Raw genomic sequence first — 71,540 nt, forward strand, 5'->3', positions numbered from 1 at the left:
AAATATAACATTTGATTTTTAAAATGTTATTATTTTTTTAATAAATTATCATTAACAAATTTTAATTATTTTATAATTTTTTAATATTTTTAAAAATAATTATTATAAAAAATATTTTAAACTTTATAACTTTTCGTTATTTTATTGTTCTTATAAATAGTTCAGAAAAACTTATTTGTACATGTGAATTCAATCGATCCTTACTTAACACGTATTATTAATTATTTTTAAAAATATAATATATTAAAGTATTTTTGTACTGTAATTTTATCTTTAAGAAAATATTAATAATTTAAAAAATTAAAAGTTACTATTAAAACTTTTTGAATTTTATATTTTTATAATTTTTCAAAAATATCATATATATATATTCTAAATTTTATATATAAAAAAGTATTTCTCATGCATATTTCTTTGTTACTGTATTTTTTTAGTTGTTATATATAACACATTTTAATTTAAGTTATTTTAAATGTTTTAGATACAAAATTCATCAAATAAACTTCTATAACTAAACTCTCCTCACATCTATATTATAAATTTGAGTGTGAAAATACTTTTTCATAGTTTTATATTTCTAATATAATAAATATTTTATTTTTAAAATAAAGTATTATTATTATTATTATTATTAGTTATTTAAACAAGATTAATAAATTTGTACTGATAATATACTGGCAATAATAATAATAAATAACTTTAAAAAACCACATAGGACTCAATCCCAAAAAAGATAAATTCACTAATTACAATAATCATAATAATTAAATTAAATTTTGCAAACGAAGCAAACTTGGGCAGGTCAACCCATATCAAGTTCGCTTTGGATGTAGAGTTAATTGAATCGGGTTAAAAAAATTAAATTTAGTAATATCTTGTATTTAATGACTCAAGTCCTGCTTTTTTTTTTATGAGTATATATGGAACAACTGATTTCACCTATTTTATACATTAATATTTATTTTTTTCTTTCAAATATTAATTTTAATTAATTGTATATCTAATATATTATTTTTTTCTTTTTTAAATCAAATTTTATCTACTTAAATTTTTAAATTATTTTATTCCAAAATTTAGTTAAAATTTACCTTTTTCTTCTTAAGTTTAAATTTCTTATAATTTTTATTTGAAATAATAAATTGATATTTTTCTTATAATTTATTAATTATTTTCCTTAATTTATATTTTAAAATTACCTATATTTTATACAAGATATGTAATTTTAATTGTTTTAGTTGATTAACATTGCTTCTCAAAAGTTAACTATCTTGAGAATCAACATAGCATATTCTCATTGAAAGATAATTGTTCAAGCCAATAAAAAAATATTTTGGTTATATTCTTAATACAACTTAACACATTATACTAATTAAAATTTTATATATTTAAGGGATTGATAACCGTAAATAAGGCCTTTTTGCAATGTATATAAATGCGTTACGTAGACATAATTTTTATTAAGACTAAAATTTTGTATTTTTATTAAATATAGAGACTAAAATTGAGTAAAATTTGTATAATGATAAAAAAAAAGTTATAAATAATGTTTTTAAAAGTAATTTTATATTAAATTGTATTATAAATAAACTATATGATTAAAAATATTAAATATATATAATATGATTAACATTACATTAAAAACAAGTATGGTCGCAAAGATAAATTATCGTTTTCTTAAGCATGAGCTCACTTCGTTGATTAAGCAAGTGACATTTACATTTGTGGATCATGAGTTTTCAATATTTCATAATTACCAAGGATTTCTTCGTGAAGACAAAAACAAAATCATACTATTTTTTATTTTTGTTCTTCAATAAAATACAATTAATTAAGAAAAATATTATGAATTAAGAGAAATGGACAAATATTAAATTCAAAATAATTTATTAGGAAAAAATAAAAAAAAATCATTTAAATTCACCTCAAAGATTTAAAACATGTTTAATTTTCTATTTAAAAATATATATTTTTAAAAATGAAATCAAATATACTCTTATTTTACAAAAAAAAATAAAAAATTAATGCTCCTAAAATTTAAAATTATCTGATATATATAATATTTGTTACTTGAATTTAACTAAGGTATTATAATATATTTATTTTATATCTGAGAAGGATTTTTTATTTTATTTATCTTGAAGTCTATTTTCTATAAAATATTCGTCATTTCATGCGACGTTCTCTTGTGTACTCATGTCTTATTATTTGTAAAGTTAATTCAGCAGCCGCTGACAAAACTTACTTGACACTTTTATCATTCTATCAAATCATATATTTTTTTATTTCTTTTAGACAATAACAAAAATATATATGATTTAAATTTAATATAATCAATTACAATAAAAAAAAATCAAAATTGTCATCAAATTCTGTGATGGGATCAAACTATCTAAAATTGATATCATTAAGATACATCCAAACATAAGAAGTTCTTAAGGATTTATTAATTAATAAGAAAGTTACTTACCTATTCCTCACGTAAATATGTTTTCACTATGACATATCCCACGTGATAGTATTATGTTTAAATTTATTTATTTAAATTTTGAGTCAACTCATCATTGGTTAATATAATGATCATAAATCTAACTGTTAAATTTATATTGTAAACAAATCGTATCACATAACAAAGCATTATTTTTGCATAAACTTTAAATAATTTAGGTTCGCTTTTAATTTAATAAATTTTAAATAAAATTATCAAATTATAAAAAATAAACAGTTTTTAAAATAAATGTATTTATAAATTGAAAAAGTATGATATTGTATATTTTTAATTTTTTATAGGTTAATGCCATCACATATTTAATTTAAAATAAGGGTAGATAATTTTTTAATTTACAAACAAAATAACTTTTTATACATTAAAAAGAAACAACAAAATAAATTAAGACAAAGATAAATAAGAAATAGAGATGTTTAGGAATAATAATTCTAAAGTGTTCATGCCTATTAGGTTATAATTAACTAAATGATTCACTTTATTTACTTTCCTAAAATAATACAGATAACAACACGATCAAAACAGATTCACTTAAAAGATTTATTGATTCATTGTGCATATAATTTTAAAGTGATTATTAAAAAAATAATATTTCTTCATGATATATTAATTAATAATTAAGGGCAGTATAATTTTTTTAACAGCATCAGTGTATTTTTATTAAACTATATCTTTAAATACTTTAAACATATAATATAATTTATATATTAATGTATTTTGTCTTGTTATAACCCATAAGAATCTCTACATTATTGCAAATAAATTAACGAGCAAATCTCTTAGTAATGCGGCCAGCACGTGGCATAGAATTGAGACAAAGGTGTTTTTATTTATAAATATCTTTAATTAAAGAAAATATTGTTGTTTTTTATATACTGTTATTTATTAATTTAAAACATTTTATTAAAATAAAAAATTATATTTAATATTATTAAGATGAAAATTTAATTTTAATAAAAAAATAAAAAATGTTAATATATTACATCAAAATTTTATCTTTAATTAAATCCATAAATTTGAATCTTCCGTACCTAAGACAAAATTGGTTGGTGAGTGCTGGTCAATTAAACTGAATAAAGAGTTCGTTTGTTGGTTATGACCGCCGCTCGTGGGATACAATAAGAGGACACACATTCAGTGAAAGGACTTTTTTATTATAGAAGAGAAGAATAAATTTTGATTATATAATTATATAAATAATAAACATTAAAAAATAGTTTATAATTATGTAATTATTTAAAATGTTACATATTTTAATTTTAATTATTTAGAAATAAATGTAATGATTCAAAAATATATTTTGTTCCTACATTAAATATTTATTTATACATGAGTAATTTCTATTATTTTTACTTTATTTAATAATTTTTATAAATATTAAATTTTATCAATTTAAATATTTAATGATATGCCATTAATATGTTGATCATGCATCTTTAATTTTTATTTATACAAATTATTATGAATTTATTCTATTATCTACTTAATAAGATACTTATACAAAATTATTAAGTGAAATAATAATGATAATAATTACTTTTAAAATAATATTTATACACACGTATCTTTAAAAACATTTTATGAATTTAAAAAATAAAAATAAAAAAGTATGATATAAATATGTTAATAGTATTTTAGTGAAATATTTTTTTTTAACTAGTACCATAAAAAAAAAATCCAACATCTTAGAGACAAACTTATAGGACCTAAATTTAAAAGGAACAAAAAAGTCATAGAGGTACCTATTATAAAAAGAACGTACATGGCGTATAATGCCACCAAAACTGATCACGTTAGATCCAGAGCCTGGTTCAATTGGATAAATAATTTAATTAAATATTTGATTAATAAAAATCCTTATAATGTAAAATGTATTCAATATTTTCTTCGATTGTGTTTATAAAATTTAATAATAATAAAATATTTAAAAATTTGTGAATGTTCATATGTTAACTAATAAAAATATTTTATAAAAAAATCGCAGGAGCAAGCTGAAAACCATTATAAAATTTAGAAATTATTTTTAGGATACGTTAGAAAAATCAATATAAAATAGTAGAAGTTGCAATGATTTTCTAAATATGTGTGCGAATTTGGACGATTTGAAGGAGGACTTTGCTGTTATCAATTATTGTGGTGTGACATGTTTCAAATGAATAAAATCAATGAACTGAGCACAGCAACGTACCGAAGATCGAGGGAACAAATCATGAATCTCTTTATTTAAAATTGGTATAATAACATTAAATATGACAATCAACGGCTACTCAACACGTGGACGTAGATAAAGATGTTGTCTTATCTTATCATAAATTTGAGTCTAGTGCTAGTTTATAATAATAACAATTAAATTTATTATTTTACTAAATTATTTTTTACATATTTTTATAATTAAAATTAATATATTTGTGTTATTATTTAATTATTTGTTTAAAATTCATATTTAAATTTTTTATTTAATTTTACTTTATTGACTTTTATCTTGGGATCAAGGTAGTCATCATGTTATAATAACATTAAATATCATTTAAATGTTGCAAGGAATTATATTTTTTTAAAAATTATTGAAATTGGTCAAAGTATTTTTCTAAACTATATTATAATTAACATATTCAAAATTATAATAATTTTGTTGATCAAATATCAATTTTAAACAAATTTAAAATGATTATTAAAATTGAACAAAAGTTCTGTTTAAATGTTGAGTTACTGCTGAGTGCTGACGTGTCAAAATTTGACATTATTTTTAATTAAAATAAGAGATTAAATTAGTCATTTTTTTACCATCTATTTTTGTTTCAAATGTGAAATATCCATGTTTTAACACGATTAACTAATTTTTTTTAAACTTCTAGTCATAATTAATGCAACTTTAGTACTAAAAATTTCGTTATATTTTCCTGGTACACACACATACAAAAACAAAAAAAAAAACAATTGAAGATGACATAATTCAAAAACTTTATCTCGGATTCTAAAATTAAAATAAAATAACGTTATAACAAAATGTTTAACTAAAAAACAAAAATGAAACTCAAAAAATATTTAAAAGACAAAATCTTTAATTTTTTTTTTATAAGTGATGAAAATTATTAAAAAATTATAAATATAACTCTCTAAATTAAAAAGTAAAGGTTGAGAAAAGAAGATAGTTAATATCCGTTCCCATCAATATCAAATTTACAATTTTTTGTTTATAACATTTACTTAATCCATGGCTACGGAAAGTTCAGATGAATGTGTTTTATTTTATTAAAAATGTTATATAATATATTTGTATCTTTACTATTTCATTATGCTTTGATTTGTATAATTTTAACAGCATTAAAAAAGTTATAATTTCACTAACTTTAAATTTAGTATTTTAGTTAAGTAAAAATTTCATTATGCTTTGAAGGGAGAAAAGTTAATGAAATTATTTTTATGAATCAACATCCTCTGGATTGGTGATGTTTTCATTTTATTACATTTATCGCTTGTTTGATTACGTGAATCATGCATGTTTCATATTTTATAATAGATTTTGATCAGTTATTAAATAATCATGATCTATTCTGCATGAAAATCGCAATGCAGCATACGGTATCGATAATTTTTTAATTTCACGAGAATCAATTGTTGATTTAATTAATACAGACAGGCATTTAATTTTTCCATTTTTGTTTGATGCAAAATAAAATTAACATTATTTATATAATTATTAACAAGTAATGATATATTCACAGTATTCTTGTTCTCAGTTGTGTTAGATATGCCCCAAGTACATTTATCCAAGTCAACGCTGGTCATGAATCACAGTGATAAAGCATATTCGAGTTATAAAATTGTGCTTAGAGCATAATTATTTGAGGTGATGACACGATCTAAAGTTGATTACGACTAATGCAAATGGGAGATTGTTGTGTCATTTTTTGCAATTAAATTTGGTCAACCTTTTTGAATTGTTATTTTTGAAGGAAAAGTGTGTATATAATTCATGGTAACTAGACCCACCCTGCATCTGCATGATGAGAAAGGCTAGGCTTTAATGTTAAGAATGTCTATTTCTACAGCGCTTATTGTTATTTTATTTAACTACATTTTTATAATTATATTAATAATTAAAATATGTTAAATAAAAGTAAATGTTCTTTTTAATATTTTATCGTTGCTTTGAATAACTGACTAAGGTTTGTGTTACGTTGAAATGCTATTTAAGGAAAACAAATAATTTATTAATTAAGTCTTTTTATCTTTAAAAGTGTGCATCGTTAATTTTTTTTATATAAAAACTCTAAATTTTAATTTTTATATTAACCAAAATTATCAAATTTCACCTAAATTTAGAAAACAAATTTATTTATTTATTCCTAAAATCCTAGTTTCATATATTATGAAAATTCTATTTCTTTTGGAAAATTCTTTTTTTATCAATAGTTGATTTTTTTTACTTTTAAAATTTTAAAATTATTTTATGCTATAATTTTATTACAAATTATTTAAATTTCAGAATAAAAATAAATAATTGAGAATTTTAAGTATAACAAATTAAAAGATAAATTTAAACAAATTTTTAAAAATAAACTTAATTAATCTTTTAAAAAATTAATTATTCAAAATTATATAAGGCCTAAACTAAAGAAGGTAAAAATACAATCAAACCTATTATATTTTTAAAAGTGTACTTGAATTTTTTTTTCAAAATAAATTAAAAAAGTTATAAATTTTTTTAAAAAAATTCAATTATTTTAAAAAGTGTCTCAATTAGCCATTTATTTAAAAAACATAATTTCGTTTACACTAAAAATTTAATTTCTAATCAAATTTAATAATATTAAAGGTATGTTTGTATTCTATTTTTAAAATTTTTTTAATTTTTTCTAAATATAATATAAATTTATACTATATTTAAAAAAAATTAAAAACTCTTTTTAAAAGAGAAATCAAACATATCATAATCGTATACTAAATATAATAAAATTAGGTTATTAGTGTAAGTTATTCGTCATATAAATTATTTGAAGAATATTAATATCAACATTTAGAAATAATTTTAAATATTAAAAATTAAATATCTATTATATTATAAAAATACCTATAATTTTTTAATAATTTCATTACTTTTAAATGCTTAAAAATTAATTTTAAGAAAAAAAAATGATGATTACTAAAATAAGAAAATACAAGAATGGGATAAGATATCAGAAAGGATCGGAATCGGAAATGGGGAGTTTGGCATGGAAGCAGCTTCTTCTCAACGCATTGGAATCCAATAGTCACCTCAAACACTCTTCTTTCATCAGCTTCGTATGTCACTCCCTCTTCTTTTCCCTTTTTTATTTATTATTTATTTTTATTTGTGTTTTTTACAGGCCACCGTAGGAACCAACGGAACACCTTCGAATCGCACTGTCGTTTTCAGGTTGACCCTTACACACTCACTCTTTTCGTTTTATGGAAAATTCACGACACTAAGTGTTCTGCGTTTTCAGAGGATTCCAAGACAACACTGATAACATCCAAATCCACACCGATGCCCGCACTCGCAAGGTTCCTCCCTTTTCAATCAAGTTTTCTAAACTTGAACTTTAGTCACTGGATTTTTGTTTCTTTAGAATTTAGTTGCTGGGAATTGGATTATGGTTTATAATATGCATTTTACTTGAATTTAGTTTATTAGCTTTTATGATGCTGCTTTTTTTTTTTTTTTTTTGGCTTTTATAGAAAAGAAAAAAAGTTATGTTATCTATATTCCATGATGTTGGCATGAATCGCAGCAAGAGTTGAGTTTGCGAACCACGGTTTTAATACCTGCTAAACAAGGCACCCACATTTAGGTTTAGTTGCGTAAACTTTTATATATAAGGACTTATACGACGAAAAAAGTAAAAAGTTAAAATGAATATAACTTTTCTCTGAAGTTAAAATTAATTTATGCACTTCAAATTTTGGAGAAGTCAAATAAAAAGTCTCTAAAAAAGTAGAAGAGCATAAATTGATTTTAACTTACGGAAAAAGTTTGATAAAATTTATCTAAATTGGTCCTTAGTCTCTGAGCATGATTGTCTCTTATGGAAGATACGTGTAGAAAATAAACAAAAGTAGTTTTGGCATGATTAGATTTTTATTGAAAAGTTACTTAGTTCGAAGTCTCTGTTGTTTTATCGGTAGTGCAGATTGAAGAGCTCAAGCTTTGCTCCTCTGCTGAGGTAATTATTTCGTGAGGTAAATTTCTTTTTAAACTGATAAGGGGCATAGGATTTGGGACTAAGTTTAGTGCTTGTGGTTAGATATGTTGGTATTTCACAGATTCCTGGGAGCAATTTCGGATAAATGGGAAAGTAGATATCATTGATGGGTCGAATCCTGATCCACTAAAACTTCAGGTTTGATTGGAGATTTTCAGTTATTTTTGAAATAACATCCTCTGAAGTTGTTAATAATTATTCACTTTGCCATCTGTCCATCGGATCAAGTGTGGTTTGTACATTCTGTATAACTGTTGCATGAGTTTCTGTGCAAAGTTTTGATGTGAAAAAGAAAAAAGCTTTCCAGATGAAGCAATTTTGCTCTTTACAATTATTTGCTTCTTTCACTCACTGAGAGAAGTGCAATAGCCTGTGATAGATGATTAAGCATTGTGCTTTATACTGAAGGATATAAGTATGTCAACCTTCTATGTAAAAAAAGCAATTTGAACTATTTCCAGTGATTTGAGGATAAGATGAGCTAAAGAAAAGGAAAGATCAAATTAAAATGGTAGTGAGAAATTGAAAGTAGCACATGACCAACTACTTCTAATTTCCCCCAGATATATATTAGGTGTATATATGAGAAATCTCATATAATTAATGGACTAAAAAACTATCAAAACTGCTTAAATCATAGCTACTTAGTACTTGTAGCTTATAGAGCACCCATATAGACTAGATGACACATCTGCTACCAAAATGCGACTTGGGTTTATACACTATCTGTATGAATGTGCACCCTGCAAAATCAAGGAGCATTTATTCTCTCAAAATTAGGGAAAGCTAAATGAAACTCTTAGGCCATGTTCAGTTTGGCTTTCGTATTTATGTTTTGAAATATTTTAAAACTAAGCTAATTTTCAGTTTTTTAATTTGTTTTTCTTTTGTGGTTTTTAATTTTCAAATCTGAATACCAAATTTTAATCCCAAACCTTCCAAATCAATCCCTCATCCTCATTTACTGATTCACTCACCTCTCTCTCTTCCTTTGAAAACAGATTTCTTTATATTTCATTGATTTCCCAACTTTTATTTTTAAAAGGATAGGGGGCAGTAATTGTGATGGTGGCAATAATATGTGTGATTTTTAGGAGATATGGGGGAAGTGAGTAATTTGGTTTTATAACTAAAAACCAAAATATTTTTTTTTTAATAAAAGGTGTTAGAAATATTTCATAATTGAGTTAAATACCAATTTAGTTCCATTTTAGCTGAACATGTTTTGTTTTAAAATTTAAATTTGAAAACCAAAAAATTGTAAACTCACAACAATTCTAAGCATGCCTTTAAAGAAACTGCTTTTGGTTTTTTCATTCCAATCCTACATAAATATTTTACCAGCTTGTATAACAAATCTTTCCTATTTTTTAATTTAGATGAATTGCTATAATATTCCCCTTGCTTTATGAATTCATAATGCAGCAAAGAGAAAATTCCTGGTTTGCCAGTTCGCTGAGATCAAGGTCGCAATATTTGTGGCCCAACCCTGGACTTCCCTGTCTAAATGAGCAAGCACAGCCAGAAATATCGTTAGATCCTTCTACAGGTCCAGTTGATGCTTTTTGTCTACTGATCCTAGAACCTAATCAGGTAGTGATATCTCTAACAGTCTAACAGTAATACATGCCTTTGTGCTTCAACATGTCCACTTTTGTTTCATCCATTTACAGGTTGATTACTTGAATCTGAAGAGTAACCAGAGGCTCACATTCAAATCAAGTGTGAGTGATGCAGCAAACAAAAATTGGGTTGTGGAGAGGGTCAACCCATAATCTGTTCTCTATCATTGTCATGTTCACATTTCACTGCAAACAACAATTTGCATGTTCTGAGAGTATTTGAGAGGGGATTGACTGGAAACATGCTCGTAGAATTTTCATTTTACAATGGTCCCCAGATTAGCTTTGATGCTGCCCCTTGAAGGTTGTGCTTGCTCAATAATAACCTAGTAAAATTGGATGTGAATTAGCTTCAAGTGTTATCTATGTGGACACCTCCCGGGGAATTAGTATAGAGGTGGAACCTTGGACGAGAACTGGAGTCACTATTTATGAAATGGAGTCTCTATTTATCACTTTATCTTCGAATAACACTATATTTTAGTTTATTTCAGAACTCTGATCGATTAGCAGATATAAATCAAACTATAGGGAAAGAAATTTGCAGTTGCATGTTTAGTTCAACTTATTTTAGAGTAATAATCACTTATTTTGCCAGCTTTTTGAGAGTGTTTGAAAAATAAGTGATTATTTCTCCAAATTAATCTTTAACAAACATGCTTGTCATTTTGATTCTTTACATCCATAATTTTTTGCTTTTAAAAGAAATACCAATGCCACATTTTACAGCTACTGACTTGGAGCTAAAAAATGCTTGAACAGGAAAAAGATCTCGTAATCATCTGTTAGTACTATTTGTTATGCTCCAATGGTAGTCTTAACATTGTGGCAGATCTGATGGAGGATGTGGTAAGGACTCCAGCTCTCCTTTTCCATTGTTCACTATAAATACCATTCCTAGTCCCCATGACTGGTGTATATCAATATGGCAATGCATATACCACACCCCTGCAAAAAAAGAAAAGAAAAAAAGAAGGTCAATGTTATGGATGGTAAGAAATCAATAATTCCTTGCTGTTTAAATAGAATAACAGAGAAAAGAAAGACATCATTAAGGTTTATACCAGGATTATCCGCAATAAAGCGAATTGCTGCCCAGCCACCCACTGGAACTCCAATTGTGTTCATGTATGGAGGATCCACGAAGTTGAATTGTGCAGTTAGTGGGTTATAGTTGCCTGTGCCATACCCTACAACATAAAAGCTGTGTCCATGGAAGTGCATTGGGTGGTTTTCAATGTTGACTGTCCCTGTGTCCTGCAGAATGAGTTGCACCCTGCTACCATATTCAAGGACCTTTGTTCTTGTCCCATTCAATGATTGTGTATCATATGGAATGTTATTAGGGGCACCATTAACAAAGTCATACAACTTGGGGGGTGTGTCAGGAAAATCTTCAGTATATGATCCTTTTATCTTCTTATAATATGCTTCCAGGATTGAAATATTGGGATGAACGAAACTTATATTGTTCATTGAAGCTGCTAGCACCCCATTGTGCATGGCTTTGCAGTTTTCCTTTGGTGTCTTTGAATGACACTTTTGAACATTCAATCCAATGGTGATGAATAGGTTGTTATCAATTTCTTTAAAAACATTCACTTTGTTTAGGCTCCTTAATCCATCCATGACTGTCTTAACAGCCAGTTTATCATCTAGTCTAGGTAATTTAGCTGGTAAATATAAGCTATTAGATGCAGCTCCAACATAGTTGAAGCTTGCAATGGCTGAGACGTTTTGATATTTGACAATCCTGCCAGACTTGTATGGTGCCACAGCCATGGAGTATTTTCCTAGTGGTTGATCAGCAAAGACAAGGACATTCAGTGTTTGGCCTGGTCCAATCATCACAGTGTCTGTGGTGAATGGTTTTGTGTATTCAGCATCAGCTTCTACGATTGTTAATTTGTGATTAGCAATGGCAAAGAAGTTCTCTGTGTTTAAACCTGCATTAATCAGTCTCAACAAATAGGTCTTCCCCGGAATCACATCGATTTGATAGATATCTGAAATGATGAGGAAAGAAATGTGTAAAAGAAAAGGAAAGGCAGAAAATTTAGATTACAACAGTTGTTAGACTGGTTTAGGAGACCTGCGCTTTTGTGTGTATATTGTCATAACTCATAATGTCAATAAAGGTCAGTGAAAGAAAATGGCCATCATCCACCACTTAATCCAAATTATTTTGTATAAAATTAATCTAATTGAAACATCTTTAGACTAAGACAATTTTGAGCAATACAAAAAAAATTCAATCACCGTTATCTCAATTACTTTGTTAGTTGTTATCTTGTGTTATCTCAAATACCATTAGTGGAGCAGTTGTAGTTGGGCCCCGGATGACCATTAATGATATATGCATCAGCTGTAGGAGGAGCACCTCCACTTGCCAGAGTGGCATGTTCAATTTGTTGGAGATCTTGCAACCAATACTCCCCTGGCAATAATTCAAATCAACCCCCCAACAATAGCATTTTTATATGGCAAACTTACAACATTGTAAAACTCTGAAATCAAAACCAAAAAGAGCCACAAAGTTACCTAGTATGATTATGTGCTCCTGATAGGGAATCTTAAATGGGTAAGGTACACCGGTCTTTGGATAAACAATCATGGCACCATAAACTGTTCCTCTTAACCAAGAAACATGAGCATGCCAGAAGAAGGTACCCTTTTGCTTCACCACTGAAAAATTATAGGTGAAAATCTGGCCTGCTTGAATTGGACACTGTGTAATAAAGGATGGCCCATCATACCAGCATGATAGCCTTTGCCGGACACCATGCCTAAAATTAAAATTCAAGTTTGTTAGCTACAATAATATCTTATTTAAGTGAACTATTTTATGCATGAGGATGTAATTGTGATTACCAGTGAATTGTAACATTGAAAGGTGTCTTATTGGTGACTTTAACTATGATTCTATCATCTTCTTGGGCATAAACAACAGGTCCTGGAAACATACCATTAACTGTCACAATGTCTTTGGAGTTGCAAAGTTTGGTTATTCTTCTAGTTTGAACCTGTACATAAACCATTAAGAGCATCAACAAATAGAGAAAAAGCCATTGGAATGCATTGCACTCCACTTGAAAGTAAAATAAGGAATCATAATAATGCACACTTTGAGAATAAATCATACCTTGAAATCATAGAACCTGGTTGATTCTCCCTTGGTACTTGCATGTGCCACAAGTTTCACATTGTAGAGAGTAGATATAATACTCAACCACAGCATAAACGAAGTGGTTAAGTTGGTCATTTTCAAAGGGTGTGAATAGAGGTGGATGCTTGAGGTAGAATGAAAGGAATGGCCTTTTAAAAGAGAGTGAGTGTCTTTTGTTGGATTTATTTTATTAGAGGAAAGTGGAAAAAAGGCTATGCAGGTTGTATTCTATTTGTCAGCTTTCATGATTCCTCTAGCGTGAATTGGTGATAATAAGGTGTTGGGAAGTGATTATTCAACATGACCACAATGGTAGGGAAGGATTTCCCTTTTATCCCCCTTCTCTATTTTTATCCATTATCTTCATTCCTGCCAAACATTTTCTGTTACAAATCATACCATTGACTGAGAGTTGAGGCCACACATGCCTCTAAACATGATCTATATTAAACCCCACCACAATCAGCCACCTTCCTTTCTATTCTACTTATTTTCCATAAATTTAAATGCTTCTACTCGTTTTTTTTTTACTAAGAGTAACATGTTCTAATCAAGTTGATTCTTAATATTGAAAGCCATATGGTAAAAAAGTACAAAGCAGCACTCAGCTATCACTAGTAATTCAACAAGAAGTCATCAATAGCAACTAATTATATTCCATTATTTGGGGTCCGCTATATGAATTAACTAATGTTATTGGGTTCTATTTAAGACCAAATTAATTTCCAATAAAACAATTCAGTGTATAGTCTAATGCCCGCAATGGTTTTCTTTTCATATAATAATCGAACTAATTTATTAGTACAGTAATAAAGCAACCAGATTTTTAAGAGTTGAAAAATAAAGCTATGAAAAGACAAAGATTTGGACAACTCAAAACATTCATTTTCACTTTGTATTTGAGGGAAAAGGTGGGTTACTTTGTTTTGCTTTTATTAGACATCTTCCTCTTATCAATCATAAGCAAAGTTGATGCACGCCTTCACATCCCTAGACCACCATTATTGGAATAAATTATAACACAACCTACGTTACAATTAATTTATAAATATCTATTTTTATAACTAAAGCATTCCAAACATCTTTCTGGTTGACTTGCCTAACAGGGTGCGCTTCGATTGGTCATCATGCCTGCAATTCATGTGTTTTGCATGGTACTTTTTCCAAACAATTCATTTGGAAATAAAACATTCGAACACTAATGTCATTATGGGTAAATTGTATATACATTCTTCGTGCAATTTGCTGTAGATCCATCGAATTAACATATTGATCATCTCACATGAACGTAATTAACCCAATTAATGACCACAATAATTGAAAATGTAACTAAAGTTATCGATTAGATTTTTTGGACAATCTAAATTACAGTTTGACCATTTATAATGAAGGAGAATACTAATAAATGTCTTTAAGGTACACTAATCAAGAAATCAAAAAGTATAAAATTTTCATAAAAAATATATTACAAATCCACTCTCGTAATATTTTTAATATATATATATTTTTAAATTATTAGTATAAGTATGTAAGTTCAATTTTATAGCTTAATTACTGTCACCTTTGCCATGTTTACATACAAGAGATAATCTAACCTTGATCCTAAACTTGGCAAATTGGGTTTTCCTTAAGTATAATTTTTTATTTGCCATGTCTACTCATATGAATTTTCCCTAATAATAAAATATACACTAAAAAGTATATGATAGAAACATATTATTATTAACATTTTTTTAGGTAATGAGTATGACTTTTTATCTCATGTCTATTTGTATGAATTTAACCTAATAATAAACATTATGTTTATAAGAATGTATTAAAACTACATATTATTACTAACATTTCTTTGTAATATAAGTAGTGAGTATGATTTTTTCTATCATGTCTACATGCATGAATTACACTTAACATAAAAAATATATTTGAAAAAAGTGTTCAAAATTAACATTTTTTTAAAGTACGTATCATTGGTCACTCAAAATACGCGTAAAGCAACTTGCCCACCTCACTTAGAATTAAGTACACTTGATATATGTTATGATGCTAATTATACCAAATCAAATAGCCCTTGAGCTGAAACTATAATGACCCAAGTGTAGAAGGTGTCAAAAAATGGCGTTCTTTGAGAGGCAACTGAAGGACACAGACATATATATGCTAACTAGCTAAGCCAGGATGGAGCAACCAGATGATTGTGTCTCATGCATGCCATTATACACACAGTAACTTCTGAAACACGCTTCTTCCCAGCGTGTGGTGTTGTCAGTGCCCACACTGCTTAATATAAATTGATCTCTCATAAACAGTAGTGGTTTGATTCCTCCCATAACTTCATGCATCTTCTCACGTCACAACCTTTTAATTTGCCTCTTTCCCATTTCCTATTTAAGTTAAGGAATCGATTCAATTTAGAAAATATTTTCTGTTTTTAATATATTTTTACTTTTTAAATATTTGTACAGACAATATTGAAAAAATATTTTTGGATTTTTTTTTACAAATCCTATAAAACAGGAAATATAATAAAAATAAGGCAACAATTTCTATAAATCAAACAGGCTCTAAGATTTCTGAGTTTTTCCTTTTATTTATTGAATCTACTTTTATAGAATTTTTAATATGAATTCAAACACACAGTGAATATGGAGCAAATTCTTCAATAACTTGGCTGAATCCATCCATATCAAACGCACTTCTTCCTCTTTCTTTTATGATGATCCTTTACAAATCAACTTATTAATAGTAGCTGGATGTTTCAAAATTAGTAGTTTATGGAGTGGCAACCTTTTTTATTTTCCCTTTGATTCTTTACTACTATTGTGAATATATAGAATTAGAAGGAGAGGCCAATGCATTGCTCGAAAACTGTTTAAACATCTTCGCATTCTTTCTAAAATCCCTCATCCGGAAGTCCAACAGCTGAACTAACATGTTCATAGACTTCGAGGCTAAATGATGCCATGCGCTTGATTTTAATGACAACTTATGGGAAAATTGAAAAATGGTTACATATACTTGTAAGGTATAGCTTAATAAATTTAAATATATTTCAATTGTAATTTTTAGTAAAAAGGTTTTATTTATTAACACTTTAATTAGTATCTTTAAGACATTCATTAACAAAATTCGTTAAGAATTTCCAAATGCAAAAGTGAACCCTTAAATCAGGATTTTCTAATTAATGTTTTTACATATCATTCCATTGTACCAATTACCAAACTATGGCTTACCAATTAGAATCCAAACACACCTGCCGTTCAACTAGCATGAAGGAATGGTGTGTGTCACGTTTGACAATATTTCAAACCACATAGATTGGGTCTTTGAAAATATTTTTGTTTACTACAAACTGATAATATAAATTGAATTTGCTGTTTAGCAATATATATAATTTGTATTCTTTTGGAGTATATCTTGTAATCCTATATATATATTAGGCATGATCTTCTTACACTGGTATAAGTCTAAAAACTCTTATATCTAATCTGAGCTTTTTATTTAACTTAAATGAAAGACTCAGATTGAGTGTAAGAGTTTTTATAAGAAAATCCTTCTCATATATATATATATATTGGACATGATCTTCTTACACTGATGTAAGTCTAAAAACCCTTACATCCAATTTGAGTCTTTCATTTAACTTAAATATAATAGGTTATAATTTATTACTTCACTGACCGTTAGATTTAAGTTAAATGAAAGGTTCAGATTGAGTGTAAGAGTTTTTAAATTTACATTAGTGTAAAAAAATCATTCTCTTATATATATATATATATAAAAGGGGCATTTCAAGTAAGATGTGATAAGTAAGAGACATTAATAATAGTCATTGGATTAAAATAAAGAGTTTAAATTTGATATTACTACTCCACTATCCACTTTCTTTTTTCTCTTGCTAATGGCCATTATTTATGTCTCTTACCTCTCACTTTAAATGTCTCCTATATATATATATATATATAAAAAGAGGATTACAATCTAAAATGTTTTCAAAGATTCAATTTATGTGGTTTGATATTTTGTTAAAATGTGACTAATTTTGTCTTCCATGAAATCTTTTAGGAGAACTATTAATTTAAGTATGAAAAAGGATGTAATTGAAATGTAATGGCAATGAAAATAATACATTTTCAACTACTTATGAATTATCATATTATTTAAAATTAATAATTTTTGTGATAATGGCTTTAAAAGTGACATTTTAAATAATATTTAATTAGAAAAAATAATTTTTTTATTGATATTATTTTTATTAAATTCTAAAAAAAAAATCAGAAGTCCTTTATCAATTAGCCCCACTTTGATGTGCTTTTCACCCTTTATTCAAATTCAGATGTTATTTAGAGATATTCTTTGGAGTTTCTCTCACAAACGTCTATTGTTTTCTAGAAGTCATGTGCTTGCCTAAACCAAGCTATCGTTAAGGTAAAATACAAGAAATGGTAGCAAAAAGTAAGTGAACAATATTATTAAATGCTTTTTCTTTTTGAACAAGCAATATTGAATATATATATATATATATATATATATATTATGAGAGGTGAGAGAAATTAATAATTGTCATTGGTTCAAAATAAAGAGCTTAAATTTAATGTTGTTATCTCACTATCCACTTTTTTCTCTCTCTTGCCAATAACCATTATTAATGTCTCTCACTAAATACCATATATATATATATATACAGATATTTTTACACTGGTATAAGTCTAAAAACTGTTACACTTTATCTGAATCTTTCATGTAACTTATAAAGCCATTTGATGTAAGTTAAATGAAATGTTCAAATTAAATATAAGAGTTTTTAGACTTATACTGGTGTAAGTCTAAAACTCTTACACCCAATCTTAGCCTTTTATTTAACTTAAATTTAATGGCCAATAAAGTAATAAATTATAACCCATTAGATTTAGTTAAATGAAAGACTCATATTAAGTGTAAGAATTTTTAGATTTACACCGGTGTAAGAAGATATTATCTCATATATATATATATGTGTGTGTGTGTGTCTGTGTTCAATATTGCTTGTTAAAAAAGAAAAATTATTTAACAATATTGTTCATGTACTATTTCTTGTTTATTTTCATGGAGATTTCACTTTAACCTCAGTTTGATTTAGGCAAGGATGTGACTTTTAGGAAACAATAGACATTTGTGGGAGAAACACAAAAAAAAAAATCATTAAATAATATCTAAATCTGAATAAAAGCTGAAAAGCACATCAAAGCGGGACTAATTGATAAATGACAACCATATTTTTAGAATTTAATAAAAATATTATCAATGAAAAAAATTACTCTTTTTATAATTAAATATTATTTAAAATGTCACTTTTAAAGCCATTATTACAAAAATTATTAATTTTAAATAATATGATAATTCATGAGTAGTTGAGAATGTATTATTTCTACTACTATTATATTTCAATTAAATCTTTTTCATGTTTAAATTAATATTTCTCCTAAAATATTTTATGGAAGACAAAATTAGACTCTATTTATTTCTAAATTTAACACTTTCATTGATGAAATGTGTTCAAAAATAGGTTAAAAACACGTGAACTTAGATTCAATACAAAAATCACCATCAATAAAATTGACATAAATGTGAATTTATGACCATTTAAATATTAATCAAAATATGCACAAAAAATTGAATATTTTCTCCTTTTCAAAAAGTCACCTTAAAGAACTTAAAAAATTGTAATAACTAAGTTTTTATTTTTATACAAAAGGGTTCTTAGACAACTTGAATAAACAAGTCATTAATAGCATGTTATACTCATACAAAATAATGTGACAAACTATTGTGTAACCTCCTCTCTCTAATGTATCTTTTAAAAATTAAAGAACCTGTCAACACTGTTGACAATATCTATTAAGCAATATGTATAATTTGTATTCTGATAATTTTCACACTAGTGTAAGTTTAAAAACTCTTACACATTTATTTAAACTTTTCATTTAATTTATATTTACTGGTAAGTGAAATAATAAAGTTTAAATAAATATAAATTTATTACTTCACTTACCATTAAATATAAATTAAATAAAAAGTTTAAATAAGTGTGTAAGAGTTTTTAAACTTACACTAGTGTGAGAAAATCATGCTATATATATATTACTTGTTCAAAAAAAAAATCATTTAACAATATTGTTCACGTATTTTTTTGCTATCATTTCTTGTTTATTTTTATTGAGATTTCACTTTAACGACAACTTGGTTTAGGCAAATACTTAGCTTTTAGGAAACAATAGATATTTGTGGGAGAAACTTCAAAGAACATCATTAAATAATATCTGAATATGAATAAAGGCTGAAAAGCACATTAAAGCAAGGTTAATTGATAAAGGACTACTTTTATTTTTAGAATTTAATAAAAATATTATCAATGAAAAAATCAGTCTATTTTTATAATTAAATATTATTTAAAATGTCACTTTTAAAGCCATTATCACAAAAATCATCAATTTTACATAATATGATAATTCCTGAGTAGTTGAGAATGTATTTTTCATTGCTATTACATTTCAATTACATCCTTTTTTATGTCTAAATTAATAGTTCTCCTAGGAGATTTTATGGAAGACAAAATTAGACTCTATTTATTTTTAAATTTAACACTTTCATTGATGAAATGTGTTAAAATTAGGTTAAAAATATATGAACTTAGATCCAATACAAAAATCACCAACAATAAAATTGAAATACATGTGAATTTATGACCAAGTTTTGATCTTTATACAGGTGGGTTCTTAGACAACTTCAACAAACAAGTAGCAGTTTCATTAGTAGCGTGTTGCACTCGCACAAAATAATGTAACCACTGTGTAACCTCTTCTCCCCAATGTATCTTTTAAAAGTTAAAGAACCTTTCAACAATGTAACATGATAGCTTACCCTGAAGGGATCCAAGGGAGATAGAACTTTGTCTCCCTCTTTGTTGATATCTATTACCAACAACCAAACATCACTATGGGATGCCTACCTCTTAAGCTGTCAAGACCATGGAAAATTGAAGTTTTGAAAGGAAAATTTTGGAAGGAGAAGTATTCAAGGCTATACATAATCCAGCGCTGTGTTTTTATGCTAATTTGCTGGAGGAATCAGGAAGATGAGTGATCTATTCTCCCTCTGATGACTTCTAATTTGATAAATGTATACATGTTTTCCTACATTAGAGAATTTATCAAGAAACTTGATGTAATTGAATGCCAAGTTTAGTTTCAAACTGTTTCTATAGATTTTTTACTGCGATGTTTCCCTAAACTTGCACTTGATTGTTCCGTATTATTATGTTCAGATGGCACTTTCCAGTTTTGCATGTATCACCATAATTATGCACGTATTCAATAAAAGCAGCAAAATAAGATCCTCAACACAAGATACAATGCGAAAAAAGTAAAAAACTTGCAAAACAACATGAAGGTACTAGAGTAATTAAGGAAAGATAGTGTCTATGCTGTAACATGTTTGGATTTACATTTGAATTGACATAGATTCGGGTTTAGTTTAGCATCATTAATCATAACTTCTACGTTAGATTCACGTTTATAGATTTTTTTAACGTGTTTATAAACGTACACTATAACTATTGTAAAATGAAATATCAGCATTTGATCCCCATTTCTTGCTAAAAGATCGTGCTTTGTTATTTAGGGAACATTCACCAGTGAACAAAGAACCACAAATCTTGTCAAACGTTGAAACTAATTGTGTAGCCAATTCACCTGCATTTCTACTGTTTTTCTTTCAGCTCCAAACAGAACTCCTTGACTCCATAGTGAGGAAGAAAAACAGAGATCTGAAAGCCTTACTAGCTAAGACACTAATTAATCTGACATCCACTTCCAATCAAAACATGTTATCTTCACAAATGAAGCAGAAAATCTTATCCTCAATCAACTCCATGGACCATCAAGTTAACTATAACCACCATTTATGCAAAAAAAATAATTATTTGTCCAACTCAGATTGAAGAAAGATATCAGATATTTTATCACTCACAAAAACAATCTCTCCCACTCCTTACGAATCCCAATCTACACTGTCAGTAGAATAGTAACACAAAGATTACTTATTTTCACGCCTTAGTCTCTCATTTTAATCCATAGAATAGCCCAAAATTTTACATTTCAGTTGAAATACCATGTTCAGGAGAACCACTCAAACAATTTCAATAATCAATAAAAAAAATCCACATTCAGTGAGATTGAGTATTATAGCATACCATCTAGCTTGAAACGAAAAAAAAAGAAGTAAGAAGACTAAATTAACAAAATAATTATTAATGAACAAATTAGAAACTAAATAAAATGAAATGACCAAATCACTAATTTGGCCTAATATTTTAAAAATATAATTTTCCAAATTATTAACAAAAAAAAAGAAAAAAGAAGCTGCCCACATGGTAAAAAGCAAAGAGGAAAAGTGTAAACCTACGATGATGCAGCAATCAACCGCTATCCATCTTCCCTCCTTGATTTGTTCTACAAGCACTACCAGATCAAACGATACATCATGAAACCATACCAATAAAATAAAATTAAAAAGAAAAAAATATCCACAAAGTTCAATTCATATGGGAAAACTCCACATATTAAGACACGAATTTCAAAAACAGAAAAAGATTCAAATTTTTTTGGTCCCCGCATAGATAGAGAGAAAGAATCTAAGCGACGATAGATTTCAATAGTTGGGTGAAAGCGGTGGAGTGGTGGGGCCATGATGAGTGAAGATGAGAGGAAGATCATCGTTGTTGTTTGTATCATCTTCGTTGTCGGTGGTGCTGAGGTTGATGCAAGAACAACGCTCCAATGAAGCAAAGAAAGCAGAAACAACGCTGGTGCCGACCCAATTGGCCATTCGGTCGAGTTTGTCACAAGACATGAAGCCACAGTTGTTGATGTTGTTGTTGCTGTTTTCCATTTACCTTAATTTCTAACTCAACTAAATTCAATTGTGTGGGTGGTTAGATGTATGCTATTATATGAATTGAAGATCCTGAATTGAAGATGATGAAGATGAAGCCGCAAAGAAAAGAAAAGAATGATAAAGTCAGTGTTCCCTTTTTCTTCTTTCTTTGTTTGTTTCCACCAAATATAGTAATTGCTGACCTCTACTTTTATTTAACAATTTCTATAACACGTACAGTATTCCACAGATAAGAGTTATATGTAATAATTTTTTAATAAAAATTATAAAATTCAATATAATTAAATATATTTATATTATTAAATTCTACGATTTTTAATAAAATTTTGTTACAGAGATTAGCCTCTTGTTTTAGAGAATGGAATTTGAAATTCCTTTTTCGTCTTAAGGTGAGTCGTATATAAAGTCTCAAGTAGGTCGACCTAATTAAAGGGTTAGTACTAAAATGCTTACGATGTGAAAAGTATATAAAATGAAAAAGTCTGAAAGGTTAAATAAATTAGAGTTAACTTATAAGTGAATTACTCTTAAAAAAATTATTATAATTTATTAAAAATATTTATTTTATAAATTATATTTTTATTATAAATTTATAAATAAATAAAATTATTTAAAAATAAATAAATAATAATTAAATTTGTATAATATTAAATGTTTAGAATGTATTATTATTATTAAATAATATTAAATAAAATATAATAATTTTTTATTAAGTTAAGTTACATATTTATTTAATTTTTATTTATATTATTGATAATTACTAAATTATAATAATATTTTTCATTCATATAATTTTATAAATAATTTTTTAACATATTATTTTATAATTTTATTTGAATATTAACAGTAAATTTTACATTTTAGTATTTATATTATTGTCTTTTATTTATTTTTTATAAAATTATCTTATAAATATCACATGTTGAATAAATATTTTAAAATTACAATAAATATGTAATAAAATATTTAAAATAATTTATTTAAATAAAATTTAATATGTTAAAAAATTAATGCAATATTATCATCATGAAAATCTAAAATGCGGGTTTTGATATCGTAGATTCAAAAATTATATAGCATGATTCTATTATTATTAAATTGATAATTATATTGAAATAATTGATTAGTCTAAATTTTTTTATTTTCAGTATTAAAACAAATAAACAAATAAAACATTAATTAATCAAAGGTTCAACTAATCATCTTGTTCGTATTATAAATATGCAGTTACAAGTAAACTAATTTTAATAAACAAATAAAATATTAATTAATTAAAGGTTCTAATCATTTTATTGGTATTATAAATATGCAGTAACAAATAAGTTAGCTTTAATGCAAGAAAGTAACTTCTGAACTTAATAAAAATTAATTAATATTTATAATTTAAATTTTGACTCATATTGATTTGATAGAATTTTGTATTTTTTAAAATATTTTTAATATTTAAAATATAATTATTAATTAAATAAATAATTTAATAAAAAAATAAACACCTGTGTGTTTTACTAAAAAATTAATATAATATTTATTAATTATACTTTATAAAAAGTGGACTAACTCACCTCTAATTCTAACTCTAACTCACCTTTTTTTTTTTACATATTAAGACTTAAAATCAAAGTAACCTCATTACCTCACTAAATATAGAACTTAAAAATGTAGAATTGTGTAGTGAGTTATGTAGGGTGGACTATAAGCTTAGAGTTATATTGACAATTCTAGTCATATGTTTCATTTTGAATTTATCTCTTGTTTAATTTACACTGTGTAATATAATATAGTGTAAGTTAGAAAAAAATGTTTTTAGTAGAGTTTTTGTATATATATAAGTATTTTTAGTAAAAATGTATATATAATAAATTTTAATAACATAATAATTTAAAATGTCAAAGATATATTCTGCAAAAAGTATAATAATTTAAGATATCAAAACTGTGTTAGGTAACTTATATAAGAATTTGTCTGTTTAATAAATATAAATTTATTTTTATTATTTAATTTTTAAAAATAATTTATTTATTATATAATTAAAACTTGTACATGTATTAATTTTATTATCTTTTATTTTTTTCACATTTATAATAATTTTATTTATTTTTATTTTTTCTATTTTTATCTACTTTCTTATATATTTTTTCAAATATATTTTATACTAAAAATAAATATAACTTAAAATGTTTTTATATTTAAATATATATAATTTTTTATTTTCTATATATTTATATAATTAATTAATTATAAATAAATAAAATAAATAATAATTAATTTTAATATTATGTTAATTTAATATTACATATCTTTTAAATCTTTTAACACAAATTAATAATTATACTACTAATTTATCAAATAATTTTAATTTTATAAATTATTCATGCATCACAACATTTAGTTAGTTTTATACTTTAAAAAGATTATTGATAATAATTTTGTTGACTTCGATGTTAGATAACTTCAATAGTTTTTAATCTAAATATATTTTATAAACTTTAGTATATCTTAAATTTAATTTTTTATTTCTTATAATTTAATGTGAATTGAATTTATAATAACAATATGATATTTCAAAAATATTGTAAATAATTGCAAAGTCTCTTTTAACTTTTTCATAGTCACGTAAATTTTCCTATATTAAGAATTTTTTACTTTTTATGTATAAATATCTTTAAGAAAATAAAACAACTTTTTTAGATATCTATTAATTAACTTGAGACAATCTTATATAAATAAATATAGGATTTTGATAATTTTAAATATTTTATTTCTTTAACTTTTTTATTCAATAAAATAATATTTTTATTTATAATAATAAAAATATTATAATTTTAGTCTTTCTTAAAATATTTAATTTTTATATTTGAAAAAATAAAAAGAGATATAATTATTTCATAAGTAAGTTTAAATTTTTTATTTCATTCATTTTTTTCTAAATATCAACATTTTATTAAAGACAAATTTATAGTCCTTACCCTTTAACCTGTTATAACTTTAAAAAAATAAAATAAAATAACAATACATATCAATAGATTATTAATCTAATTCACATTTTATTTCATTCATTTTATATTATAATCAACCTTAATTTAAATTTTAATACACCATATCATATTGATTTTAATAATTTTTTTTAATTTTTTATTACCAAAAGTCTTGTTTATTTTATTTATTACTGTTTAATATCATAAAATATTTACTGTATATGATTAAACTAATTTTAATTTTTTTAAAAAAGATAATAATTAAAATCCATGAATCTTTAATTAATTTCATTAAAAAATTTATGGCAATGAATTATTCCTCTGTCCGGTTTAACTAATGTCATATAGTTTCATACTTTTATTTTCATAAAAATCTAAAAAATTAATACGATTGTGTCATCTGGTTTTATGGTGACTATTACACGGAAGAGTGTAAATTGTTTTTTTAGAAATGCTTTGCAGTGAATTATAAAACTTAATTTCTAAAATGTATACTTTATTCTTTAAGAAAAATAAAAAATTGATAAGAATTTTTATAAATATTAAAATTTGCTCGTACACATGATTAATTAAATTCAGAATCTAAATTACAAGTAAACAAATATTGTTAGATACCAAGTAGCTAAACAGCTCAGTTGTTATCATCTTTTTGAACTTCTAGGGTATAAATCTTCTATAGGACCTTTTCATTATATAAAATCTCATTTACCAATATTGTATTATCACAATATTAAATTAGAAAAAGCTAACCTCAACCTTTTTAATTGAATTTAAATATTTAAAATAATGTATTTTATTAAATATATTTATTAAATTTTTATAAATTTACTACACTAAATATTTTTAATAAAAAATTTATTTTTAAATGTTTAAACTAAAATTTAAAGATATTAAATGCCACACAAATAAAGATTGTTTTTTTTACTCTGACAAAATAGATGAGAACCTACTAGCTATCACTCTGGGGATTTAGTGGGCCTAAAAGTCCTATATCCTATTTAGTGGGCCTTCCTTATTCCTTAACGTTCGTATCCTCTTTGTCTTGAAGCTTTCAGGATCATAACTCAGGTTGACCAAAGGATTAGAACTCAGAAACGTGGACCAGAAGACTTTTGCAGCTATAAGAAAACTCCAATTCTAATAAGATCTTTACTTTTCATGTGTTTGATTACATAAATTATTACAAGTATTTAATAAAAATGTCAACTAATGAATACAAAATACATCACAAATAATTTAACTTGCAAAGTAATCCAAGTCCTGAACAACTAAAATACCCCACTCCAACCAACAAAGACAACACCATTGTTATTCTACGGTGAAGACTTTTCTTAATCACAAAATATGTTTGTTCTAAGTCCAATTAAGAGATTTTTTTTATCACAAACTTTAAAAAAGCAAACTTAATTGCCAAGCTTCATGTTTTTCAATTTCTATAGGTTATCATACTTCAAAATGTATCATTTGAAATAATACTTACCACTTGTTTAGTTAATTAACGTGTGTTTGAAATTAAAATATCTACAAAAATAAATATTTATTCACAATTATATACATGTGAATTTATACATGCATTTAATTGAAGGAAATGGAAAAAAGAAAAACCCGAATGATTAATGCAAGACCTTATTATATTCACGTTACTATGATTAGTTTATTTAGCAAGAGATTTTGTGCTTAAATCTCATCATGTAATAACTGTCGCAAATAGTTTAATCATAAACTCAACTGTGGCATTATACTAGAAATAAAAAAAAAAATAAAAAAATGTTAACTTAGGATGTATTGTTAAAAAAATCGCCATTTTAAAACATTTATTTTAATCATTAATTTTTTAAAATAAAATATTTTTTACTTTAATTGTTTTATTAATTTTTAGAATTTGTTTATTTAAAATAATAATTAAATTCTCGAAGTTTATAATAATAATAATAATAATAATACTCTTTATAGTTTATACTTATTTAATATATAAATATATTTTATTAGTTTTAACTGTCATATCATTTAATAATAATAAAATTTTATTAAAAAATATTTATAATATAATAAATATATTTTTATAATTTCTTTATTTATGAATAATTAAACTCAATCAACTAAAATTAGCAAGACATTTTATAAATTACTTATTGTATCTAAAATAATTACATTTTATGTTTATAAATGATATTTTTGTTATATTTTAGTTTTTATTATTTTAATATCATTCATAAAAATCAAATTTATTTTGAATATATTTTAAAAATATTAATATAAAAATCAAAATATACATATATGAAATATACAAATTAACATGAAAATAAGTATTAATTTTACACATTAAACATGTACATTTTAACCTGTAACAAATGTAACGTTGTTACCAATGGCACGAGGAAGCTCAAGGGTGAGCACCCAAATCAAAGTCCAACTACTACCCCTGCATTTGGGAAAGAGAAGTGATTGGGTTAGATTGGCGTGTAGATTAGTACATTAGTTCATAATGAAAGGAGAATAAGGAAACCATTAACAAAACTCAGATTCATCATTCACTCTGCAACCCAATCATGGACTTTATTTCTCTGTTCTTCCCCTTTTTCCTTGTGAAGCTTGTCCTTAGATTAAAGTATCCAGATTCTGTAAGGATCATACGTCTCTTCCAAGCAACCTTCCATCACTACCACCCCTAATCACTTTCTCCCTCTATTCATCAATATATACCCATTACCACCTCACCAACATCTCACACCCTCTTCTTCTGCTTCTTCTTCCCAATTCTCAAAATTATGTTTTTTCAAACCAAAACCAATAAATTGAATGGTGGGCATTGAACTTATTGAAGAAAATTTCCATTTACAATCGTGGGCATTCAAAATATCGAACAAAGTTTCGATTTTGAGTTGTGGGTATTGAGTCTTCGGCCATGCCACCTCAAACGCAACCGTTTAGCGTTTTCCTCCGTGGAGCGCCGCAGAACGAGCCCTCCGACGGGAACCAGTCGCCGGCGGTGAAACGAACCGTGAAGAAAACGCTTATAGTGGAAGAGTCATCGCTAGACAACCCGGATCTGGCTCCGTTTCTTCTGAAGATGGCCCGAGAAACCATAGCTTCGGGTGAGAACCCGGAAAAGGCGTTGGATTTCGCTATTCGGGCCTCCATGTCGTATGAACGCTGTTCGGGTCCGGGTTTGGAGCTTGCCACGTGTCTCCACGTGGTTGCTGCGATTTATAGCAGTTTGGGACGGTTGGACGAGGCGGTTGAGGCTCTGGAACGGTCCATTTTGTTGCTGGATATTGAAAAAGGGTCGGATCATGGCATGGCCAAGTTTTCCGGGTATATGCAGCTTGGGGACACGTATTCCATGATTGGCCAATTGGATAGATCCATTTCGTGTTATGAATCGGGTTTAGAGGTTCAAATTGAGGTTTTGGGTAAGTCCGACCCGAGAGTTGCTGAGACTTGTAGGTAACGTAACACTCCTTTTTCATAGCCTCTGACTGCTACTGCTACTATGGTCCACTTGGAATTGTAATACCTTACCTACATATAATATAATATTATAATCAAAATATACATAAATATATCAAGGATAACGTTCCTTTCACAAATATTTTTCTGCACAAATACCAGGCATTACATAAGATAATGCCCTCCTTTAGTATTGAATTATTGATAAATAAAAAGGAGAAAATAAAGGTACAAGTGGTGATTGAGTTTATGTGAGGTTAAAAAATGTTTGTGACTTGATTTTTTTAGTTTGTTGATTCTGAAAAATGTTCTTCACCATGTTCTTTTGGTTCTGGGGCTCTACAGCCATATGTTTATTTTTTCAATCAATTAATTATTTTTAGTTGACTTTGGTCTGGGTTTATTAGACCGACCATGCGATTAGAACTAATTTAATTGTATTTAGGTAGCTAGCTTTCTTTGTTGTTCAATTTTATAATTTATCACTTAAGTAAACTACCTTATTTCATATATAAAAACTTTGTCGGCGGAAAATTAAAGTTTATTAATTTAGATTATGAGAAGGGATTACTATATTCTGGTTCATGAATGTTAGTCTCTTAAAACAAGACACAATAATTTCTAAGAAGTACTAATATAATCAACATTAATGTATCTGACTATCAGCTGTCAAATTTCTCGGAGAACATTTTGGAGTTTTCCGGCAAAACATTTCTATAGATGGGGCCTTGATATGGGAATAAAAAAAGGCATTGTGTTTGTAACCTATTAAAAAATTTGATTTATAGGGATGAATGGTCTATACAGAGAGAGACTTTATCCAATGGCTGTCACGTCTGCAATGGCACATGCATAACCTCAATTTTGTATATAATTTATAATATTAGTCACTGAAGTGCTGCACAGGTATTCATAGTCATGTGGTTGTTGGCCACGCACTGGTTTAGAATCTACTGTGAATTTGGGAATGTTGCTACAGATTCTGAAGCATTAACTATGCAAGTGTTGAATTGGCCGAACACTTTTAGGAACTAAGCTATCATGGTCTCTACCGGACACTTTACCTCTCACTGTATTACAAAACGCTCTTAAATTATACATATAACCAAATTCCCATTAAACTAATACTATTTATTTTATTTTATTTTATTTTGGCTTATACATCGATAAGGCTTGATTCTAGTTGTTGTTGTAGTATTTTGGCTTATACAAAAAGGTCCTCCCTTTTGTAGTTGAAGCAGCATCAGAGGTATGCTACATCCTTAAACTTGTACTCGTGGCCATGTTGAGTAACTGGTTTATATAGTGAATGGGTAGCTTTAAAATAACTAGAGGAAGTATAACCAAGGAGAATGTTTGCAGAATGCAAATTGTTTAATCTTCCTTCTTATACGATAGGAATGATTAATGAAAATATAAATTGGACTGCTTAACTGAGAATAATGAGCTTTACTGTGAACAACTCAATTTGGTGATGATTTTACTTAGCACTAAATTGATAGCACCTTAAGTAAGGTCATATTATTTGTTTTGTGGGTGAAACTCATGGAAATAGTACATTCTTTCTGCCTTGTGATGGACATAATAGAATAGAGAACCTGACAACATGAACGACGCTACGCCATTGATAACATATATCTATATACAATTTGTTACCTGTCCTTTATATTTATATATTGTCCATATCATGTCTGGTGTGGTATGGTGCTGAAAATTTCCCTAAATAATTGCTTTCCATGAAGTGCAGGTACCTAGCTGAAGCCCATGTTCAAGCCATGCAATTTGATGAGGCAGAGAACTTCTGCAAGAAGAGCCTTGAAATTCATAAGGATCATTGCTCACCTGCCTCTCTTACAGAAGCGGCTGATAGGCGTCTCATGGCCCTTATATGCGAGGCAAAAGGAAATTATGAACCAGCACTTGAACACCTTGTCCTAGCTAGCATGTCAATGATAGCTAATGGACAAGACAATGAGGTTGCAGCCATTGATGTTAGCATTGGAGATATTTACTTGTCTCTCTGTCGTTTCGACGAGGCTGTTTTCGCCTATCAGAAAGCACTAACAGTGTTCAAATCCACCAAGGGTGAAAGTCACAGTTCTGTGGCATTAGTGTACATTCGCCTAGCTGACCTTTACTACAAGACAGGGAAATTAAGAGAGTCAAAATCCTATTGTGAAAATGCCTTAAGAATATACAGTAAACCCGTGCCAGGAACAACGGCCGGAGAGATTGCGAGTGGATTGACTGAAATCTCTGCTATCTATGAAGCTCTAAGTGAGCCTGAGGAGGCACTGAAGCTGTTGCAGAAAGCAGTGAAGTTGTTGGAGGATATCCCTGGACAATATAGGACAGTAGCAGGAATAGAAGCTCAAATGGGAGTGATGTTCTACATGGTTGGGAGGTATATGGATGCTTTTAAATCTTTTGACAATGCTATCACCAAGCTTAGAGCCAGTGGTGAGAAGAAATCTGCGTTTTTTGGAGTTGTATTGAACCAGATGGGCCTTGCATGCGTGCAACTGTATAAAATAGCAGATGCTGCCATGCATTTTGAAGAAGCAAGAGAGATATTGGAGAGAGTGTGTGGAACATATCATTTGGACACTCTTGGAGTGTACAGCAATCTTGCAGCAACTTATGATGCCATGGGGAGGTAAACATCTTTTTCGTCCCTTCATATCATTGTGTGTCCCAAGCTCACTCTGGTTTTGTTTGGTTTTTCCTCTCATACAAATATTAAACTTTCATCATGTTGCACCTTAGCCTTAGGAGTTTTGTCATTTATCCATCACTCATTGTGCTAGAGACAACCCTTTCATGGCATGTCACGAATTCCACTTCGATAATTTGACTTGAAGAAGAGTTTTGGTATTTGTGCATAATTTTTTGGAACCAGTACAGGACTACTTGTGTGAAGATAAAGGGTGTGTTTGGATAACAGTTCAAATAAGCACTTATTCAATAATCTTATTGCATAAAGGGTTTATACCAAAATTTAGACCACGAAAAAAACTTGTTTTGATAAGTTATATGAATAAGCTTGTCGAAATAAGCTAAAAAAACTAAGAGAATCGTAAGTTATTTTCATAAACCTTTCCAAACCCACCCAAAATGATGTGATGATTGTTTCGTGATGATTTCTTTTTCTAATGTTGTTGTGCACAGAGTTGAAGATGCCATTGAGATATTGGAGTACATACTAAAGATGAGAGAAGAAAAACTTGGAACTGCAAATCCAGATGTTGATGATGAAAAAAAACGGCTATTTGAGCTTTTGAAAGAAGCAGGAAGGGTTTGGAATAGAAAGGGAAAATCACTTGAAAACCTTATAGATTCCAATTCCTTAAAGATGAAGAAGGAAGGAAAAAGGAGATGGGGTGCATTTAGTTTGAGAGCATAAAGAGGTCTTGTTCTGTTTTTTAAAAAGAAGACCCTCCCTTATATAATATTTTAAGAGTACTGTAAGAGAGAGGATAGCTTCCCTGTTCATATATGGTATATATATTTTAATAGTAATGATAGTTTCACATAATTTTTGGTAAGTTAATTTAATTTTGATTTAAAGAAAAAAAGGAGAAAGAGAAGGAAATGAGTGGTGATGATTAATATTATGAGAATTCTGTGAATGAAAGGAAAGTCATGTAATAATGATATATAATTGATTTGGTTTCCTTTTTTTATTTTTGGGTTGCTAATTGACTAATCTTCCACCTTTTTTTTCCCAACAATGTCGTTAACATTAAATCCTGAATCAAGCATTTGCTTATGCACACAGCACAATTTACTTTGTTTTTGTTTATCATAATCAAACTAATTTTTGTCTGCTCCTTTTCACCCTTTGCTAAGAAGAAACAATGAAGCAAATCGTGTAATATTGATGTATCAACAATCAATAACAAGACCTTTACAGGCTTCACACACACAGCAGTTTTGGACGTGTGCCATAAATTTTGCCCATATCAGGGGCAAAATAGCACAAAAAAAAAAAACTAAGGTATGTTTGTTTCCTATTTTTAAAAGTTTTTAATTTTTTTTCTAAATATAGTATAAATTTATATTATATTTAGAAAAAAAATTAAAAACTTTTAAAAAAAGAAATCAAACATACCCTAATTTTCCAAAACATGAAATAAAAATAAATTTTAAGTAAAATAGACTGTGTTTGGATCGATAGAAATAAGACTGAAGTGTAAAATAAAATAATGGACTTAAAATTTAAAAGACCATAATATCCTTATAAGCATGTATTTCAAAACTTTTTGATAAGCATAAAATGGGAACAATTATAATGATTTTATTCCTTCAAATTTTAATCACTCATATTTCAGTAAAACCAAACAAAAGCCAAGTGTAATTGATACTGTTAAGATAAAAATTTAATTTTTTAAAAGAATATTTGTATTTAATATTATCACGTATTATTAAATTAAAACTTAAAATTTGATCACTAAAACAATTGTATTTAATTTTTGTGTAAAAATTGATTTCACATAATCAATTGTATCTATAAATAATTATTCATGTAATCATTAAAAATTTAACACACATTTTATGTAATACTTATTAAACTAACCTAAAATGACATTTAAATCGATGAGATTTACAAGAATTTACAGTGGTGAAAAGAAAATAACAAATGTTAAACAAACACTAAAATAAAAAAACACAAAATAACAAGTGGAGAGCTACCACGACAAGCAGACAGGTAAGCATATGCATGGTGAGTCGAGTTGATGCATTCACGCTACTCTTCTTCTGAAAATAGACAGAGAGACAGAGAGAGAAGAAGAAGAAACAATGGCAGAGACAGAGAGAGAAACAGAGACTGTTGCCTCTGCTTCTGCAAACATGAAAACGAACCCAATTGACCATCTTCCTCTGCGTCTTCTCAGATCCGACGTCGTTACACCCGCTCCTACCTTCTCTGAATCAACCATCGATTTTCTCCCTCACTTTTCGGGTTATTCATGGATCGCTTATGCAGCTTCTTCAATCCTTGTCATCACCCACTTCCCTTCCCCTCTCTCTCATTCCCAATCTCGCATCGGCCCCATTTTCCGTCAAACCTTCCACCTCTCTCCCTCCCCCGTCACCGCCGTCTCTTGGTCCCCTCTCACCCCTTCCTCAGCCGAACTCGCCGCCGCTTCCGATAACTGCATCTTCCTTTTCATTCACGACTCCGCCACCTCCAAAGGTAACTAACTCCAACTTCAATTTTTGACTGAGTAAATATTTGTTTTAATTCCTCAAATTGTAAGCGTCCATCACTTTAATCTCTGACTTTTTTTATATTGTCGTATTTATATCAAAAAGATTAAAATGAATGTAGTTTTGTAATGTCAGGATTAAAGTGAGATTGCGTAAAGTGAGTACTAAAGTGATTGACGCATACAGTTTGAGGGATTAAAATGACTAAAATGAGTATTTATTCATTTTTGAAATGTTGGATATTAATATTATTAATGACTTGGTCTGAGAATTCTGAATTTTAATAGTTTTAAGGTTTATGTTTGTGGGTTCATTTGAAATTTCAATTATCCGTTGCTTTAAGGGGATTTGAGTTTCCTTTAGGATGAGACATCTTTTTTATTAGCTCTATATATTAAAAACACAATCTTGTCACTCATATTCAGGTTCTTTTTGTTGGAGCCAGAATGCAGTGCTTGTGCAACACACGAAAGTGGCAACCATCACATGGACTGGATCGGGGGATGGAATCATTTCTGGTGGAATGGAGGTGGTTTTCTGGAAAAAGAGTAATAGGTGTTGGGAAATTGCTTGGAGATTTAAACCAGATCAACCTCAAACACTTGTTTCTGCAACTTGGTCTATTGGGGGTCCTTCAGCGACTTCAGCACATGCTAGTAAAGAACACATTCAAGGGACTTTAGTTAATGACTTAAGTAAATATGTGTTTGTGTGTCAAAGCAGCCGACTATCTGAATATTCGAAAGCTGAGCTCCATCATCCTCTACCTGTCACGATGATTCAGTGGAGACCATTGAGAGGAAGGCTGTCAAATGGATACGGTAGGCGTTCAGTGAGGCATCTGTTACTGACATGCTGCTTGGATGGAACTGCTAGATTATGGAGTGAAATTGACAATGGAAAGGCCAGGAGGGCTGGGAAGGACACTGGTGATCAGAAGAACACTGGATTCTCCTTTTGTGTTGTTGCTGTTATTGAGATTAATCAGTCCTTAAATGGAACTCTTGGTTTGGATATATTTGTTACGTGGGGGACAGAAATGGAGGGAATATTTAGAATTGGCGAAGGAGGCAAACAAATTTTTTCCAAAGAGGGATTTGAGCATGATGCTAGAAAATGTGATTGGTTAGTTGTGTTTGGTCCTGGATTGTTGCTTAGCTTTTGGGCTGTCCACTGTCTTGATGATGTTTCTCCACTGAGATTTCCCCGAGTTACATCGTGGAGAAGACATGAACTCCAGAACCATGACATAGAAAATGTTTATAAGTTTCACTCATCTGATTTTAAAAATGCCTTACTGCTTCATAAAGTTGGTATATTGAGAAATTGTTTGTCTGGTCCGCCAATTATATGCTCTCCACTTCAGCTATTACCTTGTAATTCCTTAGTTTGGTCATTTTTCCATATTAAAACAATACATGATGCTGAGGAGAACTCCCTTCATAATGGTAACACTGATAACATCTCCTCCCATTTGACTGGAGGAGTTTTAAACTTAGATGGTCACAGTGGGAGAATTTTAAAGGTTTCTATTCATCCTTATACAAGCAAAGTTCAATTTGCTGCATCTCTGGATTCTAATGGACTGCTTCTTTTTTGGTCGCTTTCAGACATTTCAAACTGTATTGTGGGATGTCCAACTTTTGTTCCTACTTGGGAACTCTATGGAAAGCTTGCAACTAAAGACTCATGCTCCTTGTATACAAGCTTGACATGGGCACCTTCAGTGCTTGATGACAAACTAGTTTTTCTTTTGGGGCATACGAGGGGGATTGATTGCTTCATAGTCAATATTTGTCGAAATGAAGAAGAAAACATAGAATGTCACTACTTATGCACTATTCCTTTCAGTGGTCATGGTCCTTATGAGGATGGACCATCTGATATCTTTGCAATTCCATTGAACTCTACTTGTAATAAAACTTTTCATAATAATAAAATTATGCTATTGGCAATATGGACAGGGAGATTTCAGGCATTATCATGGGAAGTTAACTTGCACTCATTTGACATGTCAACAAGTTGTTGTGAATGCAATTTTGATGTTAAAAGCCTAGATGACTGCAGTGTTTGGGCATTTGAAAGTACATTTGCTAATAAAAGATATTGCATCACTGTAAATCCATGTTCATGTGAGTTTCCAAGTTCCAATGATCCGGTTACTAGTTTCATGGTGGTTGATCCAGGCCCTCTGAGCCATAGACGACAGGAGTTTGGCTTTGCAAATGATCTTTCTAGTAGTTATCCTGCATATATCATGGCCACAGGCTACTCTGATGGCAGCTTGAAACTATGGAAAAATAAACCTGGCAATTCATTGACTATGCACTTACCATGGGAACTTGTGGGTTCATTTGTTGCACATGACGGTCCCGTCAAGGGTTTATCTTTCACTGATTGTGGTCAAAAGATTGCTACATTCTGCAACAAAAGCAATTTAAATGATGTAAATACCATCCATATATGGGATTCTGTAAATCTAGTCAGTGCTGGCACTTTTATTTTGGAAGATAAACTACAGCCTGAAAGTGATGTTATTACTCTGAAGTGGTTAACTTTAGGAAATGGTGAGTTATTGCTTGGAGTTTGTTTGCAAAATGAATTGCAAGTATATGCTCGTAAGCGTTATGATGGTCTGACTTTGTCAAACACTGTAAATTTCCAAAAAATGAGTATATGGATTCGCATTGCATATGCTCACACTTCTATCCCAATTTATGATTTCTTATGGGGACCTAGAGCTGCAGCAGTGGTAATTCATGGAAATTACTTTAGTATATTTAGTCATTGGTTGTTCCATGTGGATAAAAAAAAGCAAACGATTAATGGTTGTCCTTGTGATTCGGAGCCAAATGCTTATAATTGCAAGGGTGAAGTATTTGAAGACACACTTTCTGCAGTTTTTACTGATTGTGAGATTGTTGCTTTCAAAGAATTGTCAATCGAAGGAGGCAAACATGCACATTGTGATTCTGTGCAGTCTATAAAAATTAATATGAAGAACAATAACCTGTCCAATGACTTGTTTCTGGCCAAGGAGCAATTAAAATCTGAACTTCTTACCAAGGTTGGTATATGGAGCATCTTAGAAGTAGCTGAGATAATTGGTGGATCATTGCCTACTTATCACCCTGGTGTACTACTTACTAATATAAGTTCAGGTAATGGTTGAGTATATTGTTTTGTTTAAGTATGACAGATGACTCAGTTAATTTACTCAACCATGTAATGGGAATTATGTCATGTTGTTCAGGTTTTGTTATTATTATTAATTATTTTTTCAGGAAACTGGAAACGAGCTTATGTAGCTGTGAAACATCTTGTTGAATGCCTTACTTCTAATTATGATCCTGAAAAGAGACACATCTTGAAAAGAACTGGTCTTCCGAATATTGTATTGTCGTATTATCTAGAAGGCTGTCTATCGAAAGCTTCCCAGGATAGGGGATTCCAGTGGAGTGGGGATGCTGATTCAATCTCATCAATTTCACAGGCTCAAAGTAGCTTGTTCCATTTTCCATTTCATTCAGGTTCCATTGCAGAAAATAATAGCATTCCCACCTCAACAAAATCTGAGCTTAATGGTTTTATTGAATCTCTTGAGAATTTGTCTGATATGCCACTTTTGATCGACATAGAGAAGACAGAGATTCTTGCAATCATTGATCTGCTAAGTGAAGTTAGTAGTCCACACTCCTCTTCTGCATACCAAAGTCTTGATGAACCTGGGAGAAGGTATTCTTCAATTATTATAATATTTTTATGATATTTTTTCCTATATCTATTTATTGAAAGATATCAAAGAAGCATTTTCCAATCAAACTCAATCTAAACAAAACAGGTATCCTGCACTGGACCAGGATAACTGACAAATTAGACAATATTATAACAATAAAGTCCACACGGAAATTCAGGAGTATAGACCAAAATACAAGACCAATTGTATGAAGTCTTGGTTTGAAGACTTTCCTCTGAATCTCTGCAATAGAACTTGAATTCTCTTAAAATATTTTCCACCAAGCTTCATCAAACACAATTGGCAAATGAATCTCTATAAGTGATATTCATTTGGCAAACTACCCCAACTTACTTTTTGACTCACTTATATCTTGGTTATTTCATGTTATCTTGATGTATATATAGTGGTTTTTCAGTACATGAGTGATGTGGTTTCTAAACTTATATTTGTAGGTTTTGGGTTGTACTAAGGTTTCAGCAACTTCTTTTTCTTCGAAAGTTTGCTAGAGCTGCATCTTTTGAAGATTTGCTTGTTAACTCAAGGTTGTTTGTATGGGCTTACCACTCTGATTGCCTAGAAAATTTATTTGGTTCTGTCATACCCAATGAACCATCATGGCAAGAAATGCGTGCTTTGGGTATGGGCTTTTGGTATGCTAATATACCTCAATTACGTGCAAGGGTAATGCTTGGTCCTTTTCTATTTTCCATTCTTTTCCATATTCAATAATGGGAAACAAACATGAAACAAGATCATGGAAATTGAAACGTTAAGTTTTCTGCATGTGACCTATATCGCATAAGAATGTATATTTCTTATATTCCACTTTGTAAGAAATTGCTGACACCTGTAAGAAATATAAAGAACAGTTTTACTTCAAGGAATCAATAACAACAAAAACTAAACTTTATCTTAATAAGTGAAACTAGCTACATGGATCACATGACACTATTAATCTTGGTAAAAAACTAGACTTTTAGAAATTTGGTTATTCAAAAAATTTCTTTCAATAACCTGTTTAAAGTTCTTTTGAGTCTCCCTTGACCTTTTTTTACTAGACTAAAAAGTTATACAATCAACTCTCTTTACTAGTATTTTCAAAGGTCTTCTCTATACATGACCAAACTATCTTAAACGATTTTCAGTCATCTTTTTCATTGTAGGTGTTACTCTAATATTCTCTTATTTTGTATCCTATCTTTTCTCATATATCCACACATCTACTTTAACATTCTTATTTCTATCACTCTCACTTTTTTCTTGTTTTGTTCCTTCCAAGAATCATTGAAAATTTCTTATATTCTGCTTTGTATAATTGCTTGGTAATTTAATTTTACTGCTATTTCAAACCAATAAATGTTTGACAACTCATCAAAAATATTGAAACCCAAGAGGAAATAAAACAAAGATACTGTAGCAAACCTGTTTTCAAACACATCCTTTTTTTTTAATCAGTACCATGATCTCCATGAAACTTCTGTTTTGTAGCTCACTAATTGAACTAAAAAGTTGGTATTCTTGATATTAAATCTTTATGCTACCTTTGTTATATGATATCAAAACCTATGAACTAATTTTTGAAAGTGAGTTAAGCTCGGTTTTTAATATGATATCAAAACTTAATCAATTTGAATGTTGTCACTCAGGTATATTCAGTGTTGCAAACTTCACCTACCAAGTGTTCAATCTTGGATGTGGGTTAAGATGTTGAGGTCAAGAATATGTGTAGAATACTTTTTATAAATGTTTGAATAATCTTTCTCTTATGAGTTAACCTTTGAGTGAGTCTTGTTGAACTTGATGTTACGAATTACCTACTTTTAATATGTACCTTGACAGATAAAAAATTATTGTTCTTTTACATTTATATGCCTTGTTGGGACCCTGAAAATTAGCTGTTGTATATATAAAGTATCAACTGTGGTGATGCTTTAAAGGAACAGTGGTTTAAAGTACTATGAAAATGGCAAAATTGCTGTTTAACAGGGTGACACTATCTGTTCTGTTGTGTTCATTTCTTTTACTCTCTTAATTTCTTCTGATTGTATGATGTTACAAGAGAAACAGGGATTTCTCATCAGCTATGAAAGATTATTATCTGGAACTGGAAGGAAAACTTTTATTTCAATAGTTATTGATTTATGATCCTTTGTTTATGTGCTTGTCATCTGTCAACTTTTTTGTTGGAATTCAAAATTTCTCACTGTTTATTACCTTTTTTTCCCAATTCAAACGGTTTTAATACTTCCTTTATCCTCTTGCTCTAGATGGAGAAATTGGCAAGAGCACAGTATTTGAAGAACAAAAATCCTAAGGATTGTGCTTTGCTGTATATTGCACTGAATAGAATTCAAGTTTTAGCTGGCCTTTTCAAAATCAGTAAGGATGAGAAGGACAAGCCTTTAGTGGGTTTTCTTTCACGCAATTTTCAGGTAAATTTTCTTTCAACAAGTCTGCAAGAATGGTGTTTTTTAATGCCTCCTTGTTCATTAATGCCAATAAGAGACTTATATTAGATTGATAGAGTTATTTAGATTTTTTTTAAAGTTGTTTTAACATGGAGTATATAAGTGGTTAATTCCTGGTCCTATATGCATTTGTTTTATCTTGTTTATGGTATTATGTCGTTGAAGTAATCATAATAAGTTTAATGCAGGATGAGAAAAATAAAGCTGCTGCTTTAAAAAATGCTTATGTCTTACTGGGAAAGCATCAGCTGGAATTAGCAATTGCATTCTTTTTGCTTGGAGGTGATCATTCTTCTGCCATAAATATTTGTGCTAAGAATCTTGGGGATGAACAGCTTGCCCTGGTCATTTGTCGTCTTGTGGAGGGCCATGGTGGACCATTGGAGCATCACCTAATTACAAAGTACATACTTCCATCTGCAATTGATAAAGGAGACTACTGGCTTGCAAGCCTTCTGGAGGTGCCCAAAATACTTACCTTCATTTATCGATAAAGACTTTCTGTTATACTCTGCCTATAAGGCTTGCTTGGTACATCTAACTGTACTATGTATAACCAGATCTCCTTGAATTTGTAGTGTGAAACAAGTGATACTATCAATCATTTTACAAAGGGTAGATTTTTATTGAATTTTATCATAAATAGTATACAAAACTTCCAAATGTCCAAATGTGCAGAAGATAAACATGTAGCAAGTATAAATAAAGCATTTGTTCAATTCATTATTTTTTAAAGTGGAAGATTTTATGGACCTGCTTATGGCAGCATATGTCTAGATGACAATATTTGAATTTGGTTCTTGCTAGATAGGGGGTCTATACTCATGAATATGGATTAGTTTATGGGATTTACTGACAACAGTTACTTATGTTTCTTCCTATTTTCTATATATATATATATATATATATATTACATGGCCCTGAGTTGTGCTGAAATTGGACCTATCTGGAGGTGCCCAAAAACCAAAACACTTACATTCAACTTGTTCATTGAGACTTATTGTTATATTCTGCTTGTAATGGATCGTTTCATGCATGATCCTATCTCTAACCAGTTGTCCTTGATTTGCAGTGGGAAATGGGAAATTACTATCAATCTTTTTATAGAATGCTGGAGTTTTCAGTAAACCCTGTGGTTCAGGAGTCCACAGTCATGTCCAATTGTGGTCCTTTTTTGGACCCTACTGTTGGTTTTTATTGCCAGATGTTAGCAACAAAGAATAGTATGCGGAATGCTGTAGGCGAGCAAAATTCTGCAATCCTTTTAAGGTGGGCAACTTTGATGACAGTTACTGCCCTAAAAAGATGCGGTAATCCTGTAAGTTTATTTTACATATTATACCATTATGTATTATTTTAGCTTTTATTTGTTCTTAAATAATGAGTTTGCATGAACTACCACCATAATATCTAATCAATTCAAGTTAGTATGTAGGTGTGGTAAATGTTTTCCTGCTACTAAAGATGAAGTTAGGTTTCTTATCACCTATGTTTATAGGACCATCCTTTCCTGAAGAAATTATTTTGCAGTATGTTTCTCAGGCCTTTCTCGTGTAAATATGTGCACATGTTTTTGCCAATCTAGGAGGATTTTGTGAAGAATGAAGATAACTTTCATGCTTACCCAAGAACCTGGCTAAATTAATATAAGATCATTCTGAGAATTTTTAAAGAACTCTTGAATCCTAATTTTTTGAACTGGTGTTGTTATATTAAGTTAAATTTTCTTTGTGGCAGCTTTAGATTAATTGTTACTGCTGTCTGTGCCTGAGGTATTGTGTACGTACAGAGATGTTGCACGTGTCAGTAGTACAATGCCAGTATGTGACATTGTGTGTGTACTGTACTCTACTTATGTTTCTAATTATTCATAATGTTTTCTTGTTTCAAGGTTGAGGCATTGGAGTATTTCTCATCGTCACTGAGCATGCTTGGGACTGCAGATCAAGAAAGTGAATTAGGTGACAGACACGATTTACTGTCCAGTCCTTTAAAGCCCTTGCCAAGAAAATCCTCTAACTGGCTGTCTTCTGATGCGTCTGTGTATCTGGTATTCCATATTAAATTGAATTTGGCACTTTGCTACTTGTCAAAATTGATAAGAGAGCATCCAAGTTGGCCTGACACTTGTGCAGAACATAATTTAGAAGATTCTTATTCTGATGAGTACATGGTGCAATATGAGAAGTCAATTGAAAGTTTTAAACAAAAGTTATACACTGCACTTGCTGTATTTGAACAGAGGTTTTCATTGGCTCCACACCGTCTCATCAATATGGTATACTTTTCTATTCTAGTTTTTTTTTTCTCCTTTTGTGTGTGTTACCCCGATTCAGCCATATACATCCTGTGGTCACTCTCTTCCTAATTTCCCTTTTCTGCAGATTTTACTCTTGCTTTGCCACCATGGATTATTGTACATTGGATATGATATGACAGATGGACGCACCCAAGGAGAACTGTCTCAAAAGAATGACATATTTGATGCTTTCAATTTATATTACTCTCGGGTTAAACCCCTCTTTAAGACTGCAGAAGAAATCTCCTTTTTCTATTCAAGATTTTTTTCTGCCTGCAGTATGGAATATTGTCAACGAAGTTCAACTTTTCATGAGAAAGATGCATCTACAGAAAGTAGATCTGATGCTTCAAAGTGTAACTTTGAAGGTCTTTTGATTTCATTGCGGTATTTGAGAAACATTGTGAGGATCCAATTGAATTCTATTAGCAAAGATCTAATTAAAACACTTCTTGAGATCCTGGATCTTTATGAGTATTATTTACTTTTTTCATTAGCTTGGCTTCAAAGAAACTCACAAGCTCTTTTGTTTATGATGGAACCTTTCTTAATTGCACAGTCTAATGATTGTAATCCCTATGAGGTTCATATGGTGACTCTGAAGATGAGTATTCCAAAAATTACACAGTTGTTGGCTCAAAATTCTTCCATACCTAGCATACAAAACTTTCTAGTATTCAAGAGTGCAGAAGATAAAGTAGTTGCAGATATAAAGCATTCGCTTCCTGATGAAGAAAGATGGAAGATTTTAGGAACCTGCTTGTGGCAGCATATGTCTAGATTCATGACACCTAATTTGAATGTGATTCTTGCTAAACTTGAAGATGCTAAGTTGTTTTGTTCTTTCCACAGAAATTATGCATATGGGGAGTCTAATGTCATAAATATGGATTCTGATTGCATTAGCTTGCCGGAGCAGATTCGATTAGCATCATTTAGCATATGTGATTTACTGTTGACAACAGTTACTCACATTTCTTCTTATCATGTTAAGCAACATGCAGAATTTTTATGGCAGAAATTGGACAATAATTTAAACGTAATGACTCTTGAATGGTTAAAACAAAAATCAGAATCCAATCAGAACCAAAGCATGGACATATCCGAATTGGCAAGCAGGAAAGATAAATATCCAGTTCATCAGTTATTATGGGATCACTTTGCTGATCCCAAATTGATATCTGACTGCTTTGCACAGGAAAAACTCAATTGGCCAAATGATTTGGATCAGTTGCATACTAAAGGATGGAATTACCTGTATACAAATATGACAGCACTACCTAAAACTGATGATACATGTGATGATGAAGGTGAACTTAGCACTAGATCTTCTAATCAAGAAGTTGGAGCTCCTGTTAAGGAAATGTCTCTAAGTGGCAATGCTTCTGTGAGATCAAACCAGAATGACATAACATGTTCAAATTTTGCAGCTTTCCAAAGTCCCAAAGAAATGTACAAGAGAAATGGAGAACTTCTGGAGGTGATTTTCCCTTCTATTTAAATGTTTTGACATGGTCACACTCACATATATGTTCACATAAGAATGACATTGTTGCTATATTTGAGCAGGCATTATGTATAAACTCTACTGATCAACAGGAAGCTGCTGTTGCTAGCAACCGAAAGGTTTGTCCTCTTAATTTACGTTATTCTGAAACTTGGGATGCTTGGATCTCTCTTTTCTTTTTCTTTTTTTCAATGAATATCATTGGCATGCCTGTATCTTTTATGCACAATCAATTGTATAATTCATTTGCAGCTAGGGCATTTGGTATGTTTTCAGTTCAATTTTTTTTCTCATTTTCTATTGGCTCCTTTTTTTGTGTTCCTTAGACCTAGGGCTCAGTGTTTAGTCTTTTATTATGGGTAAGCATTGAAGATGGAGGTAAGAATTGAACTCAGTTGCAGAAGAGAAGTACCGTGAATTGAAAATCCTGAATATTTGTATAAAATATAGTTCAAATTAGAGTATAAAAATTAATTATGAATAACACTTCTAAGTATTTGTAAATATTAGTATGATATTAAAAACTAACAAGTAACTAATAAAATTCATATATACTAACATACATAAAGGAAATGTAGAACATTTATGTATCTTAAAAAGTTTGTTTCATGCCTTATTCTCCTATGCTAAATTTTATAAGTCTAACACTTATTTTTGTGAAAACGATCATCTTATTCCCTTTAATAAATCATTTCTCTATAAAAATGGGTGTGGTGGTTATTGGTTAAGAACTTGTCTGTTGATATTCATTCTTTCTTATGTTTCTGCATATAATCGGGAGTTGACAGAGTGGCCTATTGTCATAAGCACAGTTACAGTATACATATAGGTTAAAACTTGATAGGAAAGATGATAACTATGTGAAAAACAGCCAGCATGATAACTTGGAACTAGCAGTCTAGCATACCTGTCTGAAAAGGGAAAACAGCAAATAAAGGGAATGAAATCCTTGTTTTACATCATGAGGAAATTGTTGTCTCTGGACCCTCCTGAGCTGTGCCATTGCTATGTATTTCCAATGTGTAGCATATGGCTGTGATCTACATAAGCCTGGAGTTAGGGTTTGAAGAAGGTAATGTTGGAAATGTTTCCAACATTCTTGTTTACTTACTATCCATTTTTTATCAAGTGATGGTCAATGGACCAATGTATTATGTAATATGAATATGCTATTTTATGCAGATGGTAATGATTTTATTTATGACACATGTCTTACCATTATTGTTTGAAATTATAATTATTTTGCATTTGCAACCATGCTTAGTCCCCCTTTAGATTGCTTTAAAAAAATCATATTTAAAACTGACTCGTTAAAAATCTTATCATCCAACATCTGAATGAATATACAGAAAAGTATATAAATGTCTTTGTTTCTCTTTATCTAATTCAGGGTATAGTATTCTTTCATCTGGAAGATGATACTCCTTTTAGTGGTAAATCAGATCTTTTCTGGGCCAAGGCTGATTGGCCTCAGAATGGATGGGCAGGTTCAGAATCTACTCCTGCTCCAACATGTGTTTCTCCTGGTGTTGGCCTTGGGAGCAAAAAAGGGGCACACCTTGGGTTGGGTGGAGCAACTATTGGTATGGGTTCTTCGGCTTGGCCCAGCAATGACTTGACAGGTGGTGGAGCATTAGGAATTCTAGGTTATGCTGGTATTGGTGCCTCTGGTGTAGGTTGGGAAATTCAACAAGATTTTGTGGATCCATCTGCCACTTTGGAGAACACAAGTACCAGGGCTTTGTCAAGTCATCCAATGAGGCCTTTCTTCTTGGTCGGTTCTAGCAATACACACATTTACTTGTGGGAGGTAAGGAAATCTTAAGTTTTTTCTGCATAATAGACATGACTGTGTGTGCTTGTATTTGCATAAACAAAGTAAAGAAAACTTTGTTGTTTATTTTTATGGTTTTATTTTTGCGACCAACCTGTCTTATGGTTTCTTAAGTTTGCATGTTCATTGTTCAAGCTTCATACACACACAGTTCTTGCCCATAGGGAGGAGGGTATCATTTGAGCCAATGGTTTGTTATACTTGGTTCTTTTGAATACGGCACCCTTGTTCAATTAGCTGAGTTAAAACTGAAGATAAAAATTAATCTTTCTATCATCCTGCTTAGATTCTTTAATTTTATTTAATTTTTTTTGCAGGATGTTATAACTTACAAGTTCTAATTTCTGTGTTGATAATAACCCTCCCCTTCCCTTTCCCCTCGAATGCTATTCCATATGTGATGCAGGACATATAATATCTAGATTTAGGGAAATTAATAAATTTCATTTGTTGTCCATATTTCAAGCTTATGGCTAACAAGCATCATAAATACAGTTCAATAAGGACAGAGCTACTGCTACATATGGAGTGCTGCCCGCTGCCAATGCCCCTCCACCCTATGCCCTTGCATCAATTTCAGCTTTGCAGTTTGACCACTTTGGACACCGGTTTGCCAGTGCTGCATTAGATGGAACTGCCTGCACATGGCAGCTGGAGGTAGGAGGAAGGAGCAATGTTCGACCAACAGAATCATCTCTCTGCTTTAATGGTCATGCATCGTATGTACTTTGTTTTTCTCAACTTTTGGTTGCAATTTTAGTCAACATTAAGTTCTTTTGGAGAGTAAACTGTTGATTCAGAATATGCATCAACCAAATTACTATAACCTTTTAAAGAGAGTTATTTTTTACTCTCTGGTCTGAAGTGAAAACAGAAATTTCTATATTTGCTTTCCCTATGGGGTTCTTTTTTCCCACCTTTGTTAAAGCACGTGATGGTTCTAGTAATGTTGACCATCATGAAATGAAGGACAAAGATATATTCAGGACTGCATGTCTTCAGAACTGTGCTTAAAATAAAACAGAATCCATAAACAGGGTTACTGTCTTAACCATTTGATTCATGTTTAGAGTGGAGTTCAACAAGTTTGAGTTTTATAGTTTGTTGGTATGTTTATTTGTTATTTTTCTCCTTGACAAAAATGTTATTATGCAGCAATTTGTGCTTATTTAAATGCTAATCTATTCTACCTTTGATTTCAGGGATGTAACATACTTTTCTTCAAGTGGATCAGTAATAGCTGTCGCTGGTTATAGCTCTAATGGTGTTAACGTGGTCATATGGGATACTTTAGCTCCACCTACAACTTCTCGAGCTTCCATTTTATGTCATGAAGGTCTTTCTCTAAATTTAGTTTTGTAAATGAACACTTACACATATTAGAAACTTACTATCCCAAAAGTTTTTAAACTATTAGGTGAAGGTACATGAACGGTTCTATATTTTTGTAACATCTCTTACATTTCATGAACTAACCATTCCAATAGCTGTTTAAGCTATTGGGTAAAAATACGAAATGGTTTTATATCTGACAATATGTAATATTAATCAAGTCATGGAATTTTCATGAATCTATGTAAAATTGGGATAGGGAGGGTTGGGGTTTTGCATCTTGTGGACAAAAATCTGCAAATTTTAGTGCTGAAATGTGTCGCAATGGGGGGTTGTGACATAATGTTCCTTAAGCAAAGGTCTGGATGGGCTATATAGCCCATAGTTTAGATTTGAACTTGCATACTAACCTTCTGCTTGTGTATATTTTTCAGTAAAGGGTGAATTACATTCTAGATCTATTTTTCTTTTGTATAAAAATGGTTTATGTCCTGTTACATTTATGAAGGATTGAAGATTTGCTCATGTCTTTTTATGTTACCAACTGTACTTGTTTTTGTGAAGGTGGCGCACGCTGTGTGTCTGTATTTGATAATCACGTAGGAAGTGGTTCTGTATCCCCTCTTATTGTGACTGGTGGTAAAGGTGGTGATGTTGGACTTCATGACTTCCGCTATATAGCTACAGGAAAGGCCAAAAGGCACAGGCGTGCTGATAACATTGGGCAAAGCTCTGTCACATCTTTGACTCGTGACAAGGACCAGAATGTCGATGGGATGCTTTGGTATATTCCAAAGGCTCACTCAGGTAAAGAAATTTTATTTGAACTGGTAGTATGGTTAATTCTTTTTCTAATGAATTCTGCTTACATTTTATGAACATAGGGAGTGTCACAAAAGTAGTTACTATCCCAAATACCAGCTTGTTTTTGACTGGAAGCACAGATGGAGATGTCAAATTATGGGATGCCCAGAGCACTAAGTTAATACATCACTGGTCAAAGATACATGAAAAGCACACCTTTCTGCAGCCAAGCTCTCGTGGATTTGGTGGTGTTGTTCGGGTAATTTATGTCACAATTGTAAATTATACTAAATTCATGTTTTTTAATGAGTTAACACTGAATTCACCTATTTTAGACATAACGGACTCCCACCTCCTACAGTGCCTGGAGGCTGTGAAAATCATAGCTTCTTTAGAGCTGACACCGTGAGCTGACACCATGGGGTGTTTTATTTGTGTCAAACTCAATGATCTTTTCTTAAGACTAAAATAGTTTCTGGTTATATAAATTGTGCCGAGGTGTTTTTTTAAAGTTTAAACAAATAGGTATACTCCATCAGACAAAAGAAGTTCACACTCTAATACTTGGCTTAAATTGTCGCAGGCTGCTGTTACGGATATACAAGTTGTTCCCCATGGTTTTTATACATGCGGTGGGGATGGAACTGTGAAGCTGGTACGGCTGGACAATCATCTGCACGGCCATGGAATCAATTTATGATACTTCCAAGATCCTTTATGTTGATGTCAAACTCTACTATGCTTCAAATGCTGCATGACAGTGGTCATCATCAGTGAGAAGTTGCTATAATTTTCTGCATTACTGAGTTCTTTGACAATTTGCGAAAGAAATGTGTACATTGCTGAAGTCACCATCCATTTTGTAAAGGGTCAGATATCCAAAAAGTCTGCAACTTGGGCCAGACCATACATCCTGGAACATGAACATCTCATGCTGGTGAACCTCATTGCTTCTTTGAACAGAATGGGTGGGTTCATTTTGATTTGAATCATTCTTTCTGCATGGAACAAAACCATAGTCAGTGGCCGGCATATAGTTCTATGAAGTTATGAATAGCTCTCGTGACTGGCAACAATTTTGAGAAAAAATTAGGCTTTGTTTTTGGTGTATATTACCTGTATGTTTTGAATTGTTCAAGCATGTCATTCATGAATTTATATACACGTGAGGAAATAGGTTCTATTTTCCTATTAGATTCTATGTTGAGCTTTGCTTTGTGTACATTTGTAGTCATGACTTGCAGCTTGTATATATAAAATAGTCAGTGATATTAAGTGGAACACCGATGAAAGTTTTTGGTAGGCAAAAGCTTTTATTTTCTCCAAGCGCAACAGTAATCAACGTTGTCAATATTTGTTGGAAGTTAAATTTTAGTTTTAATTAATAAATGTGTCTCTATTGTTTAAATATCCATTTATGTAAACATTTATTTAATAAATCCTTTTTAAAATAATAACTTAGGTCTTAAACTTAATGATAAAATTTATTAAAATAAGTTAAAAAATAATAACTTCTGAGAATCATAAATCATTTTTAATAAGTTGTTCATAAGTTTTTTCAATCAGTTTGTGTTTTTATTTTGGGGGATAAAGTTTATGGAGAGACAGTAAAAAAATTCGAAAACATGTGAAAAGGCTTTTTATTTATTAGTGAGTATTGTTTTGCATTTTTAACCTTTTAAGAATACTTGTTAAAAAAATACCAATGGACTGGAAATAGACTGCTGTTAGATTCACCTACCAACCTTGAATAATGAATATTCTTTTCTTCACTCAGCTACTAAAAAGTGAAACGAGTATCACAACCAAATTGCATGCCTCATTTCCCATCAACCCATTGTAATACGTGATTACCAGCCCCAACCACTAGAAAACTACGGTAAGCCCACAGCTTGGTCATGAACTTCAAGTTGACACAACGTAGATGTGATTTAATTGCAGCCAACACCATGTTCATTGTGATGTGTATGTCACTTCAACAGTAGAAAGCATGAATTTAACACCTTTTAAGCAAAATTTTTGAAGAAACATAAATACATAAATTCCGTGTAATAAGGTAGTGAAGTAAGAAAGATAATATTGGGTCACGTGATACCTGTCTGACCAAGAATGCTCCGATGTTTTTCGTCAAGAGATCCGAAGCACATGATCAATGGTACGAGTAAATTTTCGTGGTCCTGTCGTATATATTTTCTTGTAGTCGCTTCTTTTTATGAATTTAATTTAATTATATTAAACAGTGTTAAAAATTTATATTATCTTTAATCATGGATTGTATTACCAGTAAAAATTATGATTTTTAAAAATTAATATAAAAATTATTTTTGATATATTTTAATGAATTAATAATATAAAAATATTTATTTTAAATGAAAAAATAACCGTAAAAGTCAGGTATTGTTACTTCAAGGAAAGAGGAAGATTGGAAAAACATTTCCCCTCTTAGATTGTTTTGTCCAGTGGACCCCACAATTTGTCGTAGAGTGCGGGAGTGGGAAGAGGTTGATGCCAGAAACGACGCCGTAATACCGGTCCACACACCACTTCGGTTGTCCTGCTTGCGAAAACCGACAACATAGAATGATAACCAAAAAAACAACGTATGCAGTCACGAAAGACATCTCCTTTCACAAAAACTACCATTTTCTTCTTCTTCATTGCTTTCTGATTCTTTGTGATTTCAATGTGATTCCTTTTCTTTTAATCTATAACTTCCTTTCACCTTAATCCACTCTTGCCCACTTGGGTTGGTTCTTCCAATCCTCTTATATGATATCTTTTCTGTTTTGGACAACTTTGTGCATGCAAGTATTTCTTCTTATCATCTTTCATTCGAATGCATGAGTTTTACATGGTGGGTTTTCTGCTTACAACTTTTACGTATGTTTTGATGTTATGCTTGCGCTTCTTTGAATGATTGTGATGTTCTGGGTGGTCAATAATTTCTATGTTCTCTTCTGGCTGCTGATTGATTTTTCTGCTTGTAATGAACGTGGGTGGTTGTGCGTTTTACCATTCTCATCTGTTTTGGTAACCTTCCAAGCCTCAGATAATGCAGTAGACTAGTACCACACTGCTACCCCTCATAGAGATATTAGTTTACAGTTTCAATGTGTGTGCTCCCCCTTTGAACTTTTTGTATGATCTGGTGAGTGTGTGAAGAAAATCCAAAAAGTATGTAATCGTTGTTGTGAAAATTGAGAACCTTTTTCTTTACAGTGGATGTATGTATTGTCTTTTGAAATGTTCTTGTTACCCAATGTCCATCTTTATGCATTACATGATGATCAACACTTGAGAATAACTTTGGTGATCGATATATTATTGATTTGTTTTAGGCTATGTATTATTGGGTAGGTGGGAAATGAGAAGTTGGATAATGGTGTGCATATCGAGTTATGGACATTGGTTGATGTTATATTTCATAGACTGTATCATGTTCAAGTTCATTTCCTTTTTCCTACTGAAACATAGCCCTAGTTAAAATCATCCCTCTTAATCTACAAGCATATTCAAGTGCTAAAAATCCTGTTTTATTTGGATTTCCAATTTTCCATGATATAGGTTTCATTTTCGTGTCTGCATTATAGTACACTATTAACTGTTTCTATTTCCTTTCAAACTGGATATGGGGAGTAATAGTATTAGTACCTGCCTTCTTCATCTCAATGTTCGATTTTTATTTTGATATATTTTAGTGGAAGTGCATTTTGTTGTCCCCTACTTACAAATATCTTCTTAGTGAACATACGGTTTACACTTTTCACACATAATGCATATATCCATTTATTTGATTAGTCTGATTATATTTCTTTCATGGAAGGAATGGAAGAAGTATATAGGAAAAATTCTCCAGCATTTCCTCAACTAATGGATATGATGACTAAACATAAGACCATGGATATTGATTCTGTTGGCTGCTCAGTGTCCAAGCAATCAAATGATTTCTCCATGGATTCAAATTATTCTTGGATTGAAGTTGTGAAGGCAAAGCCATGGTGGCGAAGTACAGACAGAGATGAGTTAGCTTGCTTTGTTTCACAGAAATCTCTGAACCATATTGAGAATTGTGACCTTCCTCCTCCTCAGGAGTATCTCAGAGGACAACCATATGCTACTATTACTGATGACAAAATAAAAACATCTTTTGACTGGGAAGCCAAATTCAGTGCCTTTTCCAATTTAACTATTCAGGCAAAGGGAAGTTTAGAATCCGAACTAATGATGCATAAGAAGCCAGGGCCTATATCCAACAAAGGGCATTTATATTTTGACTCTACCAAATCCTCAAGGTATTTTCCTCTTTAACATTTGTTGCATCACTTGGTTGGTTACACTAGCACCTTATGTGGTTATTGTTTATTCCCAAGATATTTTTAAAAAGGAAATGGTGTATTTCATTGCCTTTTTTCAGGTCTCTTGAACAAGCTTTTGAGGGAGATCTCAGCAAAGCTCAACTTATGGAAGCACTTTGTCATTCTCAAACACGTGCAAGGGAAGCAGAAGAGGTAGCAAAACAGGCTTATGCAGAGAAAGAGCACATTATTCCACTCTTGTTCATACAGGCTTCACAACTTTTTACCTATAAGCAATGGTTTCAACTGTTGCAGCTGGAAACTCATAACAATCATATTAAGGGTCGCGATTATTCAATCTCTAATCTCTTCCCAATGGCTCTTCCATGGGTGCCCTTAGAATTTGAAGGCATGAAACATTGCAAGAGAAAGCCAAAATTTGCTAATGCCAAATATGAAATGGTATACAAACAGAAAAGTAATGTTACAACATATGGTGTTGCATTTGCCTTAGGATTGAGTCTTGTTGGGGCTGGCTTACTCCTAGGATGGAATGTCGGTTGGATGTTACCTCGTTTATAGTTTTGTAGGATTTAGAGCGAAGTCTTGTTTTGCATCAAGATTGGTAAACAAAGGAATTTAGTTAAATTAGAGAAACTCAATTTGTTTTATCAAATGTGAATGAGTTGTGTTGAGTTTTAGTCCTTATTGTACATTCTGCATTGTATATCTAATATATGCTAATTATATACATAAATATTTGTATTTGTATTGGTATTCGGATATCTTCTATGAAATTGATCAAAATTGAAGAAAGGAGAATCCAAGCTAAAAAACTCATTAAAACTAGGATTATGCTGCGGGATGTTAATTCGGCCATTGGTGTGGGCCTTATGTGGGATAAGCCCAACCCAATTCGACAAATCATTGGGCCAGGCGGGCTATAACTTTTCAGACCAGTTTGCTGTCCCGTATTTCATCGTATATTTTTATAATTAAAGTTTGCCGATAAAAAATATAATTAAAATTTTAAAAATATTAATTTAAAATATTTTATTTTAAATAATTTGTATGAAAATATTTAAAATTATATATTACTCAAAATAAATGAGTATTTGTCGAAAATGACATTTAGGTAAATTTAAACAAGAGGAATTTGATAATTATAGTATCTTTTGTAACAAAAAATAAAAATAGAAAATGCTTTCTTAAATCAAACACATTCGTAAATGACTCTAAAATTGATGACTAGGCCGTTGAATGTGCTATATCAAAAGGCTGAATCTGTGTGTGGAGTGTTTTAGGTATGCAATAAATAACATAGAATACTAGAATCGAATTGTCTTTGTTTTCACAAAGTCAACAATGATAATAGATATGTTGAAAGTATATGATAAGTATCTTCCTTCAAGCCAAGGTTAGGATACTGAGATTGTCAAGAATGAAGACAACCAATGTATTGAAAAAACTTGTGTTCAGAGACAATATTTCTTCGAGCATGAATTGACCAGTTGATTTCATCGTCCACTCTTTTGCACTCCATTAGCACACAGGTCCTTTTTAATCCAAATAAATAAATGTTTTGCAGCTTCCAATCTTGGGAGTTAAGGTTTCCATAAAGGTCTAAAATTTAACTTGATAGAGATAATAATAGTAATAATAATAATGTCTTATTTTACATTACATAAGTTGTTAAACTTGATTAAAAATCAAATTTTTTAAGTATTATTTATTATTAATTAAGATCTAATTTGAATGAGCTAGTAAATAAATGCTTACCAAAAAATAATATAAAAATAAATAAAATATTTTTTATAAGTTAAAAATAAATTATTTTTTTAAGTTTTTGATAAATTAAATGAAATTTTATTTAAAAAAATAACATAAGTTGATTTAATTTACTGAAAGAGTCTGATTCATTTTATAACTTAACCTTTTTTACTTGTGTAACTACTAATTAAGAAGCTCATTCAATTTGAGTTAAATCTCTTTTAATCATTTTTACTATATTTCTTATGAGTTCTTTGTAATCTTTTTTATTAAACTAAAAAACATATTATTTTTTGTTAAGTTTAAACTACTTTAATTTATTTTTTATTATTTTTTTCACTACAAATATTATTCTAATATTATTTTACAATTTTTCATCTATCTTAATATTTTTATTTATATAATTTTTTATATTTTTCTTTTAAAATTTAATATTTACTATCATATAAAATAATTAATTATAGAATAGTACAATAAAACTTTCATTTAATCTTAACAAGTATTTTATAATTATAAATATTTTTTAATATTTTTTTCTACTTGACTTTTCAACGTAACACTTTCGTTTTCATAAAGAATACTATACAAATTTGAAAGTGCACGATTTATATATTCTAGAAGACTATTAATCAAGTTTACCATATTAAATTGTTGACTCATACACAAACTTATTTGTTGAAAAATAATCTGCATAGATGAAAACTTTTATGAACTAAAATAACACAAGTTAATACTTCAATATATATATATATATATTAAAATAAGAAAAAAATAAAGTAAAAAATTTAAGCTTTTGATTTAATCATTTGACAGGACGAATCCAATAAAGAATAAACTTTAAATTGCAAATAATCATATTAACTCTAATTTTATGTTTAAAATTTTTTTTAGAATCATAACTTTTTGACAATTCTGAATAATAACATAATAATTAATTGAATAAATTTTACTTTATTTCTCTTTATATTTGATTATATACAATTTAAACTTTAACTTTTGAAAATATGCAATGCATCTATTTCTTTGACAAAAATACTCAAAATTCCAAACTCTTCTTTCTCTATAGTGACCGACATTTTCAAGAATATTTTTTAAAAAATAGAAAAAATAGATGGTGGAGTGATAAATTGACTTTTTTACACACTTTTAAAAGTATATAAAATGTTGCATTACACATTTTTAAAGGTCAAGATTAAATTGTATATGATTAAATGTAAAAAAAGTAAAATAGAATTATTTTTTTCTAATTAATTGAATCATTTCTAGATAAAATGTTGATTTTTCACTTGTACATTACTCAAATGTTGAAGTCATTTCAACTAAAATTATTCGTTACTGTCATTGTCACCATTAAAACGAACATCCTTACTAATAATTCTCTCCTTCTCCAACAAATCAACTAATCTGATTAAATTATTATTATTAGTTTCCTAAATCATATATATTTTTATTGAAAACAATTCTATTTCAAATAGAATAAAATCATTGTACATGACGAAACTCTTCTTACATAACACAGTTACATTTGTTAAGACTTGAACTTGAGACAGTTATATCATTACAATTAAACTACATTATCAAGCTTTTAATAAAATATTTATAAATTTTATTTTCACACTTTATATATATATATAGCGCATTCACAAATTATATCTTATATCTCCACAATAGAACTTAGAAATGAATTTAGAATTCTAATTCCACGTTCAATTCATCATATAACCCAAACATAAAATATATAACTTTTCACAAATTGGAATTCTATAACAATTGTATTTGATGTCGCTTCTCAGTTTGTCCTGTTCTTCCGAGAGGTCATGAGAGGTCCACGACCTCTCTTTTCCTAGAATGATCCTGTAGTTTTGAGTTTCGCCTTTTATTTTATTAAAAATGTTGCAATTAAAATTGAATTCTAAAATATAATTATTAATAGTCCAAATCTTAATGCAAAATAACTACTGATTTATGCATTATCTATCATATTCGTTTCATTCCATCAATCTTCTGTTTTGGATTTTTCCTTCCCTGTTTAGGGTGAGGTTTCTTTTTTCCCTTAGACCTTATTTAAGGGCTATGAATCACTGGGGCTGGCACCGTTCAAAACGGATATAGGCATCAAAGTAATAACTTACTGCATACCACAACTGTTACAATACATTCAATTAAGATACCATATAATGAAGATTAGAAAATTTGTACATCTTGTCATGACAATAAAACCTAAGGTTTGAGCAGCATTAACCAATCCAAAATATTACAGTGGTATAGCAACAGAAGTAACATGTTAATGCCACCTGTGATACTGATTTCGTAAAGATAAGAAAAAGATAAATGGAAGGGGAAAAAATAGTACATATGTAGTAGATAGCATCCAAGGTAATTGATTTTGACCTGACCATGGTACCCAAGGAAAGGTTCCAAAAACCTAAGGCCACCAACATCCATATTTCTTCAGTTTTTTATTCTTCCATGGAACCACTTGCTTCAAGCCCTTATAGATCGTTGTCTACAAATAATCAAAAACAGTGCAAGATAAGGGACAATATTAACTTTGCTGATTAAAAAAAAGGGACCATACTAACTTCATTTAATTCAACAGAATATTACACAGAATTAAAAAAAAAAAAAAGACAATTTAGAGACAAAGAGCAACTCCTTTGTGGTACCCTCCACCCCAAAATACAACTTTGGTCAAGTCAAGTGGAGCGTGAGTGTCCTCTATTTTCAGAAAAACAACTAGCTCTAGCATTGAGAAAACTTTCTGGAATTATTATTATTATTCCAAATGCAATATCACTAGCTCTTGGATATACCAAACTAGATCCGTCTATATGAACCAAAAGAATTTTATTTTCAGTTTCCCCCACTCAAAATAGCAACTTTAGTGCAGTGAAACCCTCATTCTCGTAACCAATATGGACCTCCAAAACAGGAACTGGTCTAAATTGCCATTCAGTGAAGCTTGACTTCAAAACCACATTTACCCAGTCATAAATTGCTACAAAGCCACATGCTTTATACATTATAACACAAGTTTTAGCGAAGTACAATTTCAAGCACCGAGAAAAACCACCAAGTTTAACTCAATTACAACAAAAAAACAATGCATAATATAAACTATGTTAAAAATTTTAAAAACCTACCCACACACGAGGCTTGGCATGATATGGATTAGAAAAGCTCTCAGAACGTTTAGTCTTTCTCATCCTCTCCTTCTTGTGACTACCTACAATATCACCAACATGATCAGCATCCTTATCAACAGAAGATGGAAAGACATGACTACCCCCACTAGCTTCCCTTTTGACCTTAAAGCCCTTTTCCCTCCAAGAACCAAACCACCCTTTCTCCTTGATCCCCACTCCTTTGTTGAGAATCATAGTCCCAAGTTGCCCTTTTTCCGAACCACAACAATCTTCACTCATTCTGAAAGATGGTGACTGGTAACTATTGTTGCCCACACAGGGTCCCTCCAAAACTGTGGTGGGAGAGTGTAGTTTGTTGTTGTCAATCTTGGAATCAATTAACAACCTTGGAGGCAGTTCCAAGCACCTTGGGTTGGGGTTGGAGAAGGTTACTAGAGCAGTACAAGGCCTTGGTTTTCCTGGCTCTTCTTCCCAACCAAATGGAACTGAAACTGAGGTATGAAGGGGAGGAGTTTGCATCCCTGATCTCTCTGGAGAATGCATAGTTAAGGGGTTCAACAAAGGTAACCTTGGTATGTTGCACTCCTCTGACTCAAACACTGATTCAAAACCACCCATCACTACTCTCTCTCACACACACACACACTTTGTGTGCTCAAACTAGAAGAAGTGTTTAGCTTTTGGCTATGCTTTTGACGATATAAAGAAGGAAATATAATGTGACAAAGTGGAAGTGATGAGGGGAAGCTCCTCAGCCGAAAAGGTTGGTTCTTTCGGTCATGTTTGCCTTTCTCTGAAGCAAAACTCCAAAAGCGGTCGACCCTACGTGCTTATTATTCGCCCTTGTAGCTACGTGTACTTTTGTTGAAAAATGTGGGCATATATTAGATTAGGGACTCGAATTCCTTAACACACTACCATTTATTATTAAGTAAACAAAAAGGGTCAAAATCAAAACCAAACTTCTAGAATGAATTCCTTCTACTGCGTAATTATTTCATCATTGTATTACTTTTACCAAGTCCCCACCTAGTTTGATTATCGAATCAAACCAATTTGTGGATGTCAAACTAGAAACTTGAGCCTTTATTGTATGGCTAACGGGCATGTGACTAGGATTCTAGAAAGAGAATATGTGGACGTGTTTTGAGTGTGAAAATGCATTTGGCGCACAAGTAAAACTAGCCGTTTTTTTATATTTTTTTTATCAAATTATATATATATATATATATTCGCTCTCTTACTTCTACTATTTAACATCTATTTCATGAATGTCCACATATTATTCTCAATAATTTTAAGTTTAAATCAACACTAAATAAACCATCAAACGTGTGTATGAGATGACAAAGTATAGAAATTTCATTCATTATCTATACACTTTTAAACCACACCTTGGCTTCCTTGTTTTTGGTCAGAATAACTTGGCTCTGTTAAACGGTTCTTTGGTGCATCATGTGACACATAAGTGACCCAGAATTGTTTTCTCTGAGTTCCGTCTAAAAAGAGGATATGGACCTTAACCCTTTGTCCTACACAAACATAAGACAGGTGATTTGTCTCGTAGGACCATGCCTGCCATATGCTATGGACGCCAAATTGTGATGGAAAATTGAGTAACGTGAAGTCAGCATGAACTCTCATGGGCTTCATTGGAATCATCACAGTGGCATGCCCTTCAATACAAGTCATTTCTATGTGCCACCAAATTCCATTAGATTTCCTTCGCAACTTGCAGGTGTGAAAATTACACACCTAGAATTGACGTTCATACTTTTACTCTTCTTTCATTTTTATAATTACAGATAAAAACAAAGATATTTTATCAAATCAAACGTACCTTCAATTTATTATTTTTACCAACTTGACCGCTGTCTTCTTCATAAGTGTGTTCCTTTTTTGAGAATTTATCTTAATGTTGCCCTATGGACTGAAGCAACCAATTTCAAAAAGTTTTAAATTCAGAAGTGTTTTCCCTCTATTGCATCTACTAATGTATCCTTCCACGTTTCCCTTGTCCATTATTCACAATACCACCATGTAAAGAAGAGAAAGAGCAACAAAAATGAGCACTGGACCAGCACACAGGGTTTTGTTCTTATTTCATGATATATTAAAGTTCAATGTTAGGTTAACAAGACTCAAATTCAAAGAAAAGACTCCAAGGAACTTCATTATATGATAAAATATGTTTCAATTTTATCTAAATATATAAGTTACAGAACTAGATAATAAACATGGCAATTATTGGAGTAAAGAGTAATCTTATCAACTTTTTTCTTCTTCTCTACTTGATATTTTATGTCTATGAAGCCTAATCCAGAGGTTTTTGTATTATATATAACAGTCAATACACGAATTTGTGTCATGTGTTACTCGTACATTTAAACAACAAAATGTCCTCCAAACTCATGCCTCCTTAATATAGTTACGTCATAATAACTTCGTTTATAAATTTTAATTTTGAAACTTTATATTTAACTGAAAATATTTAAATGAATCTACTTTAATTGAATATAAAATTTGTCTTTTGAATTTTAACTATAAAAAATTTAATTAAAATATATTGATAGTATAAAAAAGAATTTTATGTCGGCATTTAATCATGAACTGTTAACATTATAGACCATCATGAATATTTATAATGATCACTTTGAAAGTTATATTTATGATTATTTTTAATTAATTGACAGTGTAGAAATTTTTAAATCGATACTGAATTAAAATTAAACTAAAAAAGTAAATTTACTTAAATATCTATTATATTATATAAGTGGTCAGTGGATAAGGACAATATGGTTGTTTAACTTTTTTTTTCTATTTGTTTAACTTTCAAATCTTAAAACTTGATGATTTGAATGATTTGAAATAATTGTCCGTATAATATAAATAAAAATCAGCATGCATAAGTGTCCAGCTTGTTAATAATAATGAAAATAAATTAAACATCTAATATGTGCAAAGCTACAATAAAGAATGAGATTCATTAACGTAATGATGGAACAAATGAAATGAGAAAAGATGGCAGTCAATTATGGGATTCTCTACTTCTGAATCGTACATGCATCACTTTTGGGGACAAATTTATTTTATTTAACATGCATACATCAAAATCTTTGGGATTATTAAGGGAAAAAAAAAGGGTATTCAATCCAATTAACAAGGAAAATAAGCTACACACAACAACAACAAAATGTTTAAGAATGATATAGAAGCCATTAACTTTGATCAAACAAATTCGTAATGGACACTAAGAAGAACAGGCCAATCCAAAACGAAGTGCCACAGAAAGGGTGGTGTAGGAGTAATGGACCTTCTAAAGGCTAAGGCCTCATTTTTAAAAGAAATTTTGATTACAAAACATGAAAGGGGTACACATCCACATATAGTTACTTTCTAACAAATGCACTTAATCAATTCCTTTTAAGTGCATATAAGGCCTACTAATTACTTAATTAACTAAGAAATATTAAATAAATACTTAATAAAATGTTACTTGATCATGCTGAAAAATCATTAATTTTCTTGTCTTTTTCGAATTGAGATGACGTGTTTCCTGACACTGCTGATACAATCTGACGTGAGAGAATACACCTGCAAAAGATATTCTAATGATGAAGTTAGGTATTGATTTAAACAATAAATGTTATTTAATAATCAAAAGTTAACTCTTTACCTGTACCTCCTACATTCCTTTTATAAGCATTATTATAGGCTAATGGGCTTTTATGAGTCAACCCTATTTTTGGTCCTTTAATTAAAGTAGATAATGGTATAATTATTATCTTTAATTGAACTAATTACCTTTTAACCTGACCGAGAGGGTATTTAATTTTTTTAAGCTAACGAGATATTTAGTTTCCTTTTCCTATTAATGAGACTGAGTAGTGCCTTCTTCAGCACATTACTGAAACACAATCTTTAGTTTATATATGAAAAAAAGTCTATATTAAAATAGTATATGTAAATTAGTCTTTACCGTTTATTGAAATATAATAATGTTAATGTATTTTTAATGTAGGGACTATTAAGTAATATGATCAAAATATAAATTTTTATATACAAAAAACTAAAAGAAAGTGTAAATATAGGGATTAAAACAAAAAACTGTAAAAATACAATGATTAAATTTAATATCATTGACTATGGAGAGAAGAGAAGCTTCACCAGTAGCACTTCTGTATTGTGTTTTTTCTTTTGGGCATTTGGGAAGTTATATGTAAGGGTTAGCACTTTGTATTTTGGTGAAACACTACACCTATGCACTTCCATGGTGGGGCTTCGATGTTTTAAGGTTTTTGGGCCTGGGTATGTAACTCTCATGACCGAAGGACAAGGACCAATGTTACTTGTAACGTGACTCTCAAATTCAAAGAAAACGCCTTGACCAAAAATAACAAAAAGAAACACCTTTGACTAAAAACAATCAAAGAAAATATTGAAAGGACATTCAATATATAAGAAAATATTTTGCAATTTTATCTAAATCTGAATTATACAACTAGATATAAATGTCACCTATTATTCTAGTAATCTTATCAACTGTTTTATTTTTATTTTTTTCCCCATTTTACCACATTTTGATGTTTGATGTGAATGAATCCTATTCCGAAAAGGTTGATAATGTCTGCAACCACAACCAAGTGACAGTTCAATGACCAAAAATAACAAAAACTCAGTGACAGTTGACAGTTCATAGAAACATAAAAGCATAGTTTTAACTGAGAAAAGGAGAAAAAATATTTGACGTCTTAGAGCAATTTTAACCTCATTATTTTCTCTCTCTTCCCAGCTTAACACATTGAAAACAAAATACTTCTTTTCACATGCAATTATATCCTAAAACTATTTTCCCCCTCTTATCATGTCATAAAAAAATTAAATAAATAACTGTTCAGCAACCTTCATTGAAAATCCTCTTAGAAAATTTAATTATTTTCTTCAAAAGTAGAGTTTAAAATACGGTGTTTCCTTCTGATTTTTATGCACATAGAATTTTAAAGGGTGATTGATTGGTTTATCATCATTATCATAATTGATATGTCTTGTATATACTAATGGTTGTCGAAATAATATTAAATTTTTATTTGTATCATTCTTTAATTTCTTTCTGTTATGGAAATAGTGGAAAATAACTTTTTTTGTTTTATTATATCCTTCACAAAATTTTAAAATATAAATAATGTATCCTTATATAATCATTAATCCGTTTAAATATCTATTGTATTATACTAGTGGGTAAGAACAGAATGATTGTTTAATACTCTATTGATAACTTGTATTACATGCGAGTATACTATTAATTAAAATCAACTTATATTTTTCCTGTTTTTTTTGTCGAACTTGTTAATAATTTAGAACAAATCAAACATCAAATTCTCTGGTTCCAGCAAGTTCTATATAACCCCTTTGTCTGTGTGTAACCTCAGCATAGGTTTTCATATTTTATACAAAGAGACTGCATTCCACTATAGCTATGCACTCTATTTGAAATCTACTTGCTCTCACCAAAAGTTTTTAACATACACGTTTTTTAAAAATTGAGATACAGACTTCAGAAGAATTAAAATGGAAATGGCAAAACAAAAGCATGCATAAATAGCATTAATCCTCTTAAAAATTTCTGCTACCAACTGAACCTAACACAAGAAGAACCATATTGTCACACGCAATACTTGAACACAGGGAGGCCCAAAATATATGAACATTAGCAAAGAAAGACAATCACGAAACTAAACAGCCAGTGGCAAGCGTACACAGAACACAATTTAATTATTGTAATAAAAAACAAACCAAAATATTAGGGTATTTGGAGCCATCGAACGTGCATTTTGATACTAGGTCAATCATTGTTTGAAAGTTTCGTATCTCAAAGACACCAAAAATTGTCTCCTCCAGTCATGTCATGTCAACATCTGTCTTACAAAAGGACTCTGCCTCAACGCACATGAATAATGCTTTATCATAGAACAATTCAAACGCTACATCCCATCGCATTACCTTAATCCCCCGAATTTAAGTACATGTTTAAGATAACTACTACCCAAGTCAACTACTTGCATTATTTGATAACTTGTAAATCACATTTTATTTTACAATTAACTTGTATCTAAAGCAAATTTCTTACACTTCATTTTACAATTTGTTAGTGTTACACAATTCCTGACACCTTCAATTTTTACCATGTTAGTCACTGACAATCTCCCATCGATATTTGATATTGGCAAAGCGTCGAAATAATTAAACAATATAAGGAAAAATGCTATCCCCCACTAAAAATTAATATATTTCAACAATTATTTCATATTTAAAGTATATATATATATATATTAACTATTATTTCAATATTTTTTAACTATTATGTTTGGCATGTTTTAATTCACGTTGAATATATTTAAATATAGATCTATTTCTACACTAGAAGTTGTAGTTCAAATATTCACTTTATTAGCACCCAGAACCCAAACCATGAAAAAGAGATGTACACAAACAAAATTAGCAAAACACGGTAACATGCATGTAGAACAAATCGACACATCACAGACAAACAATCCATTAGAGATGGGAAAAAGCATAATTGTTTACATGCTGATGGCACTCTAGGAAAAAAAAGAAAAAGTATTCACAATATAAGTACCTAAAATCCAACTGCACTTCCTTTTGTCATCATCATACTATATAATTTAGTCCACTAATCTGCAGTTGCTGTGAAAGTTCCATAAAATTAAGCAACTCATACCATCTGATACCTTTCCCCTCCCTAGCCCAAAAACAAAGAAAAAGGTTAAAATGTCTAAGGCATGTGAGAATGTTGAGTCTCATCCCTATTTTGTGAATCTGGGCTCAATAGAGTCTCTTCAACCTCTGATGAAGAAGTAGGTAGCTTGCATTTCATCTTTTTCAAGTCCTCCCTTAAACAAACGAAGATCCTCTTCACCATGTTGCAAAATTCCCTGCATATTATGAGGTGCCAAGTGGAAAATAAATAAACCAATAAATTAAACCCATGTTATAATTAAACATGTAATTGAAAGTGAAGGAGCCAACAAAGTTGATGTTACTCACGGCCATGGATCATCACCAACAAGCATCATGTCATTTTCATCATCAGTGAAAGTAACTGCCCATTTGTTTTGTGAACGCAACTCTTCTTTGATATCAAACAATTTCTCAATCTCTTCTATGAGATCATCATAGCCATTCAACATGGTCAAGTCAAGTGCACGACCAACAGCAACACCTTGCATTTGCACCTTCTCAAACAATAATAAATTAGTTAAGAAAACAAAATGAAATTTGAAGGGAAAATTGGAAAGAAAATGTTACACTAAAGATTTCTAGCTACCTAGAATTGACCTTAACTATTAAAGGATGACCAATTTTATTCTCTTTTACATAATTTGACCTTGTTCCAAAATATGAAAGGAATCTTAAGATTATTTCGCTCAAGGCTGAAAATGTACCTTAGTCCGCGTCCTCATGGATGGTACAGTGGCCTGCTTGTTCTGCCACTCATTTGGTGATGCATCAGAAATAATTTGCTTCTGCCCCTTGTTGGACAGTGAATAGTTAGGAGTCTGAACCCTCCCAGATTCACATGCAGCTGCAGGAATAGATTCTTTGGGACCACTAGGAACAATAGTTAAACTAGGACATCTTAATTCTCTCTTTGAAGGAGTAATGACAATGGTAGATTTGTTAGTCAAATTAACTCCAAATAGCCAGCAATCTAGGGAATTCTCAGTCTTTTTCACATCTTCTGCCGTGGGACCATCGCTTGATCTAGATGAAACATTGGGATAACTAGATATGGACGATCGCACAGTAACGCTGTTCTTGTTATTGGGATCAGAAAAGAGGTTAGAAGTGACATTCAAATGGGGTGAAGAAGACCACATTCCTTCCATCCGCGCTCTAGAGCTGCTGGAGTTAGCATTAATAGGATTGTTATTAACGTCTTTCTGTCTAAGAGAGCATACAACCTGATTTTCCTTGCTTTGGACTTCAGCAGCACCACCTAATTGAGTAAGCTCATGAGAATGAGAAGAACCATGATACCACAAACCTGAAGCAGCTAAATTGAAAATAACATTAGGCCTAGTTAATGTTAGTCAATCAACAATTCACCAAAAGAGAATTTTAGAACAACAGTAACCTACCAGAAGAGGAAACATCATTAGGCCTAGACCTTTTGCCCTTCACCACTGGTTGTGTGACATTCAAAGCAGTAGAAGCTACAAAAGGCTCTATCTCCCAGCAAGAAACTCTATCAGGCCTTGGAATTGTTGCTGGTTCATCCCATTGGACCTGACAGAAAAATATAAATGCTCAAATGGGAAGCGTACAATTAATTAAGAGGAAGGGAATTCGGATGTATGGTTGAGAATAAAGTTGAACCTTCAAGGACCGCCACTGTGAATTTGACCATCCTGGAGACGCATCCCCGACCCCAACAATAGTACCAGAAAACCTGACAAATAATTGCACGGTAATTAAATACCAAGTAGCAGGGAAGGTGACATTCTGACCACAATAACTGTTTACAAGGATACCTTCTCTCAGGTGAGTCATCGCCCTCAAATCGCATCTTGAAACGCATGCCAACTGAAAACTTGTTGTTGACAGCCTCTAGATATCTGTTCAAGCCAACAATAAACTGGCTTGTCCTGAAGGGATAAAGGACATGTTTACACAAACATGTTGGATTATTTATAAGTTAGTGACATATATATAACAATTCAAAATTTATACAAACCTTGGCTTGTAATAAACCAAAAACATGGTACGAGTCATAACTGCATGGGAAGCAGTGGCAAGCACTCCAAGATGCATGCTCTGGCTTGATATCACAGATGAAGGCATAGGACTCTGCTGCCGAGCCAACCGCCTAACACCAACTCTCAATTGCCCTTGCTCTCCCCTGCAACAATCAAGGCAAGAACATAGTGCAGACAATCACACTGAGAAGCCCAAAATCAAAAACAGGAAAATACACAAGGCATCAAATTTACATTTTAAATACCTTAGAAACACAAAAGCATCTCCAGCAACCAATCTTTTGGATGCAACAAATGTACTCCAGCCAGTTGTAAGTAAGTGTCTCCTTGGTTGACCTGACCACATTAGCGAAAGGGATAAACAAGATTCCCAAGAGTAAAGTAGATATGAGGACTATGTCTCTAGCCTCTAACATTCTCCACTCAATGCAAATCACAATCTTCATTCACTTCAGATTAAAAATTGATCCTCATATCAAAACCAAATTACCTCTATATATGTGCTTAAACTTCCACTCAAATCCATGAAGATCCTTTGCAGCCAACTCCTGAGTTGGGGTTGGTGGGGTCATGTCCTACAATATATAAAAGCATTAAAAATTCAGGAAATTTTGATTTCTTCTTTTACTAAGTGTTAAACATAACATTTACATTCTGCCTCAGCTAAAGGAAACTCAAAGAACTAAATACCAATGGAGGCAAGCACTCGGTAGCATGCTTCCGCAGAACAGAAAACCCTCCATGTGTGCTAGTATCAGAGGCCGTTAATATCTTGCAAAATGAGTGAAACTTCTGTTTTGGGGCCTCAGAAACATCTAGATCAGGATTTATAGGCTCAGTTTGCTGTATGAAACCCAAAAAAAAAAAAAAAAAGATTACTCCCAATAACTGTCAAGCATATAGTAAGTTTCGATCCCCATTTCTCAATCTGAAATCTACTTTTTTGGTATGAGTTTTTCTTTTTTTCTTTTATAATAGCTGAGAATATCATAAAGCAGAATTAGACAAGCTAATAATGAGGGGAAAGTGGGTTCAGAAAATGTAACTCTCAGCAACCAAACAGATCGACAAGACTAAACCATAAAAGGATAGGAGACACATATATTCTCACATCTGATTCTGGAAGCAAAGCAATGCAAGCATAAACCTCATCAGTGTCTTGTTCCGCCTACAGAAAATTAACAAGATTCTACAATAAATACACGTGAACCGTCGTTTTAACAACAAAACGAAATAAAAGCAAAGGGGAATAAAACAACAGTACCAACAACTGAATGTTCACAACACGGCAAAAAATCTTGGAGGGAAGATTGAAATGGGGAATTTCCTGGTTCAATTCCTGATCCGTAGATGCTTGCAACTGCAACAAAAGCAAAAAAAAAAAAAACCCAGAAGGCCAAAAAGTTTCGTATGCAAGTACAACAAGGAAAGTGGTTTGGTTAGGTTTGCACCAAAATTTGAAAGCAACCAACCACAACCCAAAAATGGCAACAAAAATTGAAGAAAAAAAAAACATACTTGTTCCATGTGACCCTGAGGGAAGTAGAAAACTCTGTCTCCAGTACGAGGAACATCCACCAAAGGCCCTGCACACAACTTCCATAGCTCTCTATACAGATCATCATCCTTCAAACCTGTAAAAACGCAAAACAAGTAATTACAAGAAGAACATAACCTTAATACCCTTGCATGGTTTCTAAGAAAGTTAAAAACTTTTCTCTTCCATTTTTCTTCTAAGCTCCACCCCAGTTTCCCCCATGTTCTTACCAAAAAAGGGTCTCAACAATTTCATCATGTTAACAAAAAACAAAAAAGAAAGTCCAACATGAGCAATTGCTAAAAAAACACAGGCATTTCCGTTTTGTGGCGAAACTTTCTCAGTAACCAAATAGAGTAATGGAAGACGAAATTGCAACCTTTTTCCGGTTGAGAACAACCACTCCCGGGGCCCCTGAGATTACACTGAAGATGTGCCATTCAAAGACAACAACAAAAGCACGCAACAGAAAGACAAAGGCAACACAAACTGAAAGGTCCTTCTCAGCAGCCACAAACAGATATTACCCCATCAATTACCCATGAGAGAGAAACACAAACACCAACCAGACATGACAGTTAAATGCGCCTACTATTCATAATTACAAAGCTGCTGCTTCTTCTCTTTCTCTTCGATAACCACTAACAAGCAACAAACAATTTCACACAACACATATTATTATTATATGTGTGGTGTTGCTGCTTCAAGTTTCAGTTGCAGATAGCATAGCATGGTGACGGTGGTGCCTCTCCGTGTCTTTTATATTTATTATTTTTTTCTTGGAGTTGTTTGTGACCCAGAATCAAAGATCACTTTTTTCCTTCATTTTGAGCTCAAAACCACTTTTTTAAAAGCTTGAGAGCTTCTGAAAGCTGTTACGGTTCTGGGTCTTCTCTTCCTTTTGATGCTGTCGTTGTCGTTGATTGTTTCCCCCAAAAGACCTGAATCCACGTTACCAACTTGCCAACAACGTTGCTGCCTCATATCATAATGCAGTGTTGAGTGCTCTCTCTCTCTCTTTCTATTTGAGTTTGAGAAGTTGAGTACTCATTTTCCTTTACACCTCTCTTTCTCTCTCTGTCTCTCTCTCAACAGTCTATAGACTCTGGTCCTCTAGCCTATAGATTCAGCTTAGCCTACTGCAACTTATTCTTCAAAGCTCATTGGCCACTATTTTAAACATGCTTTGTTATTTTTTATTACTATTACTATTAAAAAATACAAATTCTTATATTAAATGTCTCATTACTCATTAGACTAATGATATTTATTTCTCCTTCGTAAAAATAATAAACAAATATTATTTCTGTATAAATAATAACATCAGTTACCTGCGCTACGACAAAAGTTATTTAAAATTATTTAATAACCGCTTTTTTTTAAAGTGTAATAACCGCATTTAACTTTTGATTCAAAGGGCTTTTTTTAATTTTTTCCCAGTATCTTTACAGAAAAAAATTGAATTAATGATTCATAAAATGTTTTTAAAAGTGAAATTTATTGCTACCAACTATTGTTAAATAATTTAAAATAAGCTGAGTTTTTTTTAAATATTTTAAAGTTTTGATTTTGAAACATTTAAATTAGTTTTTTAAGCAAACGATTATTATTATTATTATTATTATCGTCGTCGTCAGATGGAATGCGTTATGCCAGACTGTGAATTCAACCATATCAATTAAATATTTTTTTAACTTGTAAATATCAATTAAATAAATATTTTTATTATTTATGATTTAACTATACCAACGGAACTTAAAAATAAATAATAATACTGATTATGATAATAATTATTAAAATAATCAATTAAAGGGATATTTTAATATTTCTAAATATCTTTACAGAAAAATTTTAAATTAATTATTGATAAAATATTTTTAAAAGTGAAATTTATTGCTACCAACTATTGATATAAAAATTAAAATAATCTGGGATTTTTTTAGATATTTTAAAGTTTCAAATTTAAAAATAATATTTAAATTAGTTTAAGAGAGAGAAGCTCTGAGAGAAAAACTTCTTGTAAGCCTTCTTCTTCTTTGGGATCTTTCAATAAAATTTGCTGTTTCAAATTATTTTCCTCTCTTCTCCCTCTTAGCCGGTCCTGTTCGGACTACCGTCGCTCCGGTTTTCTTCTCTTCTCCCTTCACTAGATCTGTGTTGGTTATACCACCGTTCTAGTTTCTTTATGTGTTAACTGTTTTACATACTGCACTTTTAATTTCTGCATATCATTTAGTAGTCCTGCTACTGCCTACTTTCCTTTCAGTCTGTTAATCTACATATTTTTTGTTTCCTTGATCCACTTCGGGTTCTCTTCCCTGTCTGTAACAACGCCACGAACTAATGGTGCTGAAATATTGCTTTTGTACAGTTCTTTGTTTTTAGAAAATCCTTTACTGGAAGTACAGCAGTTCTTCGTTCTTTTGAATAGGGCTGTAGCAGTAAGTCCCGTATGGTTGAAAGGGCAGTAAGGCTAATTTGACGATGCTGTATTCAAAAGAAACAAAGAACATAAGAAGCTGGTGGCTATAGTAAAAGAATTTTCAGAATTTTGTAAGTATAAATTTAAAAAAAAAAAAAAAAAGTCCACAAATAACCAGATCCAGTTGAATAAGTTATAAATAATTAACAGATGTAGATCCAGTTGAATAAGTTATAAATAATTAACAGATGTATTGTTACGGAACCAAATGAGGGTGATGAGCCAGATGTTTTTATATGATGTCCAGACTCTTACGCTCTTTCTCTCGCATTTCCTTTCGTTCTGGCTCAAGTTCCTCCTCCTCCTCTCCAACTAAAACCAATCTCTTTAATGACCAGGAGAATCATTCTCCTGAAATCACACCCAAACACAACCTCTTCGACAAAAAAGTTCGTTTTGAAGAGATCAATCAAAGTATGGATGACTGGACCATCCCAGTCATTCCTCAGGATACATTATATGTTCCTGAAGACCAACCCAAGAAAAACAGTTCTGATTATATTATCAAGACTGTTGAAAATAATATCCCTTTAGGGAAAGGTATAGGGGAAGAATTTCATCTCCTGTCCAAATCCTCCCTCAATGACCATAAAAGAAAGTACAAGTACCTTCACATAGGATGTGTTCAGGTAGCAATTAAACCATTGATAGACATAGGCATAGATGCTGCTGTCTTAATTTGTCTAAGAGATATTCGTCATAATAAATTTGATGATTCTCTCATAGGAACAGTTGAAACCAGTCTCGGTCAAGGTCCGATTTATTTTAACTGTTTTCCCAACAAAACTGTGAGTCTTATGGATGAACACATCCTAGACTCCTTGTTTCTTAATATTTGCTTTCATGGGTTAGACATGAAAGAGGGATCTATTCCCGCCGCATTAATCTATAGGATTCAGTATAAGGTCATGAATTCTTGTGCTTCTAGAGTCCTTCTCAAGCCTCAAAAGGGAGAAACTATTTTGTTTATCACTGATATGACAAAAGCTAATGTTTCTCTACCTAGAGTTATCAAATGGGATGAGGTTACTCTCCCAGAAAAATGGGTGATGGATAAAGCCTCACCCAGTGTTCCTCGTCCTGCTCCTCAAATACAGGACATCTCACAGGACAATTCTGGAAAGGTTGAAATAACCTTTGATAGGAGAAACTCTTTCTCCTCAAGGATCGATGCTTATAGTAATCGATCTGACTTTGTCTCTGCTAGAAGATCTTTTTCTTCTAGATCTTATGTTAGACCTGATATTCCTAGGTCTGTTAATCATGACCCCTCTCTAAATCTTCAAGGTTTAGACACTTCTTCTAGGATTCCTAAAAATGTTTATCAGACTTCTGAAAAAGAAGACGAAAATCAGAGTATCCAATCTCCAACTTACTATTCCCTTAATGAGTCTTATGATGTTATCTCATAAATTCATTATAGATAAGGAAACCCTTAGCAAAGATTTCTACTCTGAGGAATGGA

At 30.6% G+C, this 71,540-nt stretch overlaps 7 protein-coding genes across 13 annotated transcripts; 4 read left to right on the plus strand and 3 right to left on the minus strand.

Annotated features, from left to right (window-relative positions):
- Positions 1–7,638: 7,638 nt before the first annotated feature.
- LOC113849639 (pyridoxine/pyridoxamine 5'-phosphate oxidase 2) lies at positions 7,639–10,880 on the plus strand. Of its 2 annotated transcripts, XM_027479679.1 has the most exons (8): positions 7,639–7,789; positions 7,855–7,904; positions 7,975–8,032; positions 8,105–8,129; positions 8,657–8,691; positions 8,773–8,868; positions 10,156–10,323; positions 10,404–10,880. In XM_027479679.1, the coding sequence occupies exons 1-8, from the start codon at positions 7,640–7,642 to the stop codon at positions 10,503–10,505; spliced, it is 684 nt and encodes a 227-aa protein (XP_027335480.1). In that variant the 5' UTR covers position 7,639; the 3' UTR covers positions 10,506–10,880. The 2 variants fall into 2 exon arrangements, with proteins under 2 accessions (XP_027335480.1, XP_027335481.1); XM_027479680.1 differs by lacking the exon at positions 8,105–8,129 and having other exon boundaries at positions 8,659–8,691; positions 10,404–10,803.
- A 124-nt stretch (positions 10,881–11,004) lies between these two features.
- Positions 11,005–13,614, minus strand: LOC113849637 (laccase-6). Its single transcript, XM_027479678.1, has 6 exons — positions 13,495–13,614; positions 13,224–13,375; positions 12,894–13,138; positions 12,661–12,789; positions 11,417–12,358; positions 11,005–11,300 (listed from the first exon to the last, which is right to left on the minus strand). The coding sequence occupies exons 1-6, from the start codon at positions 13,612–13,614 to the stop codon at positions 11,170–11,172; spliced, it is 1,719 nt and encodes a 572-aa protein (XP_027335479.1). The 3' UTR covers positions 11,005–11,169.
- Positions 13,615–27,855: 14,241 nt separating this feature from the next.
- On the plus strand, positions 27,856–32,303 carry LOC113850218 (protein KINESIN LIGHT CHAIN-RELATED 1-like). The gene is made up of 3 exons (XM_027480656.1): positions 27,856–28,871; positions 30,622–31,530; positions 32,043–32,303. Exons 1-3 carry the CDS (start codon positions 28,330–28,332, stop codon positions 32,275–32,277), a joined length of 1,686 nt encoding a protein of 561 aa, XP_027336457.1. The 5' UTR covers positions 27,856–28,329; the 3' UTR covers positions 32,278–32,303.
- Positions 32,304–33,578: 1,275 nt separating this feature from the next.
- Positions 33,579–49,451, plus strand: LOC113849054. Of its 3 annotated transcripts, none has more exons than XM_027478634.1 (16): positions 33,579–34,071; positions 34,511–37,246; positions 37,370–37,820; positions 38,277–38,505; positions 40,092–40,256; positions 40,481–40,753; positions 41,365–41,610; positions 42,184–42,570; positions 42,677–44,071; positions 44,161–44,217; positions 45,489–45,908; positions 46,428–46,651; positions 47,135–47,268; positions 47,829–48,071; positions 48,149–48,327; positions 48,652–49,451. In XM_027478634.1, exons 1-16 carry the CDS (start codon positions 33,675–33,677, stop codon positions 48,766–48,768), a joined length of 7,653 nt encoding a protein of 2,550 aa, XP_027334435.1. In that variant the 5' UTR covers positions 33,579–33,674; the 3' UTR covers positions 48,769–49,451. The 3 variants fall into 3 exon arrangements, with proteins under 3 accessions (XP_027334435.1, XP_027334436.1, XP_027334437.1); XM_027478636.1 differs by having other exon boundaries at positions 33,726–34,071; positions 34,531–37,246; XM_027478635.1 differs by lacking the exon at positions 44,161–44,217 and having other exon boundaries at positions 48,652–49,346.
- A 2,433-nt stretch (positions 49,452–51,884) lies between these two features.
- LOC113851565 lies at positions 51,885–52,945 on the plus strand. The gene is given in 3 exon segments (XM_027482082.1): positions 51,885–51,902; positions 51,963–52,381; positions 52,483–52,945. Coding segments are annotated over 3 exon segments (900 nt in total).
- Positions 52,946–56,246: 3,301 nt separating this feature from the next.
- On the minus strand, positions 56,247–58,157 carry LOC113849009 (uncharacterized protein At4g00950). The gene is made up of 2 exons (XM_027478526.1): positions 57,277–58,157; positions 56,247–56,639 (listed from the first exon to the last, which is right to left on the minus strand). Exons 1-2 carry the CDS (start codon positions 57,895–57,897, stop codon positions 56,559–56,561), a joined length of 702 nt encoding a protein of 233 aa, XP_027334327.1. The 5' UTR covers positions 57,898–58,157; the 3' UTR covers positions 56,247–56,558.
- Positions 58,158–63,796: 5,639 nt separating this feature from the next.
- On the minus strand, positions 63,797–68,741 carry LOC113849008 (auxin response factor 18-like). 4 transcript variants are annotated; one of them, XM_027478524.1, is made up of 14 exons: positions 67,973–68,722; positions 67,575–67,690; positions 67,321–67,416; positions 67,168–67,224; positions 66,747–66,899; positions 66,547–66,631; positions 66,302–66,392; positions 66,035–66,199; positions 65,832–65,945; positions 65,677–65,749; positions 65,439–65,586; positions 64,743–65,344; positions 64,345–64,532; positions 63,797–64,232 (listed from the first exon to the last, which is right to left on the minus strand). In XM_027478524.1, exons 1-14 carry the CDS (start codon positions 68,031–68,033, stop codon positions 64,073–64,075), a joined length of 2,109 nt encoding a protein of 702 aa, XP_027334325.1. In that variant the 5' UTR covers positions 68,034–68,722; the 3' UTR covers positions 63,797–64,072. The 4 variants fall into 4 exon arrangements, with proteins under 4 accessions (XP_027334325.1, XP_027334324.1, XP_027334323.1 ...); XM_027478525.1 differs by having other exon boundaries at positions 63,813–64,232; positions 64,743–65,296; XM_027478523.1 differs by having other exon boundaries at positions 63,803–64,232; positions 67,321–67,690; positions 67,973–68,741.
- Positions 68,742–71,540: the final 2,799 nt, after the last annotated feature.

Source organism: Abrus precatorius, unplaced genomic scaffold (genome assembly GCF_003935025.1).
Source record: "Abrus precatorius isolate BTA unplaced genomic scaffold, Abrus_2018 Scaffold9, whole genome shotgun sequence".
Taxonomy (NCBI): domain Eukaryota; kingdom Viridiplantae; phylum Streptophyta; class Magnoliopsida; order Fabales; family Fabaceae; genus Abrus; species Abrus precatorius.

What these genes read in the sequence shown, in the direction of transcription:
- LOC113849008 (XM_027478522.1), bottom strand. Translation starts at nt 67,659, where the DNA reads ATGGAAGTTGTGTGCAGGGCCTTTGGTGGATGTTCCTCGTACTGGAGA. An exon ending in TAATGATGTTTCCTCTTCTG is followed by an intron (nt 65,354 to 65,438) that starts GTAGGTTACTGT and finishes TTTTCAATTTAG; the next exon opens with CTGCTTCAGGTTTGTGGTAT. An exon ending in CCATGAGGACGCGGACTAAG is followed by an intron (nt 64,533 to 64,742) that starts GTACATTTTCAG and finishes TTGTTTGAGAAG; the next exon opens with GTGCAAATGCAAGGTGTTGC.
- LOC113849639 (XM_027479679.1), top strand. Translation starts at nt 7,640, where the DNA reads ATGATGATTACTAAAATAAGAAAATACAAGAATGGGATAAGATATCAG. An exon ending in AGCTTTGCTCCTCTGCTGAG is followed by an intron (nt 8,692 to 8,772) that starts GTAATTATTTCG and finishes GCTTGTGGTTAG; the next exon opens with ATATGTTGGTATTTCACAGA. An exon ending in CTGATCCACTAAAACTTCAG is followed by an intron (nt 8,869 to 10,155) that starts GTTTGATTGGAG and finishes TTCATAATGCAG; the next exon opens with CAAAGAGAAAATTCCTGGTT.
- LOC113849637 (XM_027479678.1), bottom strand. Translation starts at nt 13,614, where the DNA reads ATGACCAACTTAACCACTTCGTTTATGCTGTGGTTGAGTATTATATCT. An exon ending in CCAGGTTCTATGATTTCAAG is followed by an intron (nt 13,376 to 13,494) that starts GTATGATTTATT and finishes GTTTATGTACAG; the next exon opens with GTTCAAACTAGAAGAATAAC. An exon ending in CTACAACTGCTCCACTAATG is followed by an intron (nt 12,359 to 12,660) that starts GTATTTGAGATA and finishes TCATCATTTCAG; the next exon opens with ATATCTATCAAATCGATGTG.
- LOC113849054 (XM_027478634.1), top strand. Translation starts at nt 33,675, where the DNA reads ATGGCAGAGACAGAGAGAGAAACAGAGACTGTTGCCTCTGCTTCTGCA. An exon ending in TACCTCAATTACGTGCAAGG is followed by an intron (nt 38,506 to 40,091) that starts GTAATGCTTGGT and finishes CTCTTGCTCTAG; the next exon opens with ATGGAGAAATTGGCAAGAGC. An exon ending in CACACATTTACTTGTGGGAG is followed by an intron (nt 45,909 to 46,427) that starts GTAAGGAAATCT and finishes TCATAAATACAG; the next exon opens with TTCAATAAGGACAGAGCTAC.
- LOC113850218 (XM_027480656.1), top strand. Translation starts at nt 28,330, where the DNA reads ATGCCACCTCAAACGCAACCGTTTAGCGTTTTCCTCCGTGGAGCGCCG. An exon ending in AGAGTTGCTGAGACTTGTAG is followed by an intron (nt 28,872 to 30,621) that starts GTAACGTAACAC and finishes CATGAAGTGCAG; the next exon opens with GTACCTAGCTGAAGCCCATG. An exon ending in ACTTATGATGCCATGGGGAG is followed by an intron (nt 31,531 to 32,042) that starts GTAAACATCTTT and finishes TGTTGTGCACAG; the next exon opens with AGTTGAAGATGCCATTGAGA.
- LOC113849009 (XM_027478526.1), bottom strand. Translation starts at nt 57,897, where the DNA reads ATGGGTGGTTTTGAATCAGTGTTTGAGTCAGAGGAGTGCAACATACCA. An exon ending in ATGCCAAGCCTCGTGTGTGG is followed by an intron (nt 56,640 to 57,276) that starts GTAGGTTTTTAA and finishes GATTATTTGTAG; the next exon opens with ACAACGATCTATAAGGGCTT.